At 44.1% G+C, this 72,089-nt stretch overlaps 1 protein-coding gene across 3 annotated transcripts; it reads left to right on the top strand.

Moving 5' to 3' along the window:
- The first annotated feature begins 24,726 nt into the window (after positions 1 to 24,726).
- ptpdc1a (protein tyrosine phosphatase domain containing 1a) lies at positions 24,727 to 67,406 on the top strand. Of its 3 annotated transcripts, XM_034083721.2 has the most exons (10): positions 24,727 to 24,908; positions 32,933 to 33,028; positions 37,037 to 37,208; positions 55,817 to 55,897; positions 56,090 to 56,208; positions 60,025 to 60,162; positions 60,236 to 61,263; positions 62,599 to 62,784; positions 66,120 to 66,230; positions 66,312 to 67,406. In XM_034083721.2, the coding sequence occupies exons 2-10, from the start codon at positions 32,941 to 32,943 to the stop codon at positions 66,423 to 66,425; spliced, it is 2,037 nt and encodes a 678-aa protein (XP_033939612.1). In that variant the 5' UTR covers positions 24,727 to 24,908; positions 32,933 to 32,940; the 3' UTR covers positions 66,426 to 67,406. The 3 variants fall into 3 exon arrangements, with proteins under 3 accessions (XP_033939612.1, XP_033939613.1, XP_033939614.1); XM_034083722.2 differs by lacking the exon at positions 55,817 to 55,897; XM_034083723.2 differs by lacking the exons at positions 24,727 to 24,908; positions 32,933 to 33,028; positions 55,817 to 55,897; positions 56,090 to 56,208 and having other exon boundaries at positions 37,131 to 37,208.
- The last annotated feature ends 4,683 nt before the right edge of the window (positions 67,407 to 72,089 follow it).

Raw genomic sequence — 72,089 nt, 5'->3', positions numbered from 1 at the left:
TGCTATAGATTTCTACACATTTCTATAGATTTCTATAGATTTCTACAGATATGTCATGAGTCGGTTCTGTCCTATATAATTCTTTAGATTGTTATAGTTTTAATTATAGAAGTTTATAGAAAAGTACACATTTATAGTATTCTACAGAATGATCTAGAGATTTCTATAGAATTCTTTAGCATGGCTTACAAATACGACTATGTTCTATAACATGCTATAGATTTCTACAAGAGTCTATAGGATTCTATAGGATGTTATAGATTTTTTTGCTAAGGGCTTGCCAGCGATTCTCTCTCCAGTTTAGCATACTCAGCCCGACTCAGCCTGGTTGTTCCTGGCCCTAGAACGATTTAGTCGGACAAGAAAAAAGGTGAAAAAGTAGCCCCGGGCCAAAACTAGGCCAAGTGGAAACGCAACCAAAAACGGGCCCCGCACGGCTCGGCACGCTTAAAGCGAGCTACCCGCTGCAGTGGAAACGCGCCATTAGAGAGCTCTCTACTGAAAGACTGAGAGGCTCTGATAACCTCAGCTCAGTGAGGTCAAGGCACACCTTTATATGATCTTTATAAAAAAACAAGAGAATAGATTTTCATCTATTCTCTTATAGTATAAAATACTATATGTCAGTAAAAAAAAGTTGTTATTAAACAAGAATACAGTTTGAAAGGAGAGTGACTTGTAAAATATCCATAAAGAAAAAGAAAATCTGTTTACAGTTCTGTTTCATATGGATGTTGAGAGATGTATCCATAGATCTCTTCATGTTGCTCTCAAAGTGCACCAGATTGATGCTTTTAACAAGAGTAGGTTAGGTCCACCCCCCACTTAAATCATGTTCAAATGGATAGGATACTAAATGCATTTGCACACATCTTGTGTCCATATCGGTCTGTGTTGGTGGTCATGCCACAACCGTGCATGCATGTGCGAGTCATAGTCAGTGTCTGCATTAAAATCTTGCCTAGGGCAGCAAATTGGTCAGGGCCGGCCCTGACCAGCAACACTGGTTGAACCCCAAATCAGCAAACATTGAACAGTTTGTATGCATAACTGAAAAATGGATTAGAGGAGTGCACAAAGGCACAAAAGAGGACCATGAAGAGGAAGCCTGCTTGTCTGAAGTAGATGATATCAGGCCTGACAGCGCCTCCAGAGCCAGTCACCACACAGTGGCTTCTTCTACTGTTTCTTCTGCTCGCAGGAGGGCGGAAGCTGAAAAGGCAGCACTGCTAGCTCGAGCAGCATCTTTAAAGAAGAAGCAGGCTCTTGAGGTAGAAGAAGCCTCTCTAATAAAGTAGTAAGCGAAGCTCAAAGAGAACAATTACAGATGGATGCAGCTGTAGCTGAATGAGATGCAAAGTTAAAGGTGCTTGAAGGGTATGAAGTAGCCCAGGATGGTATGAACAGCTACCTCAATCGCAGCCAACGGCATGTCAAGTGAGAGACATCTGGCACCGGATCCAGAACTGCTTCAAAACCAGCTAAATATGGTGAGAAACTTGCCTCAGCACACCTGCTAAAAAGAACTGTCATGCCACGCCCAACAGAGTCAAGCATGTGGATGGACACGCAGGATGGAGCCCCTGATGCAGCACACGGACCGGGCCCCAGAGAAGGTCACCGTAGAGGAGAGGAGAGGGACAGCTATGATGTGATGCAGCGTCAAATCAGATTACAGAGATGCTGGTAAGGCCGCACAACCTGTCTTATCTTCCTAAAAGAGACTTGCCTGTGTTCAAGGGAGACCCGCTCACCTACAAGTCCTTTATAAGAGCCTTCAACCATGTCATCGACAGCAAGGCAGAGAGCAGCAGCGATACATTGTACTACTTGGAACAGTTCACCGGAGGGGAACCTCAAGAGCTCGTCCGCAGTTGTGAGCACATGGCATCACAGAGAGGCTACAAAGAAGCCAGGGCTCTACTCCAGAAACATTATGGTGATGAACTTAAGATTGCTACCGCCTATATGGATAAACCTCTAAAGTGGCCACAGATCCGATCTGAAGACGGCAAAGCTCTGAATGCCTATGCCCTTTTCCTGATTACGTGCCGTAATGCCATGGAGGACATAGAGTACATGGACGAAATTAACAATCCAACTAACATGAGTCGTCGCCTCAAAGCTCCCATACAAGGTGAAAGACAGATGGAGGAGTGCTGCTTTCGAGGTTCAAGAGAAAAAGGGACGAAGAGCAAGGTTTACAGACCTAGTGACATACAGTGTGTGTGTGTGTGTGTGTGTGTGTGTGTGTGTGTGTGTGTGTGTGTGTGTGTGTGTGTGTGTGTGTGTGTGTATATATATATATATATTAGGGCTGTCAGTCGATTAAAATAGTTAATCGCGATTAATCGCAAATTAATCGCACATTTTTTATCTGTTCTAAATGTACCTTAGAGGAATATTTTTAAGTTTTTAATACGCTTATCAACATATGAGTGGACAAATATGCTTTATGCTAATGTTTATTATCATTTGAACAATGACAAATATTCTCATGAATATTAAACACAACAAATATTCGCCTCAATTCAACCTGGAACCTCTCTCATACAATAATACAGTACAAATGAAGTGAGTGAGTGAGTGAGTGAGTGAGTGAGTGTGTGTGTGTGTGTGTGTGATGGATCGTTGGAGCTATGTGCAACTCAAGGCATATGCTCGAACCGGAGCTGCCTGGACGCTGCAATCATGTTGCACTATCCGTGCTGAGTGTGCTGACTTCTCCTACAATGTCCCGCTGTCTGCTTCCTGCATAACGTCAAGTGCTCGGCGCAGTTGTGGCGAAATGTCGCTCCTCTGTTTTCATTTAAACAGCTCCTTATATCCGTTAGCGCAGCTAGCTAGCACCAGATGCTAACAACAACAATGCACGTAAGGTCTCTCTCTCGCTCGCTCGGGCCACACATACACACACCCTCCCGGTCCTCCCGATGGCCAGTCGGTGCCTGCCGGTGAGCGTGGAAGTGTGGTCTGCCACAAGCGGGCAGCAGGAGCGGGGCTGTCAGCATCAGCTTGTAGATGGTATTTTAAACTCGATGCGCTCTAAAACTACGGGGCGGCCGAGGAAAAAAAACACACATGCGTTAATCGCGTTAAAATAATTACTGGCGTTAATTTTTTTATTAACGCGTTAACTTGACAGCCCTAATATATATATATATATATATACAGACAATCACAAATGGCTAACGACCCCCTTTTTGGAAGCATGCATGATACTAGGACAATTACGGAGAGAAAAGTCAAAGCTACGGCCACGGACTCTAAAGCTTGGAAGTCAAGCTGGCAAAGGGGAAGCAGTTTTGCCACAGCTGTCGCTCCAATGAGTGAAGAGAAAACACCGCCCTCAAACTTAAAGTACAGCTCCTCAGCCGCAAATCCTGTCAAAGCCTTTCAAAAACCCTGTTTGTTTTGCCATAGAGACCACACACTCGATTCCTGCAAAATCATCAAAGAGCAACAACCGAAAGACAGGATTGAGTTTCTGAAAGCTAAAGGCCTCTGTTTTGGATGTCTTACACAGGGACACCTTAGCAGAAACTGCAATAAAAGGATGACCTGTCAAGTCTGCTCCCTAAGATACCCAGGAATTCTGCATGTTGAGAAGGACAGTGCTACATTTAGAAAGCCAGATGAGAACATCTCAAATTGTCTCGTGTCACTGATGCAGGAAACATGTGGATACACTGGGGCCGGAGAATGTGTACTGGCTATAGTACCGGTAAAAGTCAAGTCCAATAAAAGTGAGAAGGTTGTGGAGACGTATGCCTTCATGGATCCAGGAAGTACGGCGACTTTCTGAACTGAATCACTGAAGACACAGCTGAACGTTCAAGGCAAGAAAACTACGATCCTACTCAGAACTATGGGTCAGGAGAAGCCAGCCCAAAGTTGTATCTTGTCGGACCTGGAAGTGTGTGGACTTGAAGAAAGGAAGTACATTGAACTCCCTAAGGTTTTTACATGTAAAGATGTACCGGTCAAGAAAGGAAACATCCCCCTGCAGGAAGACCTAAAGAAGTGGCCATATCTGAAGGAGGTGAAAATCCCAAAGATAAAAGGAGAAGTCACCATGCTTATAGGAACCAACACCCCTAAAGCTTTGGAGCCATGGCAGGTGATAAACAGCATCGGAGACGGGCCCTATGCAGTTAAGACTGCCCTTGGATGGGTAGTGAATGGGCCGAAGAAGACAGATGATGGCAGCAAGGCAGCGGATGGAGTTGTGAGCCACATTACAGCCAACCACATCTCCATAGCTAACATAGAGGAACTGTTGATCAAGCAATACAACACAGACTTCTCAGAACTCAGCTGTGAAGACAAAGAAGAGATGTCCCAGGAGGATCATCAGTTCATGCGGTCCGTGGTAACATCTGCAGAGTTAAAGGATGGGCACTACTGCATTGGCTTACCACTGCGAAACGAGAGAGCCAAAATGCCAAACAACCGCTGCATGGCAGAGCAACGTGCCGCAAGTCTCCAAAGAAAGCTCAACAAAAACCCGGACCTGTACAAAGATTACAAGGACTTCATGACGGGTATAATTGGGAAAAGGCTACGCTGTCAAAATCCCCATAGAACAGTTAAGCCGAGAAGATGGACGTGTGTGGTACATACAGTTGCAAGAAAAAGTATGTGAACCCTTTGGATTCTCCACACATAGCGTTGTGTGTTCCTTCCAAACAACTCAGCGTTGGTTTCATCTGTCCACAGAACATGTTGCCAGTAGTGCTGTGGAACATCCAGGTGCTCTTTTGCAAACTTCAAACGTGCAGCAATGTTTTTTCTGGACAGCAGTGGCTTCCTCCGTGGTGTCCTCCCATGAACTCCATTCTTGTTCAGTGTTTTACGTATCGTAGATTCGTCAACAGAGATGTTAGCATGTGCCAGAGATTTCTTTAAGTCTCTAGCTGACACTCTAGGACTCTTCTTCACCTCATGGAGCATTCTGCGCAGTGCTCTTGCAGTCATCTTTACAGGACGGCCACTCCTAGGGAGAGCAGCAACAGTGCTGAACTTTCTCCATGTATAGACAACTTGTCTTACCGTGGACTGATGAACATCAAGGCTTTCAGAGATACTTCTGGAACCCTGTCCAGCTTTATGCAAGACAGCAGTTCTTAATGGTAGGTCTTCTGAGAGCTCTTCTGAGCGAGGCATGGCTCACATCTGGCAATGCTTCTTAAGAATAGCACATTCAAAAGTAGTGTGTATTTTTTATAGGGCAGGGCAGCTTTAACCAACACCTCCAATCTCGTCTCATTGATTGGACTCCAGGTTGGCTGACTCCTGACTCCTGACTCCAAGTAGCTCTTGAAGAAGTCTTTAGCCTCGGGGTTCACATACTTGTTCCACCCTGCACTGTGAATGTTTACATGGTGTGTTCAATAACAACATATCATTGTTTGTGTGGTATTAGTTTAAGCAGACTGTGTTTGTCTATTGTTGTGACTTAGACGAAGATCAGAACACATTTTATGACCAACTTATGCAGAAATCCAGGTCATTCCAAAGGGTTCACATACTTTTGCTTGCAACTGTACCGCATCACGGTCTCTACCACCCAAAGAAAGACCAAGATGCTGATCTTCTGCGTTTCCTATGGTGGCAGGATGGTGACCTGAACAAACCGATGGAAGACTACCGAATGACTGTGCACCTGTTTGGCGCTATATCATCTCCCAGCTGTGCAACATATGCACTAGGAAGAACAGCACAGACTGGAGGAAGCAAAACACCCGAGGTGGTGGAAACGGTTCTCAGAAACTTTTATGTGGATGACTGTTTAAAGTCTGTGGATTCAGAAGACCATGCTGTTGCTTTGGCCAGGGACCTCAGACATCTGTGCGCCAGTGGAGGTTTCAGGCTTACAAAGCAGCAACAGTAGTGCCGTCTTGTCGTCCATCCCTAAAGAAGACAGAACAACGGAAGTCGCATCACTAAGCCACCAGGGTGGGAGGAGGGGGTCAGGAGGACGGGACTGAACTGACCGCCCAGGGGCACGGCAGAGGACCAGGAAGGGGTCTCGGGCGGACGGCCCGGGGGCAAGGCAGAGGACCAGGAAGGGGTCTCGGGCGGACGGCCCGGGGGTAAGGCAGAGTCCAAAAAGGGGGATTCGGGCGGACGGCCCGGGGGCAAGCCAGAGTCCAAGGTGGGGACCATGGAGGGGCGAAGGCAGCGGCAGGAAGAGTCAGGGGGCCGGGCCCGAGGGCGAGGACCGCTGCACTCAGGGGGCCGGGCTCGAGGGCGAAGACCAGACAGCTCCGCAGGCCGGGCAGGAAGGCGCTGACGGGACAGTGCCGGAGGCCGGGCAGGACCCGGTGTCGGAGCTGGTGGGACAGGCCTCGGCAGGATCCCCCATGGAAGAGGACCAGGACACGGGATTGGCAGGACCCCCGGCAGGAGAGCAGTCGGCGGGACCCCCAACGAGACAGGACAAGGAGCCGGCAGGACCCCCGGCAGGAGAGCAGATGGCGGGACCCCCAACGGGACAGGACAAAGGGCTGGCAGGACCCCCGGCAGGAGAGCAGTCGGCGGGGCCTCCAACGGCACAGGACAAAGGGTTGGCAGGACCCCCGGCAGGAGAGTAGTCGGCGGGGCCTCCAACGGCACAGGACATGGAGTTGGCAGGACCCCCGGCAGAAGAGCAGTCTGCGGGACCTCCAACGGCACAGGACATGGGGTTGGCAGGACCCCCGGCAGAAGGGTAGTCTGCGGGACCTCCAACGGCACTTCAGTAGGGACTTGAGATGGGACTAGAGAAGGGACTAGGAAAGTGACCTGAGGAGGGACTAGGGAAGGGACTACAGAGGGGACTAGAGGAGGGACCAGAGGAGAAACTAGAGAACGAAACTCGAGAGGAGACTCGAGAGGGGAACTAGAGAGGGGACTCGAGGAGGGACCTCAAGAGGGGACTAGAGGAGGGCCTAGAGGAGGGACTAGAAGAGGGAACTTGAGAGGGGACTCGAGGAGGGACTAAAGGAGGGACTAGAGGAGGGACCTCGAGAGGGAACTCGAGAGTGGACTCGAGGAGGGACTAGAGATGGGACTAGAGATGGGACTAGAGGCGGGACTAGAGATGGAACTTGAGAGGTGACTCGATAGGGGACTGGAGAGGGGACTCGAGAGGGAACTGGAGATGGGACTAGAGAAGGGACTTGGGAAGGGACTTGGGAAGGGACTAGAGGAGAGACTAGAGGAGGGGCTCGGGAAGGGACCAGAGGAGGGACTAGAGAGGTGACTAAAGGGGGGACTGGAGAAGGGACTAGGGAAGTGACTAGAGGAGGGACTTGAGAAAGGACTTGAGAAAGGAATTGAGTAGGGACTATGGCAGCTGGGACCAGGACTGGGGCCGGAACCATAGCTGCTGGGACCAGAACTGGGGCTGTAACCATGGTTGCTAAGGCCGGAACCAGGGCCGGAACCATGGCTGTAAAGTCCGGTTCCGGAGCAGGGACCATGGCTGCTGGGACCGGCACTGGAGCCGGAACCATGGCTGCTGGGTAGGGAACCGGAACACGGATCCATGGCTGTGTGGGGTGGTACTGGAGCACGGTACCATGGCTATGTGGGATGGTACTGGGGCACGGAACCATGGCTGCTGGGGGCTGAACTGGTTCTGGAACCCTGGCCCTTTGGGCTCGTGCTGCCAACCTGGCCTTGCGACCCCTTCCTTTAGGAGCCGTTTGGGGGCTCCGTGGACCTCCACAGGCCAGACGAGTACCAGCGAATGGCTCCTGGACAGTAGCAAACACTGGGTGAGAAGCAGGGGCTGACGTCAGACGGACCACACCGATGCGTGTGGTGTCAAAACAGGAGTTGGGAGACCTGGGTCTGTCAGGACTGGGAAAACAAATTGTGAGGTAATCCAAAAGCCTGGCAGGTAAGAATTTCACCAAACTTTGATTCCTCAGTGTAAGGTGGACTGCTTCTGCCAGAGCAGCATCTCGCTGCTGAACCCTGACCGCTCCTATCCATTGATTAGAGCAGGTAGCCAAAGAAAAAGTAAAATCCAATAATTCCTGCTCAAAAGGATCTGCTGGGCCCATATTTGAGGTCGGTTGTAATATTACGGTGTGTGAAGCAGGTAGGACCCAAATGCAGATTAACGTAAAAATAATTCCTTTATGTCAAGGCTATATATACACAGACAGCACACTCACCGAGGACAAGCCAAACCACAAGACAACCCGACAAAGAGAGACAGAAAACCCAGAACTTAAATACACCCAGGACTAATCACATAAACACGAGACAGGTGAGGAGGGAGGAGAAAACACATAGGTACCAGGTGAACACAATTGGGTAATCAGAGAGGGAAACCGACAGAAAGCAAACAGGCAGGAAACGGGGGTGAACACTTTACAAAATAAAACAGGAAACCCAAAGATAGAAAAGGACAAGAAAAATACCAACGCAGACAAATCCTAACAATTACATTACATTGCATTTAGCTGACGCTTTTATCCAAAGCGACAATAAGTACATTCGACCAGGAAGACACAACCTTGAAGAAAACAGAATCATATAAGTACATCAGGTTTCATAGAGCCAAGCATTTCAAGTGCTACTCAACTGGCTTTAGATAAGCCAGTCCTTTATTAGTATATAAGTGCTTTGTTAATAGTTCTATCGCTCGAAGTGGAGTCGAAAGAGATGAGCTTTCAGTCTGTGCCGGAAGGTGTGTAAGCTTTCTGCTGTCCTGATTTAAATGGGGAGCTCATTCCACCATGTTGGAGCCAGGATAGCAAACCCACGTGTTTTTTGCTGATGGGAACTTGGGTCCCCCTCGCAGCGAGGGTGCAGCGAGACGTTTGGCTGATGCAGAGCGTAGTGCAAGCGCTGGGGTGTACGGTTTATGTCCTGGATGTAGGAAGGGCCAGATCCATTCGTAGCATGGTACGCAAGTACCAGTGTCTTGAAGTGGATTCTCAGTGGTACTCAGTGGTGCACTGAATGGTGCACTGAATCAGACACCTTCAGGTTCAAAGTGCAACCACAGGACAAACCAGCTACAAGACAAGGAATCCTGTCCATCGTTAGCTCCACCTACGACCCCCTCGGGTTCCTGGCCCCATTGGTACTGCCAGCGAAGCTCCTTCTGAGAGACCTTTGTAGGGAAAAGAGAGGCTGGGATGAGAAGATAGACAGTGGGCAGGCCCAGAAATGGATGAAATGGCTGGCCGACCTTGAGCAGCTGTCAAAGTTTATGTGCAGAGATGCGTCAAACCGGCAAGGTTTGAACCCTTGAAGATGGCACAGCTCCACCACTTGTCCGATGCCAGCATGGATGCATATGGAACGGCTACCTACATCTTGCAAACAACCCACCAAGGCAAAATAAAGGTTTCCTTGCCGATCGGAAAGTCCAGAGTCGCTCCACTGAAACACATCACCATCCCGAGAATGGAGTCGCTGTCAAGGTTGACAAGATGCTAAGAAGAGAGCTCCAGGTTCAGCTGGAGCAATCTATCTTCTGGACAGACGGTGCTACTGTTGAAAACAAAAACGGACTTCCAGTAAAAGAAGAATACGTTCTTAAAGTTGCTTATTATATTTAGATTATATGGTCTTTAAGTTTATTTTAGTAATTGGTATGCTCCCCGCCTAGCTAATTAGGGGCCGGAAATGTAGGAGCCATATGTTAAAATGTATAGTTTGATATATTTGAATATTATAATCCTTTGTTGTTAGTGCTATCATATCATTTATTTGAACCAGCCGTGTGAAATTGACGGCATAGACGACCGCAGCTGTTTGTGATTACGAGACGTTATAGCCGACGGCAGCTGCTGGTGATTGTGTGTGAGAGAAGGAGAAAGAAGCACAGAGCAATAGTTTTTGACCTGAGACAATATATGTTTGTATTTGATACCTTTTTGTTTAAGTAAAGAGTCAAACAAACTATCCTGAGATAGACGTAAGCTTATTTGCTACCTGTGAATTGAATGTTGGGTTACTGGAACTACAGTGATAAAGAATGCATCTAATGTTCTGCTCTTCATTATAAAACAGTGCATTGAACAAACCATCATGCTCTTACTTTGAAACCATGCGGAAATGTCGTCATCAGCAGGCCATCACGTGGTTTCCGAAAATAACTGAGTGACACGAGTAGATTTTAGTCGAGACCGCCGGAAACTTTGTCTCGAAACTTTTTGTGTAAAAAGACAATCCACAACCAGCGATTTGAGATCCAAAAATACAAAATTGATTCACAAATGCCTGATCAAAAGTTGTCAATGTTAAAGAGATATCCACAGATCTTTTTTTTATTTGTGAAAATATTTAGTGTATTTGCAGATCCGTTTTACATTTGCAAATGTATTTGTGAGTTTGCAAATATTTTAAATGCATGTGTGAATGGTGTTTTACATTTACAAATCACATATTTTCACACATTATTTTTATGTTCAGACAAATATTTACAAGACAAATCTAAGCCCATACCCAAGCACCATCAGGGCCAAAAGTTTGAAAGCGGAAAAAAAAGATCTGAAAGTGAAAAACGATCTGAAGGCGAAAACAAATGTGAAACCTGAAAAAACAAGATTTGAAACTGAAACATTTATTGTTTTGAATCTGAAAACATAAAATCTGCAACTGAAAAAAAATAACGATTCAAAATATGTATAAAAGTAAGATATGAAAATAAATATTTTATTCCAAAAAATTGCTGAACTGAATCAAAATAATATTCAACCTGAAAAATGATTTCAAATACTTATTTTTTGTTTGAATACATCATTGTATTTTTCAAAGTTCAGGATAAAAACTTGAACTTTCAAATAAATTGTATTTTTTTTGAATGATCAAAACTTATGACCCTGATATAGCTCCATAGCCTTTCCAGGGGACGTTCAACAACACTTCTCTATATTCATATTTGTGCACACCGTAGTATGCACAAATGTACCGTGGCCCATTTTAAGGGCTTTGTTTTTTTCTACTTTCTTTAAATGTTGTCCATTGTGTAATGTCATTTATATATTTGTTTTTGTAGTCATACTTTGTAATTAATTTACATGTGTTAGAGGTTCGTTTGAGCTTCACCGGGCAGACTTATGTTTATGCAGAATATGTGAAATAGGGCAACCATGACTCAGAAAGTAAATGGGTGTTTACCAATCAGGGTAAATGGTTTGATTTCCAGCCCCTGCAGTCAACATGTCGAAGTCTCCTCAGGCAAGATGCTGAACCCCAAATTGTTCCTGTATGTAAGTCACTTTGGATTACAGCATCAGCTGAATTGCATCCGAGTGTAGTGTGATTTACAGAATTACATGCTGCCAGATGTACCAGCAGATACTGAGGACAGGGGCGCCGTAAGGGGGTGAAAAGTTAAGACGATTCTAAGGGCCCGTGACTGACAGGGGCCCCAACTATTTTAGAACATTAAGAAAAAAATGTTTAAGTAACCAATGTGATATCTTTTCATGGGGCCCAAAATCCCTGGTGGCGCCCCTGACTGAGGATGGACTCTGTTATAGATTATTAATTGCTTAATTAAGGAGGTGGAGTATCTTTTATTCTAACACTTCTTATGACTGACTAACTCTCCCCCTTTTCCTGTCTCTTCTCAGGGTCCAGTCTACGCGTCTGGTCAGACGGCACACCGGGGGCTCCTCAGACGCCAGGGCACGATTGCTGGCAGTGCGGGCAGCCCGGCCGCTTCCGCCGTGAGTCCCCGCTCATGGAGGTCGGACAGCTGGTTCGGGTTGCGGGACCGCCGGTGTCCTGCCCCGGTCCAGAGGGGAAGTACCGTATATCTGTATGTATACAGGGGGGTACACACCAGGCTCTGATGGACACGGGCTGTTATCAGACAATGATCCATCAGCGCTTGGTTCGGCCGGGGGCATTGGTAGAAGCAGGGCCGGTTCTGACCAATTTTCTGCCCTAGGCGAGATTTTAGCTGGCGCCCCCCAGAGAAGATTTTTTTAACATTTTAAAGTAAAATGCCTCAATCTGGTGCACTTTGAGCAGAATTACTAGAGACCTAATCTAGGAGGTACAACTTTAAACACCCATATGAAAAAGATCGGTTTACATTTTAATAATCAAATAAGTATGTGAACATAACCAATAACATACCATAGCCAATAACAAATAAATGTGACGTATTTTATTTTTGTTGTTCATTTATATCTTATTTGACCTAGTTAACATCTATTAGGGCCTGAGCACGAAGTGTGCGAAGACCTATTGTTATCCATAGAATTATTATTCTCCCGATTCTTGTTCTGGGGACTAAACCTGTTTTTGAGGGCTTTACGACACCATTCATGTAGCGATATTTGGCAAAGTTGGCAGAACGGGTGAAACATTTTAGATTCTGGAGTCGATGGGTTCAAAATTTCAAACATGCTCGCTAGCGCCACCTGTGAAAATTCAGTTTTCGAAACATTTACATAGTCGCAGCGTAAGTCTGATGGACCTGACATTTTGCACACTTATCCGGGTGGAGCTGCTCTACATATTATCCTCTGGGATCCCTAAGCTCCGCCTACTTTGATTTTTTTTTTTTAAATGAGTATAATGTTAAAAACAGTGAAATATTAACTTACATTTCAATGTCTTGTTTTTCAACACCAAACTTATCGTACAGCATCAGTGGAGTGTCAAATATATTACCGTAGGAAATGAGCACGATGTGTGGAAAAATGTGGCCGACATCAATCACAACGTATTAGCAAAAAGGTGTGGCTTACACATAAATGCTCATAATTCATCCACAATTTATCCAAATATCACAGATTTCGGTGGATAGGTTCAGTCTGTCTTGGAGAATAGGCACAACAAAGCATGTTCATTTTGAACAATAGGGGGCACCAAAAACACAACAAATGTATACCTCAAGAACGGATGGACTAAATATATATATTTTGTAATAGATATACTGGCATGATGAGTATAAACTGAGATTTAAAGTGTCGCAACCAATGATGAATGTGGGAGTGTCCTATTCAGTTTTTTCCAAGCGGCAAACTCTGGGCCACTTCCTGGATGCGAATCAGGAAGTGCCTCAAACTGCAGTTCATCTAGTGGCCAGTAGGAGCAGTTTGCAGAAGGGAGCAATTTCCAACTTTACAGCAGAAATAAACATGTTTACATCGTGGTTTCAAAACATTTTATTCTCAGTATAGTTAGATTCCCCCTTCCTGTCTATGGATCCTGGAGTGAATTTCTTCTCAACTCATCTGTTTAATTAATATTCCGTCTTAAAGTTATGCATAAATTAGGGCGTGGTCACTTTGAGTGACAGGTACGAGCCTCACTGTCGGCTAACAGCAATTTGTCAGCTCTGTAGGCTCATAGGCCAGGCTTTGCTAGTTGTTTTTACCGAACTTGACCCAACGGACGTGTCTGTGGATTTCGTGTCTTTTGTTAAGTATAAGACAAATAAAATGTCTTGTTGTGCGGTTGATTGTACTAACCGACATTCCAAGAAGTCTCTTTTGCACTTTTTTCGGTGAGTATAATTGTAATATTGTATATATATATATATATATATATAAATATGTCCAACCCGTTAGCATTGATTAGCAGGTGTATTTGTCTAGCTTAGCTCGTTAAACAGCGAATTAGCCGCGGTTGGTAGAGCTATGGCTCCGGCCGTCGGTAGAGCTATGGCTCCGGCGGCCGTTATAGCTTCGGTCGGTAGGTCTACCGACTGCCGGAGCCATAGCTCTACCAACCGCGGCTAATTCGCTGTTTAACGAGCTAAGCTAAAACATACACCTGCTAATCATGCTAACGGGTTGGACAGAGCTCCGGCCGGGAGAGCTATAGGTCTTCGGAGCTATAACTGCGGTGGGCTGTTCGCAGGGAGGTAACGTGGTAGTGGCAGCCAAAGGAATTATGTACGCCACAATTGTTCTTATATGTGTGTGTACTAATTAGATATTATTTACGGGTGCAAACCATAGACTGTATAACCTGTTAATATGTTAAGTAGGGGATAGTGTGCAGCAAGTCAATATTGTAGAAAGCCCGACGCTAGCTTCTCGTAGCTTCGGCTTTTTCCTTCATTAATGACCGCCTTGCTGTACATTATCCCTTATTTATTGTATTTGCTCCTTTTGTCTGCACGGACTCTCTTCTGTGACAACGTTACATTTCCCGAGGTGGGAGGAATTAAGGATTTACAATTATGAACCGCTCCAGACACGCATTAATATGAACTAAATAAGCGAATTCTCTCGCTGATTGTCTCGTTCACTTATGAAGGTATGTTAATTTAGTGACATTTATATTACATACACTGTAATACTATTCAATAACCACAAATAACATGTATCCATTTTAGAATTTTGCAATTTAGATAACATTTACCAACATAGACTTTTTGAAAACATTTGTATATATTGTTAATGGATTTTTAAATAAATTAATATAGAGTTAAAACAGCATTTTAACTCTATATTAATAAATTCCATTATTACATTCCAGCATTACATCACCAATTTAAGTTGTATTGTTTGCATGAAATAATATGAACTAAACATATTACTTTTCATATATCTTTGTGTAAAGGTTTCCTTTAGGTGATCCAGAAAGGTTGGACCAGTGGGTATTAAACATCGGAAGACTGTGAAACCCCTACGGTTTCTTCTTGCCTCTGCAATGATCACTTTGGGTGTCATCACTACAGCACTGACTCATGGGTAGACCATTCTTTTTATATCGACGAAAGGCCAAATGAAGATTTTGTCAGTATAGCAACATGAACATCTTTTTTTTAAAGCAACCCATCACATTTGTCTGCAATTAATCCATAAACTCTTTATCATAGATGGAACATTTCCCCACATACATGTTAAAATAGTAAGCTTCAATAAGCTTATTTTACTTTGTATTATTATATTAATTGCAACAATAATTGTTTTATGAATTATCTGCATATTTAACCAACCCGGTATCACGGCAAGATGTGAACATGTGACGGTTTACCATGCTGGGAGACGTGAAGATGTCACGATTTCGTCCCTTCAAACGTGAAAGTTACACGGTATTGTTAACTTGGTGTTTATGCGATAAGAAATCCAAAAATATTTAAAAAAAAAAGAAAATAATACTTCCGAGTGTGCTTGCCTTTCTCTTTGAAAGTCATCACATAACGGCATTGTAATACACGGTTCGGCTGCATTAAATATTACACATCTGCCCTAGTTCTCTCCCTCATTATAAGACTTCTGGACCAACTGAAGAACTGCCACAGAAACTGAATATGTGATGTGGATCATAAATATATCAACAATTAAACAACATCTTCAATTCATTTTCACACAATACGTCTCCTTGCAGTATCAATACTAATTCAGCTAAGTTTTATATTTGATCCAATTGGTAGATAGGTTATATTTATATTTACACCATAACGGTGCACTGATAGACAGGGACTTGTAATTTTTAAAGATATTACTGATTATCTAAAAATTTGATAGAGGAAGAGCAGCCATGTTAACAGTGTTATGGCTACAGATGTAATATCTAACTCAACATTAGCCATGACAGTCTGGGCTTAGCAAGGGCCTTAGAATACATACTCTAAAGGCCAAATCCAAAGACAGTGATACTGACATTTTAGCAGTTCACAGTCTTTGGAGATGGTCTTTCAGGCATTTGAAATTAACTCTATCTTGCAAAAACAGCCCAGGACTGTCATGTCTAATGTTGGAGTGGTCAACAATGACACCATTTAGGCTATGAACAAAAGTAGCCATAACACTGTTAACAAACTTCCGGGCCGTGTCAATTTTGACAGGATTTGCACCAGCCCTCCACCGGCACCTCTGGTTGATCTGGGAGAGCATGATCTTCATGCCAGGGTGCCGATGGTGAAGCTGGTGCAGGTCCTCCTTCATGTGGAGAAGAATGCCATCTTTTTTTCTTAATGCTGAAAGAAATAAAACAATTTTAATCAATATAAAAGCGCCTTTATTTTTCTACCGTAATATTTCACTTATACTCTCAAAGCGCTGTTGAAACAGAAACGTTGGATTAAATGTATGTACAATTGATGGTCAAAAAGTTGTATAAATATGCACATTTTGCATTTGTTAGCCCATGCATATTACACTGTTTATATTTGAATCATGGAGAAGCGTTTTTAAACTTGTATAGTGTAATATCAAGAACAGTTCAATCATAGGGGAAAGCTTTGTTTAATTCACAATACGCTAATTCCTTATACTGTATAGGCCACAGTTTATGGCTAATTCCATTGGCTAATTCACGCAACACTGGCCATATATCTGCTAGTTTACAAAGTTTAGTTACAAATGACATTTATATTTGAAAAACGGTGAAGCACTTAAAAAACAATTGTATAGTGTAGGTTCAAGAACATTTCAATCAAAAGGACACGTTTTGTAAAGTTACAGGGTATTTTACCTTCAGAATATGCCGGGAACGAGGAGCAGTGACCGCAAGCTGGGTTGTTAGCTTAATACTGGGAGCATATTAGCTTAGCTTCTTAGCCTGAGCTAGGTCTGGAATGTCACGTCCGTTGTCAGCAGGTCCCGCCCTGTCCCGCCTCGGCTTCGCCTCTTTGCCCTTATAGAGAGGCGAAGTCCCTCCCTTTCCGGGAGCCTCCATGGGACCCCGGAAGCGTAACATTATACATTGAAGTCAATGGAGAGAGAAAGGTTATCTTTTGATCCCGTTTGAATTGTGCCACGAATGACACATATGATGTTTGTCAATTTAAAAGAATATTTTGCAAGTCAAAAAAATAAAAATGTGTCGTAAAACTGTGAAGTTACACATTTTTTTGTGTGAAACCGCTGAGTGAACTACAGGTCTCTGGTCTCGCACAATACGCGTCACCATCACAAAGACGGCCGTCAGGTTATCAAATTTCACCTGTTTCTTTCAGAATGAGAATAAAAGTATAAAACGAGGTGAACATCACTACAAGTCTGGACACGTTGAGAGCTGTACATACACGAAAGGGGAGTTAGTCGGTTCTGTAAGAGCAGCGGGACCGGCTTTACTAGGTTTCGGTGAGTAATATGAGTGCAATGTGTAACGTTAATGTCAGCTAGCTAACATTAGCTAACAAGGTACACTAACGTGTTTTGTTTCAGTAACTAGTTTTCTCCTTAAGAACTTCGTGGTCTCTGTGTATGCTGTGGATAACATTAGTGTTCTGTTCACAAGAACAAGGTACACTCCCGTGTTTTGTTTTAGTTGCTCTTTAGATTGAAGCGGCCAGTTTTATATCGACTATACTGTATGTGTGATCTCCTTTTACATCTCGTTGTGTCATTTGAGTTTATTTGCTGTGTGTGACTCCCTCTGGTACACTGGTATGTGTTTTCCTAATGTAGAGAGCATTGATTAATTAATAAACTACACACTACATTAATAAACTACACACACAAATACAATGTACAATCACAACCAGCACAACACAAATTACAAAAAATACAGAAAAAACAAACAATAACAACAATCAGACAAGAGGACAAAACTATGGAAAAATAACCCCTCCCACCCCCAGATCCGGACCATCCTTGTATTATTGCTCATTCAATCTATTATAGCATGCTAACAACATGGTACTTACTTTATTTGTACAGATCTGCATGGGAGACGATGGCGCGATGCAGAGCGCTGTCTGTGATTGTGCACGGGGGATGTACAAATGCAGCCACGCTGCAGCATTGGCAATATGTGCCATGTGGCAGATCAGCTCCACAGATGTTGAGTGCCAGTGGAGGAAGCCTGGCACTTCCAAAGTAGTCCAGCCGGTGTCTCAACTTTACCAACAGTGAGAGGAGACATACAACCCACTGGCCAGAGACATCGCCACTCAGGATGTAGACTGGTTCAGGTCTGCACTGAGGGGCGCACAGTGTGGCATGGCATGGCTTTTGTCACCTGAGCCAGAGCCGCGGCCTCAACATCAGGCCATTGTCACCGTGCCGGAGCTGGTGAAGGGGCATGGGGGTCGGGGGCTTGAGGCAATGCTTGCCTCAATGCAACTGAGCAGAGACCAGCAAGCTGCCATCCAGACAGCCACCGGAGGACAGCGGAAAAATCCTCAGTGGCAGTTACACAGACAGGGCAGGTTGACAGCCAGCAAGTTTGGTGCTGTGCTGCGGTCGGGACTTTCATCCACTCCATGCGCGTCCCTCATGAAGAGGGTGCTCGGGGGGTACAACTTGGACGGAGTCATGGCTGTCAACTGGGGGGTTGTAAACGAGGCCGAAGGGGTGAAGGCTTTTGTGCAGGCCTATCAGGTGACAGTGTTCGAGTCTGGTCTCTTTGTGAGTGAGTCAGTGTTTTGGGAGCATCCCCCGATGGACTTGTGCAGCCATCTGCCCTGCTGGAGGTGAAGTGTCCACCATCATTATACATGATGGTGTATATAGGATATATATATATATATTTGTATACATATCTGTAAATTGTATAATTTTATTTGATTTAAAAGTCTTTTTGATCTCTCTGTCTATAAACACAAACTGAGTAAGATTGACAATAAAGTTGACTTTGAAAAATATATATATTCTTTATGAAAATAGTTGACTGTTGGAGAAATGAATCCAAATGAAACGTTGGACTGAACTACAACTACGCCTTTAAATCTCTACGGACTGTTTTTCAGTGGGATGGCAAGTTCCTATCTTTAAACATGTATTAGTTTTTTCTCAGAACAGATTTGATTTTCTGAAGTTAATTTAACTTTGGTGACCATGTAAGGTCATTATTAAAAAGGTACAATCAATTTGTTTAGGGTTGACTAAAATAATGATAAACATTTCATTTGGATAATTTACTGACAGAATAAGAAACTCAATGATGCTCTACTCACCTGTTCCCTTTTTATAAAGTGAAACAGTTGAAACGATAGATTTTAGTAAACTTAAAAACAACCTTCTCCAAAAGCTATCAAGGAATATACCGAATACTTATTTTAGAACTTTATTACATATTATTTGTATATAGTTTGAATGATCCATAATTGACAGAAGCTTGTGTTTACACTGATCTGTCACTCATATATTAATGTCTTTGTAACTTCTTTAAACCACTACCTCACTAATTTCTTTCATTCATCACGGTTCAGTAAACTAAGTGATACATGAACCAGTTTAATCATTATAATAACGTAGGATTGCAACTCTTTGAAACTGTAGGTCGCTCTTAAAAGGGCCGTTGTGTTTGGGTGTGCTGGTCTCAGGTCAGTCTAAGCCCTCTCTCCGCGGATGCGGCGGGCCAGCTGGATGTCCTTGGGCATGATGGTGACCCTCTTTGCTTGGTTCATCTTACTGGGGGGCAGCTCCATGGATGTCGGTGCAGTCCACAGTCATTGTGCAGTTGAAGGCAGAATGAATTTATTATTGACTCAGAATGAAGCACAACTTCATGTCATACAATACATTGACTTTATTTGTAATTGTGTAAAAACATATGAGCATTGATTAGCAAGCAGGACCCTCAGGAACAGAGCACGGTGATGGATGGAGCTGGGAAGAGAGAAGAATAAAGAAAACAGATCAACTTTATTATCGGATATTACAAATTCAATTTCAAAACAAGTTGCCGCTCCTACAGTTTTCTAGTGTGTAAAGATGATTTCACTTGACCTATGCAAAATATCACACTCAATACATGTGTGTCTCTGGGGGGTGCATTGTGAAAGGAAATAAAAGAGAAAAAGGTCAGTAACAACACTTTAAAGTAACAACACTTTGAATAATTATCTCTTCTAATAATTTTCTCTCAGTAATCACTCCACTACTGTCTTTCCAACAAACAGATTGACTCACCCTCACTGTCATCACAATGAAACACGTCCAGAAGAATGTCATGCAAAGCTCTGCCTTCGACTCCCTGACTGCTTCCTTAGCACCCGGTGGATGGCGCAGTAGGCTACTCTTCAAATGTTTCACGAAATACTTACCATCATGACTACTCTTACTGTTTAAAATGTTGGTTTTGTAGGAGCAGACACAGTAGTGGTGGCTTAAAGCCCAGCTCTGCTCTGCGCCGTCCGTTAGATGAGCCTGGTCAGATTAATAAGAGAAGGAGTTCAAAACACAGGCATAAAAGTTATAACAATAATCTGATTTTAATGGTAAAAAGACACAATACGAAAATACAGAGTGCCCTGTAACAGAGCACTCCGGGCTCCCCGCTTCACTGCCGTGCGATACAGGTATCGGGACCAGCCGGTCAGCAACAGGGGGCCCCGTGCATGAATAAACAACAGTATATATGGACATTTTTGGGGCGGAGAGTCACTGCTTATCTTCCACTGGATTCTACTCCCTTAATTTCCCAGGGAAGGTTTCACACAAACTATTCTTTCTCAAACAATCAAACATTGTACACAGATATATTAGTATCAAACATTGTACACAGATATATCAGTACTTGAGATTATATTGGCCCCCAAAAGAACCTTGAAAAGGACATGTGTGTGTGTTTGGTAAGATGAAGTGTATGTGTGTGTGTGTGAGTGTTGATATCTTGGTCAGGGAGTGTATTGTGTGTGTCAGGGTGTCTGGGAAAGTGTATGTGTGTGTGTGTTGATATCTTGGTCAGGGAGTGTATTGTGTGTGTGTGTCAGGGTGTCTGGGAAAGTGTATGTAAGAAGGTTTATATATATAGGATTACTTTAAAACAGTCCCAAATAATACATGTTCACTTCAATACAGTTCAAGATAATACCTGTTTACTTTAATACAGTTTAGAACAATATCTGTTTGCTTTAGTTTACTTCATGTAATAAAATAATAACTTCATGGTAAGGCTACTAAAAGTGACAAGGCTAAGTAATGTAATGCTAACTAACGTGCTCGCTACTCGTCGCTACTAGCTAGGTAGCTAACTTGACTGTGTTCCATGCACAACATGTGCATTACCTGATATGTCTGATCCGGCGACTCCTGGTCCTTTCATCAGACGGGAAGCGATAGAACGAGCAAGTGGTATGATCACTTATGTGATTACAACCTGGTACAAAGCACACAGGCATCTTGTAAAAGTGAATTTATTTTTAGCAATCTCTTATTTATTGGAGGGAATAAATCAGTTATGAGATCTTCTTCTTCTTCTTCGCTTTAATTACGAGTCGCAACCACTTGGAGCATTATCGCCTGTGACATCACTTACGCGAGCCAGAATGGGATTTGGGATTTGTAGTCTTTGTTGTCGCGTATTTTTCATAGTCTTATATTTCAACAGTTTTACGACAAAATGTGACTTTTTTGACATGGAACTTATTGTTTAAGATTGACAAACATCATATGTGTAGTTCGTGGCACAATTCAAACGGGATCAAAAGATACGTTTTCTCTCTCCATTGAATTCAATGTACATTTTTCGCTTCCGGGGTCCCATGGACCGGAAGTAGATGGGCGTGACTTCGCCTCTCTATTTGGAGCAGGCTGGAGCAGGTGGGAGTTAAAATCGACGTCACTGTTAGTGGCAGACTCCGCCTACTTTAGGCTTCTCGGCAACTCTGCAGAATCCTTTGAAGTAAGCATTTCAGTCAAGGGGCATCATATGACCAATATAGACAGAAGAGCAACAGTTATTTGAACATTTAAGTCAATGATACCATTCCTAGGTGAACTTAACATATGTATGGAGTCAGATCAGTCTCAATATTAATAAATGCTCACAGAAGGATTCACAAATGTATTTTGTGATTTACAGTGGGGCAAAAAAGTATTTAGTCAGCCACCAATTGTGCAAGTTCTCCCACTTCAAATATGAGAGACAGAATGGGGGGAAAGAATCCAGGAAATCACATTGTAGGATTTTTAATGAATTAATTGGTAAATTCCTCGGAAAAATAAGTATTTGGTCACCTACAAACAAACAAGATGTCTGGCTCTCACAGACCTGTAACTTCTTCTTTAAGAGCCTCCTCTGTCCTCCACTCGTTAACTGTATTAATGGCACCTGTTTGAACTCGTTATCAGTATAAAACACACCTGTCCACAACCTCAAACAGTCACACTCCAAACTCCACTATGGCCAAGACCAAAGAGCTGTCAAAGGAACAGTGCAACTCCTTCCTCTCGTTTTTCCAAACCAAAATCAGCAACATTTACAGCAATATGATACCCTCATCAGCACCCCCCACCTCCCCTCCTGGCTCCCCCCCTTCACCTCACAGCCTCTGTCCCACTTCTCCTCTGTCACCCCCATGCAACTGTCCCACTTCATGACTGGAATTAACTCCACCTGCACACTTGACCCAATGCCCTCCAAATGTGTTAAAGAGAGCCTCCCTGCCATCTCCCAACTCATCGCCACCATCATTAACTCCTCCCTCAGATCTGGATCAGTTCCCCCCTCTCTCAAACTGGCTGCTGTCACACCCATTCTCAAAAGACCTGGACTCACACCTGACATCATGTCCAACTTCCGGCCCATCTCAAATCTCCCCTTTCGGTCATAAAGACTTGAACGTGTCGTTGCCTCACAACTTAAAGCCCACCTCAGCTCCAATGACCTCTTTGAGCCATTTCAATCCGGTTTCCGATCAAAACACAGCACCGAAACAGCTCTTCTGAAAATCACAAACGACCTCCTCCTCTCCTCTGACTCCGGCAACCTGAACATCCTCATCCTCCTCGACCTCACCGCAGCACTCAACACCATCAACCACGCCATCCTGCTGTCCCTCCTCCAATCATCACTCATCATCACCGACACTGCACTCTCCTGCTGAAATCCTACCTCACCGACAGACATCAGTTTATCAACATCAACAACTGCACCTCCTCCACTGCTCCTCTGTCCCAAGGCGTCCCCCAGGGTTCGGTGCTTGGCCCCCTCCTCTTCATCCTCTACATGCTCCCCCTTGGCAAAATAATTCGTCGCCACAACCTTCAATTTCACTGCTACGCCGATGACATCCAACTTTATATCTCAACAAAAACCATAACCCCCACAACACACTCCACTCTCACCAACTGTCTCTCAGAGATAAAAGCATGGATACAAACAAACTATCTCCAACTGAACAGAACACATCAGACATCATCATCATCGGCCCCCCATCCCGTATCAAAGACATCCAGAAGTTCAACTCCACCATTGACAGCCACACTCTATCCCCCCCCTCACATCCGCAACCTCGGAGTCATCTTCGACAGTCAGCTCAAATTCAACCACCAAATCAATCACATCACCAGGATGCCTTTTTCCACCTCAAAAACATTGCCCGTCTCCGCCCATCACTCTCCTCCTCTGCTGCTGAAACCCTGATTCATGCATTCATCACTTCACGACTCGACTACTGCAATAGCATCCTCTACGGCATACCATCCAACCTCCTCAATAAACTCCAACATATCCAGAGCTCTGCTGCCCGCCTCCTCACCCACACCCGCTCCCGAGACCACATCACTCCCGTCCTCCAGAACCTCCACTGGCTCCCGTCCATCAAATAATCGACTTCAAAGTCCTCCTGATTACTCACAAAGCCCTCAACAATCAGGCCCCCCCCTACCTCACAGACCTGCTGCACCACCACACCCCTTCCCCCTACCTCACAGACCTGCTGCACCACCACACCCCTTCCCCCTACCTCACAGACCTGCTGCACCACCACACCCCTTCCCTCTACCTCACAGACCTGCTGCACCACCACACCCCTTCCCCCTACCTCACAGACCTGCTGCACCACCACACCCCTTCCCGCTGCCTCACAGACCTGCTGCACCACCACACCCCTTCCCTCTACCTCACAGACCTGCTGCACCACCACACCCCTTCCCCCTACCTCACCGACCTGCTGCACCACCACACCCCTTCCCCCTACCTCACAGACCTGCTGCACCACCACACCCCTTCCCCCTACCTCACAGACCTGCTGCACCACCACACCCCTTCCCGCTGCCTCACAGACCTGCTGCACCACCACACCCCTTCCCTCTACCTCACAGACCTGCTGCACCACCACACCCCTTCCCCCTACCTCACCGACCTGCTGCACCACCACACCCCTTCCCCCTACCTCACAGACCTGCTGCACCACCACACCCCTTCCCGCTGCCTCCGCTCATCAGAAGCCAACCTCCTACCCATCCCCACCCGCACCAATCACCGGACCTGGGGGGACAGAGCCTTCTCCGTCGCTGCCCCCTCCCTCTGAAACTCACTCCCCGAACCCATCAGACTGCACTGACCTCACCACCTTCAAAAAACTCACCTCTTCAATCTGGCTTTTAATGTGTGATTGTTTTTGTATTATTTAACTTTAAATATATATGTATTTGTTGTTCTTTTCTTTTCACTATATCTGTAAAGCGTCTTTGATCACCTGTAAAAGCGCTAACAACATAAATCTATTATTATTATTATTATACATATAAGTTATGTAATAAACAATTTCATTTTGAAAACATTTGCCACACGAGTCAGTTGAAAATAGTCAATTATAACGCTGCTTGTAAAGATAACATTGGGTAGCATAGCACTGATGTGCAAAAGCAACAATCTAATCACACTAAGTAGGCTACAGTGAGTCAGTAATGAAGAGAGGATAGTCAAGTTAACTAAGTCAATATCCTATAAAATTACAAGTTGGACATCTGTAAAACAGCCTGTCTGAAAAAAAGGCCAAACATAGCTTTTGTAAACTGTGAGCTATAATGAGTTTATACTGTGACGAGAAACCCTAACCCTATTTTCCATTCATCAACATCTCGATTCTTCACTACTACTGCTTCTGTGCAGTCACGTGACGCCACTGGACCGTGGCAACATGTCAGGTTGCTAAGTGAGGTTGTAAGCTAGCTGCACTTAGCGGACCCAACGATGTGGCTAGAGGTAAAACCCCGCTTTGATTGGTGCCAGCGATCGAACAAGCATGGACTCAGAGGGATGAATCGACGTTGTCCGATATTGTGAATAAAGACCCGGACTCGGTAAGTTCGCCCTTCATTAGCCACTACGTTAGCCCAGTGAAGACAGTCCAGTAAGCTAACTAGCTAGCGTTAGCGTTAAGTGTTCGGCTGGCAGCATCAGCACCACAACGTTTACGAGCACTTACGTTACGCAACGTTCAACGGTTCAACTTAAACGTTATTTTTCTAGGGCAGGATACGCGTTCACACTAACTGTACGATAACGCTGAGCTGTGCTGCCAGGCTAATGGACACATGAGCTGCGGTGAGAGCAGGACATGATGCTGCTCTCTGTCACTGAGTGAACACATACACTCCAACACCTGCAGGCACATATGGTCTTTTACCAAACAAGGACATTTGTGCTTTTAAATAGCTTCAATATTATTGTTAAAAATACATATTGATTGTGCTGTTATTCACTATCATCTTACTTCAACCGATACAGTCCAGGTTCTGTAAATATCCCCTCTTTCTGTTTTCAAAGACATGTAATGTGTAATTGGAAAAGCACTAATGATGGCTTTCCTCCATCTGAGCATCAGAGTAATGAGCTGCCCCGGCCTGTTCACCATTCATCGTAATACATCCAGACAGAGAGTATATATTGGATTATTTTTCAACTATGACACATCGATAAAGTGGTGACAATGTCTTGAGTTACAACATTTATTTTTAAGAAGTCCTTAATCAAGCCTGCTAAGTGATTATTATTTTAGTTTACACATTTAAGGGTTTATTGCCAGCCTTCTTCCTTGCATTTGGAAGTTTAAAGAGTGTTTCCTTGCCTGGTGTTCAACATGAGTTACCATGGAGATCTTGCCCAGTAAGAAGTGGTCCTGCAGGACTGAGAAAACAGAGTTAACCCTGAAGATACCTGGCTAACCCCAAATCCTGCTTCGAGTACAGGCTACTGGTAGGGGAACATAGGGGATTAACATTGCATATGTTTGGAATTGAGACAGTTCAGAGGGGACAGCAGGGTTTTCTTGGGGGGACCGTAGATCACTGCAGTAACCACCTATGTAGGAATAACATAATACAGAGAATGAGATAAAACCTTAACGTTAGGCTACTAAAAAGCATCTTTGTCATGGGGAAAAGGAAATCAACAGGGAGCTAAAATGAATCCTTGTCATGACCTATGTTTGTGCTAGCTAATTATATAGGCTAAATGACTAGTAACATTTTAAATCATTGAGGCAAACTGCATGGCATTGTACACAGTTACAGTCAAGTCACAAGTTACAAGTTACAAGTTACAGTCAAGTCCGAAAGGATAGCCTACTTACTGTGTCTCTGACAGGACTTAACATTGTGTCCAGTAAGTTCTTATCACATTGATCTGGGTATAATTCAGTCTGGTCATTGATAATACTTAAGTCATGTATGATTACATCTACAGAGCCATGATCTGTTTGGCCTATGCCAGGGAAAACAAATGTGCACATTTAGGTTAAAAAAATGCAGTTAACATCACTTTATGTGGTTTATTATGAAGTTATTGAGGTATTTTAGTCAAAGGTGAAACAAAACAGACATGATGGGTTACAGAGGGTCTTCTCATGCCCACACCTTTACCTTTTATGCCTCCTAGGACTTAGGACATAATTCACCATTGTCTGTGGTTAACACTAACAATCAACTTATGTGCCCTGTAGGGGATGGTAAAACATCAACTTCACACTAACACATTAACAGGTTGATTTTTTTTAAAGATACAGGCCCTTTAATAATAGGAACCAATGTCCTTTTCCTATTCGGGCTTGCTCTATTATTAAATATCAAAAATAATATGGTCAAAAGCTGGACACACTAAAGACCTAACACAGGTGTTTTCACGTGGGTGACACTATAGTGCAGGGGTATTCAACTAAAATTCAACGAGGTCCAGTTAGAGAAAATCTCCCCATGCAAAGGTCCGGAGGTTCAAAATGTCTAACTTGCTTTATGAATTAGTGTGATATATATTGAAGTATCCTGGAGTGGAGTACACCAGCTGGGCGTAAGCTGGGCGTAACTCTACGTCCGACGTAGAACCGAAGGTTAAGACCGAAATAAAGTTATGACTGGTGCACCACTTAGACTTAAGCCCATGCGTTGCGCCCGGGTGTAACTTTTACGCCTAGTATGGAGCAGGCGTAAATCGGAAAGAGAGACTAGTATCCATAGTAACGTAAAATAGGCAAGAAGGAAAATAACTATGGCAGTGCGTCTTGTTTACATGTTGTAACAACGAAAGGGCATTAAGAAGAGAAAGAGTCGTCCGTGATGGAACAAACCCACTGGACATCTATTCAGTGAGCTGATAGAGAGGTTTCGTTTCAGCAGACAAGCCCTTTTTGATTGAATCGAGGAGATCTCCCCTCAACAACAGAACGGATCAGACAGAAACGCTGCGCTCTCCCCAACCTTGCAGGTGCTGATTGCGCTCAGATTTTACTTTAATACTATGTGAGACATGATTAATGTTCATCGCACAACTGCATGTCGGGCTATTAGACACGTTTCCTTGGCTCTCCAGCGCCGCCTTAGGAATTATATTCACTTACCAACACAAGAAGAAGCAGCAAAATCCTCCTGGCATCCGTGACGAATTAACCGCAATCACATAATAATCAACATAGCCCTGTATATTTGTAATATGAACGCTGCTCCCATTGTGACCACATATTTTCATTAGGCCGTTTTATAGCCTATTTTATTCAAAAAACACACACAAGAACATTAGATAACAACATTTGGAGAACTATTAACATGAAATTGAGATACAACAAATATGATTAGAGAATGGTGAATGACAAATTGTCTTCTTCAGTGATTCTTTGCTGATTCTTAAGAATTATAATTTGGAGTCTTAATTTCTCCTTCTCCAGCTCAATGTTGTCATGTTCCGCTCTCAGTTGTGCGGTCTCCACCTCCACACGAACGATCTCTTTCTCCACCAGTTCACGCTGTAGCTCTGTAAAATCCCTCTTTCTTTTTCGGGGTGTGGGCGTCATTTTTCTCTTCTTTTGTTTTCCGTTATCCATGACTTCGTTATCCAAGTCTTAGTTTGCTCTGAATGGAGGAGTTCGAGTGTTAAATTATGTAGACGTGTGTTGCTTGGCAACAATTACTGTTTTGCGTGTATTCACGTGGACGCGCATCTTAAGACCAGGCGCAGCTACGCCCGAGACTAGTCAGGCTTGGTGCACTCGGTGTAAATTCGAATCACTAAGTCAGACGTAGCTAAGCCCGACGTTAGAGTTAAGACCTACCTTTTTACGCCCAGCTGGTGCACTCCACTCCTGTAGCTTTATCAACGTCTGCATGTAATCAACAACTGACTGCCAAATAAAGAAAGTACAATTCATAAAGAACAATATTTATATATATTTTGTCAATTAACATTGAACTACACAGATATACTGTGGATATGTGTAATGTTCCTCTCGGACTGCTTTTAAAAATGAAATAGAGAAAATAAATAAAATAGCTTTTGAAAATGTGTGCATCTTAAAAGTGCTTAATTTTAGATAAATAAAATAAGCTGCAGCAGCAGCAGCTTGAGTTTCCCTTTTTCTTTGTTAACCGTTTCACATCATGACTTAACAGTTTCAGATGATTATAGAACAATATCAGTCTTTACACATCATAACAATTGAACAGTTTTAAAGTGTCTCTTTCTTTCCCTCTTATATTGCAGTCCCTCGCTCACTTTTTGTATTCAGTGCGAGAATTGAGCTGGAGCTTGTCCTGCCAGGAGTTTAAATCTGGGCTGAAATGGTGTCAGGGCCATTCTCATACACATGCAGGTGCTCATTGGTTAGCCGCGGTTAGCCTGCGCTGGAACCATATTTAGTTTAATTTTGATCCTGGTGGAATGATCATATTGGGCTCTGAGACTGCTTATTTTCTGTGACCTCAGTTCTGACTTGAGAGGGAATGTTGTGTGTTGTCTCATAGTGGTGTTTTGTCACTTTGAATGAGCGCCACGGTCTCTGAACAAATGAGACACACTGGTTCTGTGCTCCCAGTGGGCAGGATGAACATGAACGAGTCCACTCAGGGTTCAAAGCTCTGTTCTCACCGTCCACTTTCCTCTTCTTGGAGAGCGCCATGTGTCATTATGTGTCTCTCCCTGTCTGCCGCTAACTCGCCTGTTCACTCTCCTCTCCGCTTCTCTCCCTGTATCGCTAATTATTCTCTTCACTCACTTTCCTCTCTCCGCTTCTCTCTGCCGCTCACTCATCTCTTCTTCTGTGTTTCTCTCCCTGTATCTCTATCTCGTCTCTTCTTCTGTGTTTCTCTCCCTGTATCTCTCACTCGTCTCTTCTTCTGTGTTTCTCTCCCTGTATCTCTCTCGTCTCTTCTTCTGTGTTTCTCTCCCTGTATCTCTCTCTCGTCTCTTCTTCTGTGTTTCTCTCCCTGTATCTCTATCTCGTCTCTTCTTCTGTGTTTCTCTCCCTGTATCTCTCTCTCGTCTCTTCTTCTGTGTTTCTCTCCCTGTATCTCTCTCTCGTCTCTTCTTCTGTGTTTCTCTCCCTGTATCTCTCACTCGTCTCTTCTTCTGTGTTTCTCTCCCTGTATCTCTCACTCATCTCTTCTTCTGTGTTTCTCTCCCTGTATCTCTCACTCGTCTCTTCTTCTGTGTTTCTCTCCCTGTATCTCTCACTCATCTCTTCTGTGTTTCTCTCCCTGTATCTCTCACTCATCTCTTCTTCTGTGTTTCTCTCCCTGTATCGCACTCTCGTCTCTTCTTCTGTGTTTCTCTCCCTGTATCTCTCTCTCGTCTCTTCTTCTGTGTTTCTCTCCCTGTATCACTCACTCATCTCTTCTTCTGTGTTTCTCTCCCTGTATCTCTCGTCTCTTCTTCTGTGTTTCTCTCCCTGTATCACTCACTCATCTCTTCTTCTGTGTTTCTCTCCCTGTATCTCTCTCTCGTCTCTTCTTCTCTGTTTCTCTCCCTGTATCTCACTCTCGTCTCTTCTTCTGTGTTTCTCTCCCTGTATCTCTCTTGTCTCTTCTTCTGTGTTTCTCTCCCTGTATCTCTCTCTCGTCTCTTCTTCTCTGTTTCTCTCCCTGTATCTCACTCTCGTCTCTTCTTCTGTGTTTCTCTCCCTGTATCTCTCTCGTCTCTTCTTCTGTGTTTCTCTCCCTGTATCTCTATCTCGTCTCTTCTTCTGTGTTTCTCTCCCTGTATCGCTCACTCGTCTCTTCTTCTGTGTTTCTCTCCCTGTATCGCTCACTCGTCTCTTTCGCCCCCTGTCGGCAGCGGTTAAAATAGAATCGCCCCGTCAACATTGAAATCCCCTATTAATGTATTGATTATAGGTCCGGGTCCGTATAGGTCGGTCTCTGGGTCCGGATCCGGACCGCGGTCCGCCTGTTGCTGACCCCTGGACTGATGTGTCTTCTAAAAACTGGCAGTAGGTTTGGGAGTTGATTTTGAGTCCATCTTCAACCCAAAAAGGTCCAACTAGCTCATCTTTAATAATAACGGCCCATACCAGAACCCCACCTCCACCTTTTTGGTGTCTGAGTTGAAGTGGAGCTCTGTGCCCGTTACTGATCCAGCCACGGGCCCATCCATCTGGTTCGTCAAGAGTCACCCTCATCGCTGGAGGATAATGGCTTCCTGGTGGCTTCATGTTTGATTCTTCTCAGATCTTTGGCAGTTAATTTGCGTCTTTTTTTCTCATCACGTTTCTTGCCACCCTGTTGACTATATGCAACAAAACGTTTGATGGTTCTGTGATCACGCCCCAATATCTTAGCAATTTCAAGAGAATGCATCCCTCTGAAAGAAATGTTACAATGTTTGACTTTACAGAGTCAGTTAAATCTCTTTATTGGCCCATTTTGCCTGATATAATAATTCTGCACACCTTGATATAGGGTGTTGATCTCCATAGGCCACACCCTAGTGTTGTCACGATACCAACATTTTGGTTTTGATACCGATACCAAGTCAAGAATTGCGATTCCGTTTCTTTTTCGATACTTTTCTTTTATTATTTTCATGATCAATACAATTGTAGTTTATCTGTTAAGTGTTTTCTTACAACATGGTCTCTTCTTTATACTTGAGTTTGTGATTTCTTTGATAGTTACATTTATATTTTATTAACATGTAATAGTACAGTAATATAAATAATTATTGACAAAATGTACATTGCAGATGTTAGCCACATTGGTAAGTTAGCTAAAAAGATAGCCATATTAGACAGTTATCATTGCCATTAATTGCCTCGTCAAACTACGAAAACGTTCGTTTGTCACAAAATAAATTACACTTGTTTGACTTAGATTTGAGGGCATGGCTTGAGCATGATGTAACTATGTTATCTATCACATTCGCTAACCTGTCTGTCTTTAAGTTCTTTAAACAGCTCTGGATGCCGGTCGGCGAGGTGCTTAGCCAAGTCTGATGTGTTGGCTCCCTTGGTTTGCAGGGATCTAAAACATTTCTCACAGACAGGCCTCGTGGTGTCCGTAGGCTTGCCCTCACTGTCAGAGGTATAGCTCAAATACTTCCAAATGTAGCTTCTAGCGTCTTTTTTGTCAACAAGCCGAGGCGCAGCGGCAGTTGCCCTCCCTCATTACACTAATACACATCAGCTGATATGCTTAAATCCAATATGCATTCAAGTTCATACAGCTTGGAGTTGGAAAATATACACAACAATTATGATATGGTCAAAATACTGACTTGCCTATTAATTGTGCACACAGTTTAATGTAAACAAATAAAACGGAGGATGTGTGCAAGTCACTAAGTAGAACTTTATTTCTTCTGCCATCACCATTTGACTTCATATTCTGCTTAGATCTCAGGTGTGTCTGCCTCTCAGTCCCCAAAAGCTGGTTACAGATCTTTAATGAATCAGGATACAATGTGACGTGTTGGATGAAAGCATGGTATTGAACATGGTTTCAAGGTGCATATGAACTATCATGACATTTTTAGATTTGAAATGTGAAATTTGACAAAACGTTGTCAAAATATGTATCAGTGCAACATTTCAAAATGAAGCAACGTGTTTAGTTTACTTACTATAGTTTTTAATGTATTCTAGAATGTATTGCAGTAAGACTTTCTGGACGATTGTATACTGTATTTTTACAGGGTTACAGTTTTCCTTGATTCTTGTTTTAAGTCCAGGTGAAACTAGTTTGTCGTGTGAAAGTGCACAGTGGCCTGTGGTTCCAAAAACAGGTGCTGGGTCCCCTGATATTTTTTTTGGGGGGGGGGGGAACGACATGACAAAGTCTAAGAACCTTGGCTCTAGACAACACAAAGAGGTGTAGTTGAAAGTGAAACAATGTCAAATTCCATTCAGTTGTTTGTATGCTATTCCCTTTATAGTAAACTCACTGTAAACAATCCTTACTCTTAAATCAAGCCAACTTTATTGACTTTATCTAAAAGGAAGGAAAAAGCAGTGGTCATGGAATCATTTGCCCATCAAAAAGTAAGCCATTGAACTCCAGCGACCCTGCTTAATTGTTAATGGAGCACAGTGAGGAGCTGTAAAGGTGCAGAGTTTCACTTCTGCATCACCGTTGATGAGGCCCATTAGAGCTGTGTGTAATGTGAGAGAAAGTAGGTCCCTGTAGTTCAATGACTCTCTGAGAAACAACTCTAACCAGGCTACCTAAATCAGATGCAAGTCAGCAAGCTGCACCCTAGCTGATGGACGTTTTCATTTGCTTATCGATGCGTGTGGCCCATTGAAACGGGAGTATTTGACCTAACAGTGTGAGTGTGATGATGCTCATGTTGTGTCTGGCTGCTGCTGGAGACAGTGTGGTGGTTCTGTGGCCCCCAGGCCCGGCCCACCTGCTCCCAGAGGTGTAACGGTCACACTGACACATGAGCTGCTGACACGGTGACTCGTTTTCCTCTCCCCGTGGGTTATCTTGCCAGGCAACGCTGCTCAGGCTCCTCAGATCTCATGTGTGTGCACCTTGTTACCTAAGCTTCCGAGTGTTGAGCTGTTTATCTTTCCTATTTTTGTTTCACCGTCCTTTGACACTCAATGTTTATTCACATATTTCAGCCTCTGCCATGGCAGCTGGTGTCAGCATTCTGAGTGACCTGCCTTACTCCACGAGAGGAGCCTGCGGCGAAGAGATCAGCACAGAGATGGAGACGGGTAGGAAAGCTCTACACAAAAACAACACGACTAGCTGCTTGATCTTTTACCTTCAAACAATGGCACAGGACTGTACACTTGGTATGGTGAACCGTTGAACAATACATGAACAAGAGTTAAGACAAGAGGCAGTGTGACAGCGTAGCCATTTGCAGTTCAAGACAAATCTTTCAGGTGAAACAACAAGAGTTCTTCAGGGTCTTTGTAGCAGGACATTTGGTGTAAGGTGGATTTAGGAGTACTCCAGACTTGATTTAGGAAACATCAAATGTAATATCTGAAAGGTTTGTTGCTACATGATGTAATGCTTACTTTACAGGTTAAGAAACATCTATCCACCTTATTTATACAATTACATTAAGCAAGCAGCACCTCCTTCCTATCGATGCTAGTTATACAGTGTTTGGTGAATTAGACATCTGTGATCATGCGTTTTGACAAAGCTTGCCCTAAAAGGTATTTTTCTTTTTAATAATTCCATTCTTTATGATGCAGTCACAGCTGTAGATGATTTTATAAATAATTATCATATGTCCTGTCTCTCTCCTATGTCTCCTATCCCTGCCATCAGAAAAAGGTTAAAGTAGACAATGTGTCTCCTTTGCAGTTTCCTAGAGCAGGGGTTTTCAAAGTGTGGGAAGGTGAGCCTCCCCTCAGAGAACATAAGAATAGCCGCGCCCCCCCTCCCAATTATTATTGCTATTATTTTTATTAGTATTATTATTGTTATTGTTGTTGTTGCTATAATGCAGGGGTATTCAATTGCATTTCAAAGAGGTCCGGTAAGAGAACATGTCATTAAAGGCTCTGTTTTCGCCGTCTACCTTCCGCCACTTGAAATGACCGACTGTTTCTCTCCTCTCGTCTCTGTGTTTGAATCTCTCGTGCTGACTCACTGACTGCACCAACTCCTTAAAACATTAAACAATAACTTTTTAAAACCTTTTTATCTTTATGTTTTAAACATATTGTGTACAACTCCCCCATTACATTATTACATTGCATTTAGCTGACGCTTTTATCCAAAGCGACTTACAATAAGTGCATTCGACCAGGAAGACACAACCTTGAAGAAAACAGAATCATAAAGTACATCAGGTTTCATAGAGCCAAGTATTTCAAGTGCTACTCAACTGGCTTTAGATAAGCCAGTCCTTTATTAGTATATAAGTGCTTTGTTAGCAGTCCACTACTTGGACTATTCCTTGCACCCCTCTAGAATAAGGCCGAATGGTCTCAACCACATCGCATCACTAACGTGCACTTGTTGCTATAACAAGATCGCAAGGACACTGGTAGCGATCGGACAATTGAGTGTTGTTCAGTTTGTGTGTTGTGGAACATGCGTGTGCGTGCATGAAAATATATCACACACCCAATTACAATTGCATGTTCAATTCACTGCCCTGGAAGTTAATAAAGTGGTTAATGTTGGAACAGCCTGTGGACAGCCGTTCTTCCTTGCATGTCAGTCGCCGACACCTTCTTACAGAGGACAGGCAAATCTAGCTGCAGCACGACCCGTATATTTTCGCACACCGTGTTCTCAACACATTTTCTTAATATTTTTAACATTTTCAACATCGTGGATAAATCCTTATATGCTCCCGGCAACACACTGAACGAAACTTTGCCTCCTTATTACACTCACCCCTACTTTAGTGGGAACAATGAGTCTGCGTCTTTGATGCACACAGGAATACACGCAGACCATCCTCTGGCTGCAGCCTTGACCGGAACTTGCTTTTGATCAAAGTCAATGTGTAAAACCCGCACTCACACAGGGAGGTGGAGGTGAAGGGAATGAGCACTTTTACAGCCTTTTTGGCGAGGTGGGGGAACTCGTTCTCCACAGACATCTTTTTCTTGTTCTTTTTTTTCTCACGCTGCGCCTCCCCTGAAGCTCTCTGGCGCCCCCCAGGGGAGGCGCGCCTCACACTTTGAAAACTGCTGTCCTAGACCATCTTAAAAAATATGCATAATGGATACAAATAACCTTATAAAACTGTGGACAACTGTTCTAATCTTAGTTATTTGACTGAATAAGAATAAAGGGAAAAGTTACTTTTATAATTGATGTATATAACCTGAAATTAATTAATAGATGTTTCGCACTTTATTACATTTCTGTTATATTTCATACATTATTGTTATATTCAGTACATTTCTGTTTTGCCGACTGTAAATTAGGGTTACCTTAACACACTCTAGCACTCAAAGCACAGTGAACAATAATTGCTATTGGGTTTTGCATTTCAGGGAGGGCCCCATACTGTAACCAACATTAAAAGGGTCTTTTCCTCTTTCATTCCCAAGCTGCTTTCCTCAGATCTGTGTTGTGTATCTGTGTGTGTGTGTGCAACATTCGTATCGAGTTTCATTTGCCTCTCTTTGATCAATCTGAGCCTAGAACGCCACTCCTTTGGTGGTTACGGCCCCTACACACGCGGCGTGCGTTGTCGCTTGCCGGCGGGGGGGGCTGAAACTCGACCAAGAACCAATCACATGAATCTCCCGCCCCTGACACACAAGCACGCGGTTTGATTGGCTAGAACTTGTACTGGCATATAATTCGATTGGCTGACGCCTCCGTCGAAGCGTCAAAAGTAGAACATTGCTCTACTTTTGAAGAGAGCACCGCGAGAAAAGCTACGCTTTGCTCCCACAATGCAGTTCGGCGAGGCATGACGTCACCCCATTCAAAGTGAATGGGCAGAAGCGTTGAAGTGGCAACGCACGCCGCCATGTGTAGGGGCCGTTAGGGTAAGAGATGGCAGGCAGCGTGAGGAGGCACAACCAGAGGCACTTAGCCTCACCCCGGGATTCTACCGGGTCCGTATGCGCCGCGTTACGGCTGCGCCGCGGCGTTCACAGCGATCGCGGCCACTCTAGTCAATGGGTGTTATTCCACCAGACGTGGCGCCGCATTACGGTTCAGAAGCGTCCCAGAAGCGTCTCGGTGCTGGGCTCCGCTAAAAATACGCGGCTGGTCTATTTTCGACGCGCGGGGCGTTGCATAGCGCCGGGCTGGAAGTGGACCGGTCAGAGCATCCAGTCAATCCCCAAAATAAAATTATTTTGCAGACCCTATCCCTCCGTAGTCTTTCAAGTAGGAGATGCTAGCGTTCTCCTCCGGTTTACAGGCACTGTATACATTAGCCTATAAATATATATATATATATATATATATATATATATATATACTGTATAATAGAATAATTCTGATGATGAATGCATTTTTTTACCACTAAAATACAGCAACACATCTTTGATTTATGTCGTTTATAACTGGACTATTACAATTATTATTAATTTTGTCTGTATAAAGTAGCCTGTCCAGGAAATATTCCCAAATCAACAAAAACTGCGAGCCGGCATGCAAGACGCTCTGCTTCTGAAACGCGTCCGGTGGGGTTTGACACTGTAGGAGGAACAAAACCGCGGCGCAGCCATAACGCTGCGCAGACGGACCCGGTGGAATCCCGGGGTCAGGCATCTTACTGGATGTCCTGAAGCGCTAGCAGAGCTCAGCCCTGGAGATCACCTCCTCCTGCTACAGAGGAACGGTGGCTGTCGGTGTCAACTCAGCCTCAGCTAGCTAGAATTGTTCTCGTTTAGAAACAAGACCATTACAGACTGTTCAATTGACCCAGTAAAGCTCACAGTAGCTTATTTTTGACACCAGCATAGAGGTACATGTATTCAATAGTGAAAAGATTACAAATGTATAACTTTGATTTATAGCGCCGTGTTAACCAGAGCCAACGTGGCTGGTTGCCAGGATGGCGATCATTATCGGGAATCATTTCCAGCTTTACACACTGAACTTTTTGATTGCCATCCTTGCAACATCCCAGGACTCATAGTAACACGGTATCAAAATGGCAAGAAAGAAGTACGCGAATAGATACACAGACTGAAAACAAATGAAAGTGTTTAGCATTCAGGGCTTGAGTGTTATTTAAATGTTATGATGTTTTTATTTTTTTCTGTTTGATTTTCTGAAAGCCAATGCTAGGATCCCGACAGCAAAGTACACCAAGATGGGGGAAACCCTGAGGCATGTCATCCCTGGTCACATGCAGTGTTCCATGGCCTGTGGAGGAAAAGCCTGTAAATATGAGAACCCCTCTCGCTGGAGTGATGAGGAGCAAGCCATCAAGGGACTCTACTCGTCCTGGTACGTTGGGCCATCTTTTTTTCTTTTTTCTTTATTGTTTTTTTGCATATAGACAATACATAAGACCGTACACAAACATCCTCAAGACATAACAAAATTAAGTAAAAAAAGTCACATAAATATGATAAATCAATTAAATGACCTACACAAACATGTGGGCAGGCTATGTAAGGAAATATACAAACATGTAGGCAGATATGAAAGGCTTCCATCCTTCCTCCAGCAGAGGGACATCAATCATCTCCAGTTTGCTGACCCAGAATACTCTCTAGATTATTACATTACATTGCATTGCATTTAGCTGACGCTTTTATCCAAAGCGACTTACAATAAGTACATTCGACCAGGAAGACACAACCTTGAAGAAAACAGAATCATAAAGTACATCAGGTTTCATAGAGCCAAACATTTCAAGTGCTACTCAACTGGCTTTAGATAAGCCAGTCCTTTATTAGTATAAGTGCTCTGTTAGCAGTTCTTTGTTAGTCATTCTATCGCTCGAAGTGGAGTCGAAAGAGATGAGTTTTCAGTCTGCGCCGGAAGGTGTGTAAGCTTTCTGCCGTCCTGATTTCAATGGGAGCTCATTCCACCATTTTGGAGCCGGATAGCAAACCCACGTGGATCAGCATGTTCCAGATAGTTAAGGAAAGGGCCCCATACTTTTTTTTTAATAGTTCTTGTTTTCCTTTAATTGAATTGGTTATTTTCTCTAATGAGACGCATGCAGACAGTTCTTTTAGCCATTTTCCAATACTTGGACATTTTTCCATGAAAGTGCTATCATGCGTTTTGCCTGTAGCAGACATATTTAAAAAGATTTGTTCCTTCTTCCTTATTTTGTGTTCTTTTGGGTAACACCCTAACAAAAAAAACTTGGGCTCCATGGTTAACTGCATCGATAAAATATCTTCTATCATACATTTTACCTCTTCCCAAAACGTTTTTTATCTTGGTACACTCCCAAACACAATGAAAACCTTTTCCCTTAGATTTTCCTAAAACCTACATTTAAAAACGTTTTAAATGTGTTTGGGATAATTGGTTTGCTCCAATATAGCTTCTAATTTGTAAACATTTGCAAAAATGCTTCGGTGAAATGTTGTGCTTGATTGCAAGCTCCTCAAAGACATCAGTTTCTCATCATCGAGCCTATATAGATCCTGAATTCTCTGGACCCCCTGATCTGACCAAATCTTAAACCCACTATCCGCTCTGCCTGGAGTAATGTCATCATTTCCCTAAATTGGACTCAAACGTGAGAGAGAAAGGTTCGCCCAAGTACTTCCTCGCTTCATGCCAGACTCTAATCATGTTCCTAGTAATAGGGTTAGTTTATAAAAAAAAGTGTCTTAATTAATAATAATTCCTTATATTTATTATAGCGCTTTTCCAGATGCTCAAAGCGCTTTACATATACACATTACACATATTTTGTATACATGCAATGGTCACTGTGGACAATACCCACAGGAGCAAGTTCAGGTGAAGTGTCTCGCCCAAGGACACACCGGCTTTACAGACGCAGCAGCGGCGGGTTTCACCCCTTGATCTGATGATCATTGCACAGCGCACTGCGCCACACCGTCCATCTTCACGCCTCGAGGTCATCGAGGCGCTTTTACAAGTACACATTAGTATTATACATGTACTGTGGACAATACCCACAGGAGCAACTCCGGGTGAAGTGTCTTGCCCAAGGACACAACGGCCTGACGCAGTGGCGGCGGGAGCGGGTTTCGAACTGAAGTTCCCCAGCACCCCCCTTGATCTGATGATCGGATGCACAGACCACTGCGCCACCCGTCCCGTCTTCACACTAGTTGAGTACAAATACATGGGAAGAGTAACTCTAAACATTGGGACTCCATCCCTCTCCAGGCAGGGGGGTTGTGGTTTGTAAAATAAAACATACTAGTCCTAAAGTGAGTTGCCCAGTAGCACCAGAGAGGGCTAGGACAGGCTATCATAGGGCATATACAGGAGGGCCAAGCCCAGGCGGGCTCGTTTGTCGTTCCACAGAACATTCTAAAATAATTTCCTTAACTTTGAAAATAGGTTTGGAGGAGGAGGCAGGGGGATGTTTTGGAATAGATATAGCAACTTGGGAGTATGTTTACTTTTTATATATTAATTCTCCCAATTAAAAAGATCGGCATTTGCTTCCATCTATCTATTGTGCTTGTAATTGATTCCATCATAGGATCGTAAATAGAATTCACCTGGCTTATTGGTCTTATATGTTTGCATCGATTGCAGGGTTTCCCTGGTTTTTCCTGTTAAGCCCTGAGCCTGTTTTTCAGGTTTCAGGCTCGAAAATGACATGCCCAGAACAAATGACTATATCTTCATTTCTAAAAGGGGTAAATTAATAATCTTTTTTCTCAAAGCAGTGATAAACCTGTGAGTTGGATGTAGAAAAACATCTGAATCAATATAGATGTTTTTATTTTAAGTAAATTCAGATTGAACATAGTAAATAAAATGTAAATTATAGTTTCCGTCCAAAAGAAACCCTTTACTTATAGTGAAAACCACCCTTGAATGATGGGATAGTAGAGAAAAAGCTTTAGGAATCCAGACTATAACATATAATAAATACCCTGTATCAAGATTGATGGAAAACAAGTGAAATTTGACCTTTTTAGAAAAAAAAACATTTGGGTGTATTTGCCATATCTCTGGAACCCATTGGTTGATTTTGGTGATTGACACCACTTTTGAACCGTTAGAGCCAATATAATCGAGGGGAAGTTCCTAAATCCACCTACACGTTACCATTGAGGAGTGAGAGTGATGCGCATGCAGTTTTCCCAAACCGAAAGCTATGTTACGCTCTGAAAACTAAAAACGATAGTTATGGCTGTAACTACGGTTCTATGAGTCCCGGATGACCACCAGAGGCGGTGCTTTAGCACTGGATATGTCCATCGCACGCATGCGCAGTTCGAGTACCTAATAACAACAAAGTCACCTGTGACCCACGTGACGACAGCTACATAGGCCGGCGTCATTAGCGGATCGGCTCCCAGAATCTTCTCACGAGCACACAAGAATTCTGAGTGACAGGAAACTCTGGCGGTCAGTAGGGACTCATAGAACCATAGTTACAGCCCTACTGACCGTCAGAGGCGGTGCTTTAGCACTGGATGACTATACCAACCATGTCATGAAGAATCCAAGCCCTTGCTCACCACTGGAAGCAGCGGAGCTCGGCCAAAGGACCACGCACCAAAGAATGGGGAGTGGCGACATTAACCTGATAACAACTGGAGAATGTGCCAGCAGACGCCCACGACGCCGCAGCGCAGATGGTCTCCAGGGGCAGCACTCTCAGGGCAGCCCAAGATATTGAGATGCTCCATGTAGAGTGGCATCTCAGCCCTGATGGCAGGGGGCGGCCACTGGCCCCGTAAGCCTGTGAGATGGTATCGACAACCCAGTGGGGCAGCCACTGGTTAGAGGGCCTAACCTCCTTTAGTGCCGCCATGGCAAAATCAAGAGTTGCTCCGACTGCGGTATACAGGCAGTAGCCTCGATATACGCCCTTTGGGCACCCACAGGGTATAGCAACTTCGACGTGCCGTTCACCTGAATGTCAAAGCGTGCCGGCTGGGCAGGCTGATTGAAGTGGGTTTATGGAAGCACCCTGGGCAGGAATGCCACATTCACCCAAAGGGCAACACCTGAGAGCATGTATTGTTTATGGAGAGGACATGCAACTCCCCAACTCGCTTCCCTGAGGCTATGTCAAGCAAAAATGCTGCCTTCGTGGGCAGCCACCTAAGCCCCACCTTGGCTAGGGGCTCGAAGGGAGGAGATGATAGGGCATCCGGCAGCAGGGGCAGGTCCCAAGCCGGAGCCCTCTGGGTGCTATGGAGACGCTGCCGTAAAGCCCAGGACACCAACCTGTGGCACCCCGCCGTGGCGCCGTCGACCCAAACATGTCAGGCACAAATAGCAGCCACATAAACTCTGAGTGGAGTGAGAACGTCCACTATCTAGAAGGGACTGCTGTCTGGCAACAGCGTACATGCTGTCCCAAGGAACAAGCACATGCTTGCCCCCCAGTTAGGGTAGCAAGTGCGTGAGTGCAACAGCCCAAAGCTCTAGCACGTTGACATGGCGTGCACCGTCCTGGGCAGACCACAAACCCTGAACAGTCCTGCCCTGCCCTGCCGCACTGCACCCCACCCTGATAGACATGCACCTATGGTGACGGTCTCCTGGCGGGATGGGATGGCGCCCATGGGTACGCCCATCAGGAGATAGGCCCTGCCCCTCCAGCGTGACAGAGAGTGGAGGCAACGCTGCAACACCCTGACTTTCCTGAGCCACTTGGCGTCCAAGTGAAGGCTGTTCAGCCACATCTGCATGGGGCGCCACGACAGCGGGCCTAATAGCCCAATTTGGGTTATTAAACCTGTGTGCAGCCAAACGGGTTAATATAATATTTGGAGGATGAAATCCTCTTTAATGGCCACACATATAGAGCCCACAGCACACACAGTGTAGATTGTTCTCCGCATCTACCCATCCTAGTGCTAGGAGTCTAGTACTAGGAGCAGTAAATACAACAATATAGCGCTACTGCAATCAAAACCATACGTTACCGGGAGCACTGCCCTCACCGGCTGAGTTAAATAATGATGCTTAACAGTACATGCAAGGTGTTAGCCGTTAAGCGGCTGCTGCTAATAATCAAGCGATACCAAGTCAAAACACAAATGTTAAGACCAGATAATTCGTTTCTAAGGAATAGAACAGCCCGCATAGAACAGTGCTTATATGGCCTAGGACCATAGTTACAGTAGTAACTATGGCCAGTACTTACCTTACTCTCTGCACCTAAACAAAAAATGGGCTTTCCATACTAAATTGAACGAGAGACGCAGCTAAAGCTGGAAACTCAAATGCTAATGATAGCTTGGCACAACGCCACGGTCAGCAGAAGTACAACATAGCACAGCAAGGGCAACTCTTGGGAGAGGGAGCAGAAATGCTGCCTTCAACAAGAAAAAAGTTTAAGCAAAATAGCAAACAAGATAGCACGGGTAATCCCGGTTTATTCCGGCGTCAGCGAAGTGGCTGCGTGCCAGGACACGGTTAGGCTGAGCGACGCTACTGCTAACTAATTAACAAGGAAACACAGCTGAAGCTGGAAACTCTAATGCTAATGATAACTTGGCACAGCAGAAGTACAAAATAGCACAGCAAGGGCAACTCCTGGGAGAGGGAGCGGAAACACTGCCATCACCGACCAAGCCGACACCAACCTGTCCGTCGAAGTTTTCCGCGTAGCCGGCCACAGCTCCTGGGGGACAGGTAGCCCGTAGCCCCGCCTGGAATAGTCGCAAAACTGCACTCAGCCGGCTGTAAGCGGGGAAATCCTTAGATCTAACGTTCCAACGAACGCTTGTAGGTTACAAAAATGCAACCACGGTACTCTCACGAAGCGAGAAGATGAAAAGGAGCCGATCCGCTAATGACGCCGGCCTATGTAGCCATCGTCACGTGGGTCACATGTGACTTTGTTGTACTCGAACTGCGAATGCGTGCGATGGACATATCCAGTGCTAAAGCACCGCCTCTGGCAGTCAGTAGGGACGAAATAGAACTAGGCTTATTGCCATAAATATGATGATGGATTATCAGTAATCATTTCAAAGGGACACAGAGACATTGGATTAACCTTCAGCAGCGTTTATCTGCGTTTTAATGCCCTTGAACATAACTTTTGATCAGAAAACAGCAACGGTAAGACGTATTTGCCGTTTTGGCTACGTAAAGTGAAGTTGTGTGTTGTCTTTGCTTGCCTTCGCTGCCCTGAGTTTTGGTCGCACAGTGATGATACTTATACCATTGGAATCAGTGGAATCAGCTTTCAGATGATATCTTGTTTGTGCAGATCCGATGAAGTATAACATATTTCTACCGTGAGTTATGTGCTAAGTGCGTTAGCACTCTTTCGCTTAGTGCTAATTCAGAGGCTCGGCGTTAGACTTGTGTTTTGTTTCAGTAAAAATGGTTCATATCGTCAGGTAGCTGAGTTTCTTCCCGTTAAGTGGGCATGACACATTCATAGTTTTTTAAATGTTAAGAAGCCCTCAAACGCTGTTTCTTGCAAGATGTTGCCCAGGGCTCCGGGCTTAACAGGTTAAGAGGGGAGTTTGTATTTTATATTTAAACTTTTTGTAGATATCTATAGGTAGGCCACCTGGCCCTACAGCTTTCCCAGATTTCATGTAATCAATTGCATTAGAGATCTCTTCTAATGATAATTCACCTTCCAGACTAGGTCTGAGTTCTGCTGGGATACTAGGTACAGTGGGGCAAAAAAGTATTTAGTCAGCCACCAATTGTGCAAGTTCTCCCACTTAAAAAGATGAGAGAGGCCTGCAATTTTCATCCTAGGTACACTTCAACTATGAGACAAACTGAGAAAAAAAAATCCAGAAAATCACATTGTCTGATTTTTAAAGAATTTATTTGCAAATGATGGTGGAAAATAAGTATTTGGTCAATAACAAAAGTTCATCTCAATACTTTGTTATATACCCTTTGTTGGCAATGACAGAGGTCAAACGTCTTCTGTAAGTCTTCACAAGGTTTTCACACACTGTTGCTGGTATTTTGGCCCATTCCTCCATGCAGATCTCCTCTAGAGCAGTGATGTTTTGGGGCTGTCGCTTGGCAACACAGACTTTCAACTCCCTCCAAAGATTTTCTATGGGGTTGAGATCTGGAGACTGGCTAGGCCACTCCAGGACCTTGAAATGCTTCTTACGAAGCCACTCCTTCGTTGCCCGGGATCATTGTCATGCTGAAAGACCCAGCCACGTTTTGTCTTCAATCCCCTTGCTGATGGAAAGAGGTTGTCACTCAACATCTCACGATACATGGCCCCATTCATTCTTTCCCATTCGTCCTGGTCCCTTTGCAGAAAAACAGCCCAAAAGAATGATGTTTCCACCCCCATGTTTCACAGTAGGTATGGTGTTCTTTGGATGCAACTCAGCATTCTTTCTCCTCCAAACACGTCTATTTTGGTATCATCTGACCATATAACATTCTCCCAATCCTCTTCTGGATCATCTAAATGCTCTCTAGCAAACTTCAGACGGGCCTGGACATGTACTGGCTTAAGCAGGGGACACGTGTGGCACTGCAGGATTTGAGTCCCTGGCGGCATAGTGTGTTACTGATGGTAGCCTTTGTTACTTTGGTCCCAGGTCTCTGCAGGTCATTGACTAGGTCCCCCCGTGTGGTTCTGGGATTTTTGCTCACCGTTCATCATCATCATTTTGACCCCACGGGGTGAGATCTTGCGTGGAGCCCCAGATCGAGGGAGATTATCAGTGGTCTTGTATGTCTTCCATTTTCTAATAATTGCTCCCACAGTTGATTTCTTCACACTAAGCTGCTACCTATGCAGATTCAGTCTTCCCAACCTGGTGCAGGTCTACAATTTTGTTTCTGGTGTCCTTTGACAGCTCTTTGGTCTTGGCCATAGTGGAGTTTGGAGTGTGACTGTTTGAGGTTGTGGACAGGTGTCTTTTATACTGATAACGAGTTCAAACAGGTTCCATTAATACAGTTAACGAGTGGAGGACAGAGGAGGCTCTTAAAGAAGAAGTTACAGGTCTGTGAGAGCCAGAAATCTTGTTTGTTTGTAGGTGACCAAATACTTATTTTACCGAGGAATTTACCAATTAATTCATTAAAAATCCTACAATGTGATTTCCTGGATTCTTTCCCCCATTCTGTCTCTCATAGTTGAAGTGTACCTAGGATGAAAATTACAGGCCTCTCATCTTTTTAAGTGGGAGAACTTGGTGGCTGACTAAATACTTTTTTGCCCCACTGTATTTACTTGAATAGACCTGAGCTTCTATAAGCTGTGTTGAATACACACATCCCGCCCACCTCCTTAGGAGTAAAAATGTAGAAACTGCCCTCCTTGCTGTCACTGAGGAACTGCACACTGCTAAAGCAGCCTCCCTCTCCTCTGTCATCATCCTGTTGGACCTGTCTGCTGCATTCGACACGGTGAACCATCAGATCCTCCTTCGCACTCTCCAAGAACTTGGAGTTTCAGGCTCTGCACTTTCCCTCCTCACCTCATACCTCAAAGACCGCACCTACAGGGTAACTTGGAGAGGGTCCGAGTCCGACCCTTGTCAATTAACTACAGGGGTCCCTCAGGGCTCTGTTCTTGGTCCCCTCCTCTTCTCCCTGTACACAAACTCGCTCGGATCTGTCATTAGCCCGCATGGTTTTTCATACCACTGCTACGCTGACGACACCCAACTAATTCTGTCCTTTCCCCGCTCAGAGACCCAGGTCGTCGCACGCATCTCTGCTTGTTTAGCTGACATCTCTCAGTGGATGTCCGCTCATCATCTCAAGTTCAACCTTGACAAAACTGAAGTGCTTTTCCTTCCGGGAAAAGATTGTCCCACTCTTGACCTGACCATCAACATCAGCACCTCTGTTGTCTCCCTGACTGCAAGGAATCTGGGTGTGATCCTGGATAACAACCTGTCCTTCACTGCAAATATCGCTGCTACTACCCGCTGCTGCAGATACACGCTTTTCAACATTAGGAAGATACGTCCCCAGCTGACCCAGAAAGCGACGCAGGTTCTGGTCCAGGCTCTCGTCATCTCACGCCTAGACTACTGCAACTCCCTCCTGGCTGGTCTACCTGCATGTGCCATCCGACCTCTGCAGCTCATCCAGAATGCAGCGGCTCGTCTGGTCTTCAACCTTCCTAAATTTTCCCACACCACTCCGCTCCTCCGCTCCCTCCACTGGCTTCCGGTAACTGCTAGAATTCACTTCAAGACACTGGTACTTGCGTACCATGCTGCGAATGGATCTGGCCCTTCCTACATCCAGGACATGGTTAAACCGTACACCCCAGCGCGTGCCCTTCGCTCTGCATCAGCCAAACGACTCGCTGCACCCTCGCTGCGAGGGGGACCCAAGTTCCCATCAGCAAAAACACGTGGATTTGCTATCCTGGCTCCAAAATGGTGGAATGAGCTCCCCATTGACATCAGGACGGCAGAAAGCTTACACACCTTCCGGCGCAGACTGAAAACTCATCTCTTTCGACTCCACTTCGAGCGATAGAATGACTAACAAAGAACTGCTAACAGAGCACTTATATACTAATAAAGGACTGGCTTATCTAAAGCCAGTTGAGTAGCACTTGAATGATTGGCTCTATGAAACCTGATGTACTTATATGATTCTGTTTTCCTCAAGGTTGTGTCTTCCTGGTCGAATGTACTTATTGTAAGTCGCTTTGGATAAAAGCGTCAGCGAAATGCAATGTAATGTAATGTAATGTGTCTTTTGCAAAAAAAACATTTTATATTTCAGACTTTTTACTCGTTTCATAACCGGTTTGATTTTTTAAAGTCTTTGCAAGCCTCTGAATTTCCAGGAAGTAAATGTAACCTCCACACCCTGCGACATGATCTTTGACACAGATTAGGTTACCCCACATGTATAAAAATCCACATGAACGTGCGAGCGATGCGTGCGAGAGTCTCTTTAATAAAAAATGTCAACTCAAGCCTCAAATTCGCATGACGCGTTCTCGTGGTAGCCAATCAGCAGTGAGGATCTCAGCCACTGACGTTGAATCAGAAAACGAAAACAGCAGCCGTTAGCACACAGAGCTCACAGCTCCTCATATCTGTTCAGAAACTAGTCAAAAGTTCAACATGAACAAACCACAGACTGTCTGTGTCATGGTGAATACAGTCGCTGTTGTGTCTGTGTCTGTATCATGTTATTGTGAGTGTGGGCGGAGCATATACAGGTTAATTTAGCCTGATCGATCTGATCTCCATTCAGAAAACACGCATTTTAAAAGGTTTTTCGCCTGCCGTCTTGTCTGCACACTTGTCAAAGCATTAATTCATGGTTTTTACTAACCATTGTCAGTATTTTGTTTATTTGGCATCATTTTGAAACGTGTTTTACAATTAAATCACGGTAAAATATGTTAATTTTGTTGTAGTTGAGTCTACCACAGTATTTACATGGAGATAAGCCCTGCCCCCTCTCCAGCGCGTCCCGTTTCAATGACATGAGTAAACACAGCTGACACCTGCAGTGAAACTCCAGCGATTAGAGCAATGCGAATATTCGCATCGCGTCCGTTGTGAACGCAGCATAATGCAGTTCAGAGACCAGACCACTGCTCTGACGCTTTTAAAGCAACTTCGAGATTTTAACAGTGTGAGGGGCACAAAGGCCATGGTGGCCGTAGGACGTACAATTATTTGTGGGGCCTTACGGCCAGACCGTCCACCATACCTATCTAATGGGCAGTGAGCTCAGGAGGAGCCAACAAATGTTATACCTATTCATGTATAAAAGACGTACAAAAGTGCATTTTTCATGATAGGTCCCCTTTAACTTAAATCACCAATCCCCATAAGAGCTGTTCTCTATAGCAGTGGTTCCCAAACGGTGTGCCGCGGCACACTGGTGTGCCGTGAGGCAAGTCCGGGTGTGCCGTGGGATTTTGTGACAACCATACGTTATTATTGCAATATACAACTACACAAAAATAATTATTTTTTAATTTACTATATCAGTACTTTGTAGGTTTATATGTACGTAATCTGCGCGACTTGCGCGTCCACATCTCCGCGTGCAGTGCTGCATAAACATGGCTGAGTCAGCGATAACTTTCGAGGGGTGGAGGTATGCCCATTATTTTGAGTTCGTCCGAAGAATAGACAGGAATGTGACGGTGAGGTGCAAACTGTGTCCAGGCCAGAAGCTGTTATCCACTGCTGTAAACACCACGTCAAACCTCAACAAGCACCTGCAAAGAACACATGCTAAGGTGGAGCTACCGCACACGCTATTTGTTGTTTGTTTTTTCACAGTCTGTTCTTCTTCTCCGTCTTCCGGTTGTTGCCTGTTTTGAATGACGAATACACACTCCCGCCGCCTGCTGGTAAGGAGAGTTATTGTACGTGCTCGGCTGAAGTCTTTGCGGTGTCTGGTTCCAGTGCAACACATGGCCAACACGCAGGAGAACACGCCGACGCAACAGCATGAGCAGAGATAGATAGACTGCGCAAAATATACAGATAGTAGGAGACAGAGAACAGCCATGGTCAGATTCATTCAGGATCTGGATCAGTCTTATGACAATGGAAACTGAACTAAAGAGAACATTTGAAACTTTAGCAGTCTGCGTGATCTGCCTGCAGGGAGGGGCGGGCCGGCCCTGCGAGTAAAGTAACGAGTAAAGTAACGAGTTACTTTATGTAGAGAGTAACGAAGTAGTGTAATATATTACTTTTTTTAAAAGTAATATGTAATATATTACTTTTTTTTTAGTAACGACCCCATCTCTGCTGAAATGTTATATTTATAATTTGTAGTTCAGGACCATGGACAATGCAGCTTCCTTGCATTGACAGTTCTCTGTGCTGAATTTCCTTTGTCTCATGTTTAATGTTGTGACCTGTCTGGTTTAAATGAGTGTGTTGCTGCTTTGATGAAGCCTAATTTGATAACGTTTCAAATTAATTTCTGAAATATTTCGTTAATAAATATTTCATGAGTAATATAGTTGTCTTTGTCACATTTTATTTGGCATTAGTAAATAATTATGCACATTTACAGATATTTTACATGATATGAGTGATAACACGTGTTATAAGGGCTATTTTGCACAATAGGTGTGCCTTGAGATTTTTACTTGTCCTTTGGTGTGCCTTGGGCACAAAAAGTTTGGGAACCACTGCTCTATAGTACTTATTAACTCAACCTCATTTAAAGCTATTGCTTTCAACCTTGTAACTTAAATACGCCATGCAACGTTGGCGAGATACTGAGAAGTATGGTGTAAACATAACAAATTAAATAAAAATAACCCAGAAATAAAAGCTAGGTCAGGGCTAACGTAATTAGCGACTCATGTGTGGTATCAGACCCCAATGTTATATATTGTTAGAAACACTAGAACATGTAATAATAACTGCAAAATGCATTTCCTGCTGAAAATGCGTGCGAATGCTGTAAGCTGCGTACATTTGTTGCTGAATTTAGCTGAAAATGCAGAAATCTGAATATTTTAATAGTTGAATGGTGTCTGTAGCTGATGTAAGATACAGAAACCAAGTTAGTGTGTTGCTGAACTTAGTGGACAAATGCAGAAAAGTGACATGATTTGAAGCAAAATTGTTACAGCTCAAATGCATTGCAATCAGGCCCGTATCCAGGATTTCGTAAATACAGAGGTCCAAAACATGCCAGGGGGCTCGGGGGCAGCCCCCCCGATTTTAGATTTTCATGATTTAGAGATCTGTTTTTAAGTCCTGTTTTTAAGTCCTGTGGGAACCCTGTTAATTATTTGCAGTTATTTCACGAGTTTGCAGTTATTTCAGAGTGGGGGACCCCCCCCACTCTGCACACTGATGCATGTCTCATTTGTAACATTTTACAAATGAGACATGCATCAGTGTGTTTTAAAATATTTTCCCAGCTGAGCAGGTTATGTTTGTCCAGGATTTTGCAATGGTGGTATAGCTTAGGTTTTCTCTCCAACACTTTGAGAGCTTGTTTGTGAAGTGACAGGATAGGCCTTAATGTGGTGCTATTCGCCTGGGTCCAGCTGGTCATACAGTATGTTAGGTGGGGAAGGATCATGGCAGTCATGTAGAGTTTTGCTACAGGTGTTGTCAAGCAGTTCCTTATATATCTAAAGTTTGCTAAATTGTATTTAGTTATTTGCATTACCTTTCTCACTTGTTTTTTGAAGGATAGAGTAGTGTCAAGGATAATGCCTAGATATTTAAAATGTGTGTGTCCCTGTCTGTCTGTGTGAACATATGTAGTATAGACATCCAGTGTTTGTGTGTGCGTGTACCAGTGTGGGCGTATCTGCTCTGATTAGGCCTCGGCCCAACGAGGACGCTTACGGTAAAACGTATACGCCATCGCAAAACAGTCTTCCGTTCACACGCATTCGATTCATTAACGTGTCCGTTCACACTAGACCGCTGGAAATGCTGGAAACGCTGTAGTACATATGCCAGGCCTGTAAGTGGCGCTGCTGCCGCCAAATACACCAAAAGCAGCGATTGCATGGTTGCCATGGTTGCCCTTCTGTTTATTCTCCGCGGTGGACGGCGTGTTCTCCTGCTGTGATTCTCTCCGGTAGTCCACCAGCAGATGAAAAAAACCCACCTCTCCGCCTCTTCCAAGGGACGAGGGAACCATGCGGCAGAGTTTCCGTTAAAACAATTATCCGCCGGTCAACATGTCCGTTAAAGTTTAAATCTTCCGTACAAAATTAGAAAAGTGCTGGTCAGAGGTCTTCTTTGTTATTTATTGAGCTTTAAAACAAATTGATAACGACTCTGTTCTCTGTATAATAATATAAGAATAATAAACGGTGCCTCTCTTTTCCTCCCCCTCTCCTGACAGCCCAGCAGCAGCAGGAGACGTGGGGAGATGGAGAGGTGGGGAGAGGGAGGCGGGGAGAGGGAGGCGGGGCTATTTCATCGTTATCAGAAAATGATCGTATAGAGGCGATTACACGGAGCCGTTTGACCCCCCAGAGCACTCCGTTTGCAGATCTATCCACCTTGGGACCCGTTATCGTTTGCGGGGTCCATTTCTATCGTTTTGTTACGGCCTCGTGTAAACGGAAGGGCTATACGCAAGATAAACTATGTGGATACAACCGTATCGTCCTCGTGGGGCCGGGGCCTTAGATGATGTCACTCAGGTGTGTCTGCCCCAATTCGCCCAGCAACACCACGGTAACCAACTGCAACACTGAGTCCCATTAAGAATGCATTGAGGATTATATCTTTAGTTTGTCTAAAGTTGACTTCTTTCTGGTCTGAAGAAAGATCCGGACACATTTAACATGGGAGTCTATTGGCAGCTACAGTAGGTGGACCTGTTGTCACTCAGATCACTATTGGGCCCGAATGGTAGATCAGTTCGATATCATGAAGGCAATTGAGCAGGCCAGACTAATTATGCTCCTGAAATCTTTTGAAATGATTTTGGGATTGAGAGCAGTTTTAAAATATTTTTCAGAAGATTTTAAAGACCCTCTACACACAGTCAGGGGTCTCCAACACGTAGATCGGGCAGCTTTTCAGTAGCTCGCCACTCGCGGTTCACAGACTGTGTAGAAAAAATCCGACAACAATAAATGCACCTGAATCAGTCCGTGTCGCTGCGGCTCAGACACGCGTGTGTACAGTTTGTGAAGGCAGGAGGAAAGCTTCCGCCATTGTTGTGTTCAAAATTCCAGGAAAGACAGACAACTTCTAAGTTTAACTATTTATTATAAGAGAGCAAAAGATATATATTCACTTGGCCAAGGACTCATAGAAATCACAGGCAGCAAAGCTGTAATCTGTAACCACTATTCCCGGAAAGAGCCCCGACCCTCGTGCCACAATGCATTTGTATTACACAGGGCGTTCCCGTACATTTATGATTGGTTGAGACTAAATGGAGAGTAACCTTGGTTTAGACTTTGGCTCTCTCTCGTTGGTGCGCAGACTCAGATAGAGTCTCTTAGCAACACGACCTTCCAATCAGCATTCGGCCGGCCCGTGGAAGTCCCTCCCTACTCTGGCACCATCATACGGCATTTGTTTTCGCTAACGTTTCTACAAATACAGTGGAAAAGCTTCATAGTGCTGCTTGCTAGCTCTACGTGGGAGCTGCCATACAACTCAAGGCCGGGGCGATGGCCTGGTTATGAATAACTCTTTGTATTCTTCCAGGGTCTGTTATTGCAGGCTAAAACTCTCTTATGTGACTTTTCCCTTCGTTTCCTATCCAATCCATCAAACCTTGGGATTGGTGATTTTGTCTATTTATTCCAAAGTCACATAAAATGAGCTCAATAAGCTTATACTGTAATAATAAGGATCAGTCTTTCTAATGTTATATACAAATAGACTCCACACGATCACCATCTCCTCTGTGTCCCCAAACCCCGCCCCCCCCTGAACATAATGAGTGACGGCTGATAGGAACCTGATAGAGACTTTATTATTCACTTAATCACTGATTGAGATGATGAAGCTAACTTAATCTCATACATTCATGGGATTTATGTAACAGTAAGACAGAGAATGTAAGTGTGCACCCACATGCACTATTTTAGCTTTTATATGCTGTTGTAAATACTCCTGTTGTCTGCTGTGTTCAGACTCAAGTCCTGTGTGTGATGCCTCATTCAGGACATTCAGTGTCCTTTCTTAACAGAAGGCCGTGGCTAGAAGCTGCAGCTAGACTGCAGAAGCATTCGTTGTTGTGTTTTAGGACGGAACAACTTCACACACGGATATATGGAGGCTAGACCTATACAGTTGATGTATTATGGTTTATAATTTAATGTCAAGACGAAGAAAAAGATGGCTGATCCTGTCAATCCTGTGGAGATGGAGGTTATACATCTCCAAAATCATGTTCAGCTGAAGTCTCAGCAAAACTCACAACATTTCTGGAGCCTAGACCCAGAAAGCTATAAGAACATCACCAAGCAGCACTGAACATGTCTGCTTTATGTGGCTCTACAGACCTTTGTGAAGCAGCTTTTTCTGGCATGAATGAAATCTAAATACAGAACTAGACCGACTGATGGACATTAGGGCTGTGCATCTTCACTGGTCTCACGATTCGATTCGATTATCCTGTCAACGATTCGATTCGGTTCGATATCACGGTGCATCACGATTCATACCAATGCGTTGCATCCTCAATTTTCTATATTACTGCACATGGCTTATTTTTCATCAATGCATACATGCAGTAAATACATATGAACTCTCTTTTTATTATTTAGAAAGTGCTTCAGAAATCAATAACATAAATGTCTTGACATTAATTTATAAACCAAAATAAATGAATTGTATAGGTCTAGCCTCCGTGTGTGAAGTTGTTCCATCCTCAAAAACAGAAAAAATAATGCTTCTGCAGTCTAGCTGCAGCTTCTAGCCACGTCCTTCTGTTAAAAAAGGACACTGAATGTCCTGAATGAGGCATCACACACAGGACTTGAGTCTGAACACAGCAGACAACAGGAGTATTTACAACAGCATAAACAAACTAAAATAGTGCATGTGGGTACACACTCACATTCTCTGTCTTACTGTTGCATACATCCCATGAATGTATGAGACTAAGTTAGCTTCATTATATCTCAGTGATTAAGTGAATAATAAAGTTTCTATCGGGTCACTATCAGCCTGTCACTCATTATTTTCAGGGAGGGGGCGTGGCTTGGAGGAACGGAGGAGACGGTGATCGCGGAAGCTTTTTTCCTCCTGCCTTCACAAACACGTATTTATCGTCTGAAAATTGCTAGAGGACATTCATACTTTGCAATCCAAGACTTAATTAAATCCACCAAAAACCTGACATGATTGTAACGCGATTATTTTTGAAAAACATAAATCCCTGTCTGTGTCTCTGAGCCGCAGCAACACGGAGTGATTCAGAGCGGGTCTTTCTGCTGTGGGTTCTGGACTGGTGTTCTTGTGTTGGTGGATAAAGCAGACTGCTCGGTGTTCGCTGTTGCTGTGCCGCTGTCACGTATGTTCCCTGATCGCTGCGTCACCGACCGATTTGATATTAAAGTGACGTCATAGTAAAGCCGCGGCCGGAAAATCAGGAAGCAACGTTACTACTCTATAACCGATTATCTTCCGTCACTGCATCGAGACCGAATCGTCCACGTCCGCATCGCAATGCATCGTAGAAACGATTATTTTCAACACCCCTAATGGACATGGAAATGACTCTATTAGAGTGAACCTGAGTGGGTCCAGCAGAAACCTCTATGGTGACTCCATGCAGCGCCAGTCATCTCACTCACTGTAAAAAAGAGTGAATGCACTTATTTTACACACGTGCCATAAGATGCTTGCAAGGTGGTGATTAAGGCGATGTATTTACTATGTGGGCCATAATAAGAAGTGAGGAATTGTCGTTTTCTTGGACCTTGATGTGAAGTTAAGATTTTTGATAAGCTTTAGGTATGTACAAAATCAAAATAGCTTAATTCAACTGATGAGTGCTATGTGAATAAATGTAAGCGATGTGATGGAAGTAGCTCTTGGCCACTTTCATTGTTTCAAAGTCGCTCTCAGATGAGGACAGGTTGGAGACCCCTGCTCTAAGTGATGATGTCACGCACTCTATCCCATAGACAACCATTATCAAATCTAAAACAGCCTGAACATTTACCAAAACTTAAACGGTGATAAGTCAAAAACCGTAAAAGATATCAAAAAGCTGAATACAATTTTAATAGCTGAATGTCCTGTGACCATTTTAAAGTTGGAATGAAGTCTCTAGCGGAGAGTATGTGGAAGGAGTAGCATGTTGTACATGGTGTAGGTAAACAAGGATTTGAAGGTTCCTCCCATTGAGTTACATGTTTGAAAAAAAGAGTTTCAAAAGCTGAATATTTCAAGAAGTATATACAGTTTTTAAATAATTTAAAGTTTCCCATCATGTGCTGAACAGGATGAATACTTTTGATATTTGTATGGTTGTGGTAGCTGAAAGTATGCTGAAGTTATTGAGAGCCAAACGTTTTGTTGAAATAATAATAATAAGAAGAAGAAGATTAAAGAAACAGCGGTTGCACAGCATTCGCACTAATGTTATTTACATGTTATTTATATGTCGCTTTTCCTGGTGCACAAAGCGCTTTACAAGCAAGTAAAGAAGAAAAATAAGAACAAAAGTAAAAAGCGCTTAGCTAGGTGGAATAGGGGCAAGGGGTTATTGGATTAGGAGTTGAAGGCAAGAGTGAAAAGGTGAGTTTTGAGGGACTGTTTTGAATAACGTGAGAGTGTTGGCAGATCGAACGTGGCTGGGGAGGGAGTTCCAGAGGGACGGGAGGCTGCTGCGAAGGCCCTGTCACCCCAGGTCCGGAGCTCTGTCCTGATGGGCTGCAGTAGGTCGGCTTCAGCTGACCTGAGGGTGGGGGTGTGTCGTTGGATGAGGTCAGAGAGGTAGGGGGGTGGCAAGGTTGTGGAGGGCTTTGTAAGTGAAAAGTAAGATGTTAAAGTCAATGCAGTGTTTGATGGGGAGGTGGTGGAGGATAGGGTCGGTGTGGTCGGAGCGCCTGGTGGAGGATAGGGGTCGGTGTGGTCGGAGCGCCTGGTGGAGGATAGGGGTCGGTGTGGTCGGAGCGCCTGGTGGAGGATAGGGGTCGGTGTGGTCGGAGCGCCTGGTGGAGGATAGGGGTCGGTGTGGTCGGAGCGCCTGGTGGAGGATAGGGTCGGTGTGGTCGGAGCGCCTGGTGGAGGATAGGGTCGGTGTGGTCGGAGCGCCTGGTGGAGGCGAGCATACGGGCAGCTGAGGTTTGGACATAGTGTCGTTTATTGAGGATGTAAGCAGGTGACCCATAGAGGATGCTGTTGCAGTAATCCAGTGTGGATGTAATCAAGGCATGGATCCGAGTGTCTGCATGAGAGGGATGGTCTGTTTATCTTTATAAACAGTCCTAATTCAAAATTGTTTCTATGATTGTACCGTGTATAACAATATGTCCCCTAATATGTCATATTCTCCACTTACAGGATTACTGACAACTTGCTAGCTATGGCAAGGCCTTCCACAGAAATCATAGAGAAATATAATATAATTGAACAGTTTCAAAGGTACAGTAGTCACTTTTTTGACACCTCAATTAAATCTAAAGATGTGTGTTTGGTGTACATCATTCCTTGTTAACATGTGTACGTGAAATGAAGGTTGAATGTTGTCTAAGTACTTGTGTTGTGCGTTTTGTAGTGAACTTTTGTGTCGGTAACTCTTTCACTGACACACACATGGCACGTCTTTGTGCTCAGGTGTGGATTGAAGACGGTCATCAACCTGCAGCGGCCCGGAGAACATGCCAGCTGTGGAAACCCACTTGAGCAGGAGAGTGCTTTTACTTATAGACCGGACACCTTCATGAAGGCAGGCAGTGAGTCTCCTCTTTCTAAAGGTTTTGGGCAAGAGTAGTCTTTATTTGAGAGTGACAGTGTTGAAAGGAGGGGACAGAGGGGATGACAAGCATGCAGGCCGCATTCGAACCTGGGTCCCAATACATGCCAGCTCCACCAGGTGAGCTATATAGCGGCTTGGCAGCCAGTCTCATCCTCCTCTCTAGTACATGCTCACTCACGAAACACAGGGCACAAACAGATAAACATACCATTGTTGTCTGACCTAAATAACAGGTAGGTGAAACATCAATCCTGGAGGTAATAAAAAGGTAAACGTGAATGATTGGATATCATAACAGGGCCATGCTCACATTACTTCCCTGTCACAAAAAGCCCATTTGTTTCTTTAATTTTAGGAATGTTGTTTTACTTCTGAGAAGGATGGAGTAATTGTCATCAGCTCACATTTATTTTGTAAGTATATAAGTCAAGGGGCTGCACCGCACTTGTCATTTTTCTGGTGCAATGGTGTTCTCTACTTTCCAGGGAGGGTGCTCTGGAATTCAGGTTTTCACATGTATGTGCTGGTCATCACAGTTCAGTGTACTGCCACACCCCTCAAACACTCAGCCGTTTTACTTGGCTCTGTGAGGACCAGGTGGTTCCATCCACCTTCCATTGACTCAAGCAGACACTTTTAAAACACTGTTCAGGAGTTATAATAATAATTGAAGAAAGTGGCATATATTACATGGAAAATGCTCTGTGAACCCCTTCACGTTTGTAAAATGCTATTTACCAGGCTGATCTCAAGTCCCTGTTGTGTACAAGTCAAAGCGGCACACGTCAGATTAACCAACACACTCTCACTCCCTAAGCGTCCAATAGCGACGTTTGGTCAGTGTCCGTGGTGTCCAGTTGTGACGCTCCTAGGCTCCTTCAGCGTCATAAAGGGACGCAAATAGCTTTCAACTGATTGCAATGTATTCCCATCTGCGTCGGGATGTGACGCTCATGGAAGCACGGCATTCGTTTATGTCGGCTGCCCTTAAAGGCAATGTGAGCATCCATTCCCATTGGATAACGGAGAATTGTACACCCGGAAGTAAGTATTCCCCTTACTGTTGATTGATTTTACAGTGATATCTGCACTACTCATCGACTAAAAAACACCAGATTATCCTTGTTAATTACACAACATTGATTGGTTTAAATTGTGTGCAATGCTTTTGTATTTTTCCCCTTCGATTCGGAGAAACAAATATTTTTTCTGAGTAAAGGATTGCAGAAGACTACCCAGAATCCCCAGCTATCGTTTGGACTACACCATGTGCTCTGTTTGACAAACCCCGTTTTTTTCACCATTCATTCATTCATTCCGATGGCTGGCGTCTATGTCACATGATCTTCAAATTTCTCCCTGCAGAAAAAGAAAACATGGCCGAACTTCGTTTTATTCTAGGTGGAAAATGCCTATTTTAAGGTTAGTTTGGCCATTAAAATGCGTTTTGATGTCATTTGATGCGAGAAATATGAGTTGTTATTTCAGATTATGTGTGCAGTGGATGTACATGATCTTTAGTTTGCTAGTTATTACGAAGATTACTTCAGGAAATCGCGACGTTTTCATTGTTACCAAGGTGGTTGCTAGGGACGCTGCTATCGATATTATTTCTGTTATGTTGTGTAACTGTTTAATGGTGTTATATTTATTGCTACCCCCTTCCCCGTCAATGTATAGTGTTGGTCCACAGCGCAAACATATTAGTTTAACAAAATCCGCATCTAAAGATACGTTATTTTCCCCTGTGCAATTCCAGTCTCACATCTCACAGCACATCATCATTAACAAATACCAGAAACAGACCGAAAACATTTTTAAAAAAAAATAATAATACTTTATTCCGAGTGTACTTGCTTTTCTCTTTGAAAGTCATCACATAACGGCATTGTAAAACACGGTTCGGCTGCATTAAATATTACATATCTGCCGTAGTTCTGTATTTATAGAGCCCTGATGAGAAGACTTCTAGACAAACATGAGGAACTGAAAACGTGACGTGGATCATAAATATATCAGCCATTAAACAACATCTTACATTTCTTTTCACACAATACGTCTCCTTGCAGTATCAACACTAATTCGGCTCACTTTTATATTTGATCCAATTGGTAGATAGGCTGTATTTACACCATAACGGTGCATAGCTGATAGAAAGGGACACCTAGTGGTTAAAGCATGTTATTGAATTTAATTATTTTTATTATTAGATATTAATACGATCCCTATAAAGTATATTCATTACTCGTTATTCTCTACTAATAGTTAATTAAAGACTGTATATAATGACTATTTTGCACATCCCTTTCAAGATTTCAAGATGTTCTAAGGTTTATTGACATATCATATAGGCCTACACAACTGTGGTGTAGTTCTGCACTGAATGAAAAACTTGGGTCGCAGGTTCCTCAATAGTGCATTACAAGACATCTATCAATATTTGTGCATACCTCCAGCAATGTTAACTATGTTGAAGCACTTATTTTAACTGATATTATACATATGTATTATACTCTTATAAGATGTATGTAGATATTTCATCTCCGGCCTTGTCAGGTATTGAACAATCAATAAATAAAGAACACAGAATTGTTGAATATAAAACACAGAATTTGTGTGATTATACTAAATGATTTTCAAATAAACACAACTGCATATTTAACTGTTACACATGCTGATGTAACGCAAATGTTCCAACTTGGGATCAATAAAGTATATCTTATCTTAAGCTGATCGATGGCTACTGCCATATTTGCAAAATGTGCCTCTGAACCTTGACAAGTGCATGTTTCAGGCTTATCAATTAATGTAATGTAATGTTATCACAGGGGTCACACACATAAGACCAGCTGTTAAATAAAGCTCTTCTGACCTTAGCTGGCATGTGGGTATATATATTAATGCTGCCCATAATGGGCACAAGCAATTTTCACCCATTTATTAATTATATGTTTTAAATGTGAGTGTTTCCTGTCCCCTAAACCTCCAGGGATGTACACAGTTTAATACTGGCAACTTCTTATTATTGGAAATACGAAAACGTCTTTTAAAACTACAACTCCCAGTAGAGACGTGCCATAGAGAACATGTTGCAAAACAGAATAGCCAGCATGTGTAGTTCTGGGGACGGGGTGGGGGAGGGGGGACGCGGTGGACCCGTTCAAATCCAGTTTTGGACAGTCTGCCGTGGTTCCATCCCATTTCAAGTGCTGTTCGAGAATCGGCTTAACCCTCGGAGCACACTCTCCAATCACAGAGCTTGAGGACTATCATGGGGTTTGTCAAACAGAGCACATGGCGTAGTCCAAACGATAGCTGGGGATTCTGGGTAGTGTAGTGTCTTCTGCCATCCTTTACTCCTGGGAATGGACGCTCACATTACCTTTAAGGGCAGCCGACACAAACGAATGCCGTGCTTCCTTTCTGTTCATCAGTAACCTTTTCTGGATAAGAACAATACATATAAGCTTGAAGTGGAAATCGCTTTGGATAAAAGTGTCAGTTAAATATGTAACATGAAATTCTGGTGTACAAAACGATCAAAAGCGACTGACTCATTATATAACACAGCAGGAAACAATGCAACATAGACCCTTTTAATTAGTTGAAGACATTCTTCTCAGATTAGTCAATTAAAAACGATACTTCGCCTGGTGGTGACCAGGGGAAGTGCTTTAAACTCAATAATAATCTCAGATACCTATGTGTGAGTATAATGAAGCCTGTTGCCATGTCTGTAAGGGCTCAGGGACACTTTGATCAGCTTTGGATTATTCGATTTGATGTGTTTCAGTTTATTACTACAACTTTGGCTGGAAGGATTATGGTGTGGCCTCTCTGACTACAATCCTGGACATGGTAAAAGTAATGTCCTTTGCAGTCCAAGAGGGGAGAATGGCTGTCCACTGCCATGCAGGTCTTGGAAGAACAGGTTTGTAGCACTTAATCTGCTTTTATGCATGTGAAGTACAAGTTTTTTATGTCTTAATTTTGTTGTCATGTAGGTGTGCTGTTAGCTTGTTACTTGGTGTTTACATCCCGGATGAGTGCTGACCAGGCCATACTGTTTGTGCGAGCCAAGAGACCCAACTCCATTCAGACAAGAGGCCAGTTGTTGTGCGTCAGGGAGTTTGCCCAGTTCCTTGTTCCTCTCCGAAGCATCTTCTCCTGCGCAGAACCCAAAGCCAGCGCTGTCACCTTGTCCCAGTACCTTACACGGCAGCGTCACCTGCTGCACGGCTACGAGGCTCGACAGATGAAGAATGTGCCAAAGATCCTCCAGCTGGTGTGTAGGCTCCTTGTTGACATTGCCGCCAACAGACAGGTGGTGATGGAGGCGCAGATCCCTGACCTAACAGCTGAGGTGGAAAAGACCGTGTCCCAGCAGGCCCTGCAGCAGCTCGGCAAGGAGATGAGAGGGAAAGGGATTACTGTTCAACCTTGTTCCTCCCTTCCTCTCAGCCCCCCTGCTCTGCATTCCAGACCTCCACCTGATGAACCTCTGCCCGGGGACAACGAGCTGCTCCCCCTGCAGGCATCCCTGTCCAACTACAGGAGCCTCAGTTACAGCGACTCGGTGCTTGACAAACGTGTACAACAGCAACAGCACTTAGGACCTCTAAAGAGCAACACACCAATCAACTGCCGGATCAAGCATTCCTTGTCTCACAGCAGCCTTACAGTCGGTGTGCCTCCAAGATGTGATGACTTTTCTCCTCAGGACATTATCAGCAGCATTCAGGGCTTCAATATGGAAGCAAAGCAAGACAACGGGTCCTCTGTGTTCAAGAAGCAACTGCATGAGGGGCACCAGGGTTTGTCTCTAGATCTGTCCAAGCAGGGGAGAACATGTCAGTGTGCTGCCACACTGCCGGCATTGTCAACCCGCAGTGAGGTGGATGTGTCCGCGGGTGGAGCAGACATCAGTGTCCAGTCTGATCTCTCTCCAGAGGGAAGGTGCCTGCTGGTGGCCCAAGCTCTGGCCATGGACCAGGCAGACAAGGATTTCACCTCCAAGGTCTCAATATGGCAGGTAGTGAACCCCACATGTACAATACATCACTAGTGAGACCAGTCTGGACAAGCCTCATTGTCAACTATACAAGCCATCATAACAACCACATAATGATAAACAAAACCACAGTGTTCAGCTTTAAAAGCTTCACAAGCTATTCCAAATGAAAGCTGATTTCAAATGTAAAAGACACCAGGACAGCGTGTCCTATAGTATATGAGTCCACTGTACTACAGTATAGTGCTATAGTGTCGGTAACAATGCACTACCCACATGCAAGGCATCCAGAACAAACAAGTTCCCGGAATCCAGTTCTGTGTAATAAAATGGAATGACACAGGGAAAAAGTATTGAACACGCTTACTAAAATGTATGTACTGTTCCTCCCAAAATGGTTTCGGTTTCAAAGCCTGAGCGTTATTATAACAGCATGGTACGTTGTGCTTCACATCAAATATAAAATAAAACTGTAAAACAGTTAAATAATTTAAAGTTTCCCATCATGTGCTGAGCAGGCTGAATATTTAGATATTTGAATGGTTTCTGTAGCTGAAAGTATGCTGACGTTAAACAGCTTTATTTTCTTTCTCTGAAACCAATTGAGTGTCCTTGGCTTTGTGTTTGAGATCATTGTCTTGCTGAAATGTCCACCCTCGTTTCATCTTCATCGTCCTGGTAGATGGCAGCAGATTTTTAACAAGAATGTCTCTGTACATTTTTTCATTCATCCGTCCTTCAATGATAAGAAGTTGCCAGTGCCGGATGCTGAAAACAGCCCGCACCACCATGTTCCCGCCTCCAAACGTCACCGTTGGTAAGGTGTTTGTTGGTGATGTGCAGTGGCCTCCCAACATGGTGTGTTTCATGGCATCCAAAGAATTCAGACTCATCTGACCAGACTATATTCTCCCAGGATTTCACAGGCTTTTCTTAATGTTGTGCATCAAACTTTAGACGAGCTTCAACATTATTTCTCTTCATCAATGGAGTCTTGCGTGGTGAGCATGCACACAGGCAGCAGAAGCTTCACCCCCGGCCACGGCAGAGAGTCTCTGCCGTGGCACAGGCCAAGTACACATTCTTTGAAAGATCTGCTGATAATGATTGTGGTGGTTAAAATATACTTTAAATATGATTTTGCTAAAAACAAATACTGACTAGAAAAATGTGTTTAGCATTTGTAATCCAGCCTAATCTTAAGAGTTGCAAGGGGGCTGGGGGAATCTCAAATGTGCTGAATGTATATATACATTCAGCACATTTGAGTCCATTGTCTTCCCGGATGTAAAGCTGCACTGTTCGCCTATTGTTCTCTCCGCTGAGTGCTGCTCTGTGTGGTGTGGTGTTGTGCAGACAGAACTGAACTCAAGAGAGGGATCGTGGGAGAGGCTGTGTATGGAGAGAGATCCTTGGGTCCTCTCCGCTCTCATGTGGTCGTGGCTGGAGCAGCTCAAGGATCCAGTCATCAGCCGGGAGGATGTGAAAGCCCTGAGGAAGAACCATAAGAACCCACAGAACTCCCTGGACTCACTGGAAAAGGTACCCTACTCTGGCTTCTTCCACAGCATCACGCAGCTGTCTAACACTGTACTTCTTTCTTTCCCTTTACTTTATTATTGCTTTATAGGGTGTTCCACTGTGACGGATGAGTGGGACCTTTAAGAGCGTCGTTAATATCCGCTTTGGAGAGCCAGCCTTGGCCTGCACGCTAATTATTTGATTGCATTATCATCCGTGCGTAGAAAGGGGGAACATTGTACCGTTGTCATGTCGGCTCCCAGACCGTAGTCGAGGAAACGGGGAGTTACTCTCTGCAGACCTCCCGGGCCCGAGCAAAACATATTTGGTTCATACACAATGAATAAGGCAGGCAGGTAAGATCTAAAGATATACTGCAGGACAATGAACTAAATGTTGATTTACCAGCTTTATATTTTCCTCAGTGATACAGTACTTATGCGCAAGTGGTTGATATAGTGCCTTAGAATTGAATTTTTTTTTTTTAATGCATATGATTGTAATTTGATATGACAGCAATACTTACGTTTCAAAAAAAGGGGGATGTAACATCTTGGTGTGAATAGAAGATCTTTGACACGCTGAATGACAGTAGTCCGCTTCACCTGTTGCTGTAGACAGTTAACTGTCCATGGAGCAGAATATTAGGGACCGATGAAGTGGCCTTGATTTACGTCTTCTCTAGAAGCTGGAAAACGATGCTGCCTCTTTGATAGCATTGATAGCATGATAGCATTATATACAGTAACCAGTGAGGACCTGTCTTTACCTTACCTAGAACTTGCCTTTACCCTGAACCTTGGAACTAAAGATAGCAAGGGCTGTGATGGTTGAAGCCAGAGATGGGGTGAAGCTTCGCATGCGATGATGTAAGGGCCCGTTCAGCGTGAAGGCCGGAAGCGCTGGCTTTTTGAGCGGCCCTGATGCCGGTGATGTCCTCACCGTATGGTGAGCGTTGGAGCGAGCCGAGGAGGTTTTCCATTAAGCCAGAGGAGCTTCCGTGGGGCCTGACTTCCTTTTCCTTTTTCCTCCCGCGTCCGGGTTTGCGGGTTAGCCGGCTGGAGCCGCTGACTCAAGCTGGGGAACGCCGCCTGTAGCTTTATCCGCAAGCCTGCAGAGCTGGTGAAGAGAGAGGCCTGGAGCTGGAGTAACGCCCTGCTGCTGCAGGTCAGCTGCTGCGGGATACCGAGCGGCAGCTTGAGGAAGTCGATGCGATCTCAGGCAGCGTGTCGGGCCCGGATCAAGATCCTGCTGGAAGTTGGTCGTGGTCTGAGTACTCTGAATCGCACGTCTTGAGAATCATAATACCATGAAGTACGAGGTTAGCGTTGCGTTGAGTCACCTGAAATGACAGCTGTCAGAGGAGGAAGAAGGTTTAGCGGAGCGCTATGATAGGCTTGTGGGAATAGAGCGAAGTGATTGGTTAAGCTCGGGAGTGACGCCCCCGATCACTTACTGAGAGGAGAGAGAGTATAACACAGACATAGTAAATGAATGTGAAAAGAAGGTCTTCCTGTCTGAGCTTCATCTGTAGTTCCTCAGATCAGTCGTTTAGCATCTCGTTAGCCTTCTCACCGCTCCTGAACGTCCCTCCTTTTGCAACCAGAGCTGTCTCAGCTTGGCTGTGAACCATGGCTTGTTGCATCTCACCCTGGTGCGTGTTGGAATACAGCTGTCCTCACAAAAACAGATGTATGATGTCACAGCCTCTGTGTACTCATCCACACTGTTGGTAGCAGCACTGAACCATCCCAGTCAGTCCAGTCCAAGTGCGCCCGAAGTTCCTCCATAGCTCCACTGCCTGAATGTCCTCACTACAGGTTTACAGAGCTTGAGTTTCTACCTGTATGCAGGACTCGGGTGGACCATGGTGTGGTCAGAGTGGCCCAGTGCAGCGCGGGGGCGGCGTGATAGGCCCCTGTGATGTTGGTGTAACAGGGATCCAAAATATTCCCCTCTCTGGTGGGGCATTTAATAAACTGTTTGTATTTAGGGAGTTCATGGCTGAGGTTACCTTTGTTAAAATCACCAAGAACAATAACTAGGAAGTCTGGATAAGTCCTCTCCACACACAGTATCTGGTCGGTGAGTCTGCGCTGCGCCTCGTGCGCGTTCGCATGCGGTGGGATGTAAACACCATCCAGAATGAATGAAGAAAAGTCAACAACAACCAATTTGTTATTAAGGCCATTTTAAATCTCCATCCCCAGTTTAATTTGTGAGTACTTTGCAAAGTGATCAGACGCATCAGACACGCCAATGAGGATGCAGCTGAGTAATAGCAAAAGTATTTTTGTGGAGAATAAAGGGGCGACCCATACATTAAATAATCCTATCTCTTCTCAAGTATTTTCCACCGGCTTTGTAATAGGTATCTTACTTGTCTTACAGCTAATTGTATCCAGCTGGTGGGCCATTATTATACACTTATTAAGGTGTTTTTGAATCCAGATCTTTTCAGTTTTTTCCATGTTGCATTTGGGAAAGATGGTTTTCTCGAAGGAAGGTAATCCGTGTCGTTTCTTTTTTGATGTTGGTAATAAGTATTGCTCTTTTGCCTGGGGTTTCTCAAACCATTAACACTAATTAAACTTTGATTCCTTCTTGTTTGGTAATCGTAGGCTGTTTTTGGCCCAGTCGTGTCTCCCAGGCTAACAGTGAAATATCCTTAGGCACTTAACAACCTTAAACAACAAAAAACATCAACATTCTGTGTACAGTGATGTTGACTCCTTTTTTCTTTAAGGGGGATCACCTTCCGTTTGGACAATGGCCCCCTAGTGAAAGGATGAACCCTTTATGGGCTAAACTGCTTATTCTAGGTCTATAATATAAGAAGCTGTGTTTCAGTCCCCTTTAAACCAACATGCTAGATACCAGTATCTCTCAAGTTCACATCGATTTTTAAAACGTACATTTTATTATTTGACTTGAATTATATTACACGCATATGTTCTTCTGTTCTTTACTTATGTGTCAGGCTGAAGCAGGCGTTGTTGTCCTCATGTTGAATTCTCGCAGCAGTTATTTTGCCCGGTCACGTGTCTGCGAGGTTCTGTTGCTCCGTGTCCAAGTCGTCCACTTCATAACCTCTTCTCCTCCTATGGCAAGCTGCCTCCTCGACACGCTGCTATCTGCTCCATTAGCCCAGTGGAGGGGGGTCTAAAAGCAGATGCCTTCCCCCTTCAAGATCTTCTTAACACCTGTGTGCACGTTGCGTCGTTGCTCCACCCTCAGGCAGTCGTCGTGGTCAAAATGAATCCTGCTGTCTCCGAGTTTGATTGTTTTCTTGTCCCACGCCTTTTTGAAAACCATGTCGTCTGCTAGAATCCTACATGTCTGTGTTCCCTCTGCAGGGCCCCTGCCTCACCCTGCTGTGTGTCCTGCACTGTGCTGCTCATCTCCTTCCTCTGCCTGAACTAACAGAGAGCCGTCTTCTCAGCCAAACCATTAAAGTGTTTACTCAGGTGAGGATTTCCAGAGTTCCTTCATTGAATCCATGAAGTTGTGTTTGGGATGCAGGAAATGTCTTTTTCTTTTCTCCCCAGATTGACCCTGCCTCAGAGAAGGACACGTCTTTATACTCAACACTTAAGGGAATCCTGACTCCCATTCTCCACGAGCTGTGTGACAAAGCTGCAGAGGAGAGTGAGCACTCTTGATCCAGCCTCAACCACCATCACTATTGTATTTAAGCACAGCGCTGCCAAATGTTAGTCTCTCAAGGTGTTTGAAGACAATGTCATTTATAGGGTTAGCATTTCATGTGCACTGCCATTGTCTATGTTAATGTGCCACTGTGCTTGGTTTTAAAGTGTTTGTTTGATATGTACTTCAATATCTGAAAGGCACGAGGTGTTGCTTTCATTGTGCAACTGTGAGTTTGTGAGTGAAACACGTTCTTATGGTGTTGGTGTAATGTTATTTATGTCTAACTCAGCTGTCTTATTTCACATTTAAACCAAAATATGTTTTGTGCAGATGCTACAATATGTTACACATTATTTATTATATATTATTATATGATTATCTTATTTGAAATGTAAGTTTAACAAATATAACCTGATGTTCATGTAGAATGTAAACTGTGTGTGCTGCATTTGCATTTCAATTCAAAGATATGTCCGAACTGTGTGCACCCAGAACCTGTCACTGTGCTGTTGCTGTGCTGTTGCTATGCTGTCGCTGTACTGTTGCTGTGCTGTTGCTGTGCACATGCATCGTCAAACATCAATCTGCCTCCACTGTTGCATTGAGCAAAATGTTCTCTGCTTCAGCTCTCTGCTTCTGCTTCTGCTTCAGTTTCTGCTTCTGCTTCAGCTTCTGCTTCAGCTCTCTGCTTCTGCTTCAGTTTCTGCTTCAGCTTCTGCTTCAGCTTTCTGCTTCAGCTTCTGCTTCAGCTCTCTGCTTCTGCTTCAGCTCTCTGCTTCTGCTTCAGCTTCTGCTTCAGCTTCAGCTCTCTGCTTCAGCTCTCTGGCTTATGCTGCTGTAAGGTGCTTCCATTGCCAGTCACCTTGAATGGCAACGGAATAATAATAAGAGTTGTAATAATAATATAGGACATGAGACGTTGTACTGTGTGGAATTTTCGACTGACAATATGTTTTTATAGTTCCAACTTGTTTGAATTAAACAGAACTTACTGCAAGCAGATGTGGTGTGTGTTTGCATTAGAATCCCCCCACCCCGTTCATACTCTGCTTGACCTCAACATCATCCTCTTCCTCTGTTTTACATTTGGATGTGTTTACATGTTTCACACTCTCTTATCGAATCCAGTGAACTGTCTATGCATTGGAGGAGAAATAAGTAGGGATGCAAACGTGTCACCTTTCGGCAAAGTCGCCGTTTTTAATCCAAAATAGGTAGTTTGTGTGATTCCAACACACTCTCACTCCCTAAGCGTCCAGGAGCGACGCTTGGTCAGTGTTGTAAGGTCATATTTATATTGCATGTTAGTTCACCAGTCCACTAGGTGGCACTGCGACAGTGAAGTTGTTGCAGTTCAATAAGCATAGAAGAATAACTGTGGGCTATGTTGCTATGCTAAGTATGTGGGGAACCTGAGTCGCAGTTCGGATCTACCAGAAAACAATAAACTCCTCTATGCTCACAAGAAGCCTCCCGTGGCGTGCAGTTGGGACGCACCGAGGCTCCTTCAGCTTCATAAACGGACGCAAAGAGCTTTCAACTGATAGCAATGTATTCCCATCGGCTGCGGTTTTTGACGCTCATGGAAGCACCGCATCCATTTATGTCGGCTGCTCTTAAAGGCAATGTGAGCGTCCATTCCCATTGGATAACAGAGAATTGTATACCCGGAAGTAAGTATTCTCCTTACTGTCGATTGATTTGACAGTGATATCTCCACTACACATCAACTCAAAAACACCAGATTACCTTTGTTAATTATACGACATGGACAGGTTTAAATTGTGTACAATGTTTTTGTGTTTTTCAATTCTGAGAAACAACTTGTTTTCTCTGAAATGAGGAGCGCCAAAGAGACTACACTACCTACAATCCCCAGCTGAAACGGTCAATGAACTACATCTCTAGTCTTGCACAACAATACACGTCACCAAGATGGCAGTCAGTCTTGCTAAACAAGTGATTGACCACCCTCACTATCAACGAAATGAAATTAAACACGTCCAGAAGAATGTCATGCAAAGCTGCCTGCCTGCCTGCCTTTGATTCTCTATGAACTGCCTGATCTTTTTAATGTTTAATGTCAACCATTTGTGCAGATAGCATGAAGTACAAAAGATCGCCGATGCTAATGTAGCGTTAGCATTTCTCCCCCGGGCTTAAATGGTGTATTATCGAATGATCACACCGGTGTTACAGTACTCTTCAAAGGGTTCACGAAATATGACTACTACTCTTACTGTTTAACATTTTGGGTTACTTAATGTTACTTCATGTTAAGGCTAATACAAATGACAAGGCTGTAATGCTAACTAACGTGCTTGCTACTAGCTAGGTAACTAACTTGATCCAGCCACTCCTGGTCCTTTCATCAGACGGGAAGCGAAAGAACGAGCAAGACCCATTGCTGGTATGATAACAACCTGGTACTAAGCACACAGGCATCTTGTTAAAGTTATCTTATCTTAGCTATCTCTTATATTTAGCGGAGGAAAACAATTGTGACATCAGTTATGACATCACTTACGCGACTCTGATATTTGTAGTCTTTCTTGTTGCGTATTTTTCATAGTCTTATATTTCAACAGTTTTACGACAAACTGTGACTTTTTTGACATGGAAATTATTTTTGTAAGATTGGCAAACATCATATGTGTAATTCGTGGCACAATTCTAATGGGATCGAAAGATAAGTTTTCTCTCTCCATTGACTTCAATACATTATTTTTCCGAAATAAGGTCCCATGGACTGGAAGTAGATGGGCGTGACTTCGCCACTCTATAATAGATGAGAGTAAAATCTGTCACTTTACAGCTCCGCTCACTTTTGGGGAAACCAACGCTGTCATTTGAACGGCGATCAAGCCTGAAGCCACAGAGCTCTTCTTTGAATGTCCTTCCTTCTTAGAGGAAGTACAGAAACACGTAACTCTGGATTTGTTTTAAGGTTTGAGGTGCAATAAACGACACAGCAGCTTTTTGGCATGTTAAAACTAATATTTTCTGCCTAGCTCATGAGAGTAACAGCTGGCGAAATGACAGCCTCGCCTACTGATTTTAATTTAACCATATATCGAGCCCGATTCTCGATTTCAAATGTGTGCTCTAAAATTATATTTATAAATGACTATTATCATTATTATAAGCAAGACAATAAATGGCAAAGATATGTAGAAAATAAACGTATTTGAGATACGTTCATAACAAACGTAACGTGGGAGTAAATACGTTTCTAGCTAAACATAATTGAGAATGCAGTTTAGTTCTGTGGGAACGTAATTTTTAGGAGACAGGGTTGGATTTTTTTGTATCAATTGTATGTTTCATCCAATCACAGAGCTTGTTCACTTATCACGAGGTTTGTCGCAAAGCGGACAGGCGTCGTCACAACAATAGCTGGGGATTATGGGTAGTGTAGTCTCTTTTGCGCTCCACATTTCAGAGAAAACAAGTTGTTTCTCAGAATTGAAGGGGAAAAACACAAAAGCGTTGTACACAATCAATTTAAACGTGTCAATGTCGTTTAATTAACAAAGGTAATCTGGTGTTCTTGAGTTGATGAGTAGTGGAGATATCACTGTCAAAGCAATCGACAGTAAGGAGAATACTTACTTCCGGGTGTACAATTATCCGTTATCCAATGGGAATGGACGCTCACATAGCCTTTAACAGCCGCCGACATAAACGGGTGCGGTGCTTCCATGAGCGTCAAATACCGCCGCCGATGGGAATACATTGCTATCAGTTGAAAGCTCTTCGCGTCCGTTTATGAAGCTGAAGGAGCCTCGGCGCGTCCCAACTGCACGCCACGGGACCCTGACCAAGCGTCGCTCCTGGACGTTTAGGGAGTGAGAGTGTGTTGGTGATTCGTGTAGATCTGCAATAAAAATACTGTTGGGATATGGGGGGGGGGGGGGGGTGTGGGATCCGAAGTAATCTGTGGCCGCGAGCTGTTATGTGCCATCATGACGCGCATAGTGTTATGTTTTAATATATTAGAATGAAGCGCGAGCTGTGTGCTCGAGTCTTCCTGCCTGTCGGCTGAACTCTCCTGCTCCGCGATGAGGGTCTAACTTCAGCAGCTACATTACATACGGGTGCGTTCGTTAACAGTTACTGTGCGGAGTCACTATGGCACAGACTTGACCGCTGGTAAACAGCTGTTATAACGGTTCAGGTGTTCAGAGCAGAGCGGCAGAGCGTGTTGTGAACTGAAAAGTTTTTCAGTCGCAATATTGTTTAAGGAATCGCTGAGCTAGCTAACTAGCATACATTGTCACTATCTGCTAACGTTAGCTTTAGCCTTCGTTTTCTAATAGTTTTTTCATAGGCTATAAACAGAGATGGTATAAGTATAGATATTGTACTAGAGTAGAAGTACTCAGATATTGTACTTGAGTAAAAGTAGAAGTACACAGATCTTGTACTTAATGAAAAGTAGAAGTACACAGATCTGGTACTTGAGTTAAAGTAGCAGTACCAGAGTGTAGGAATACTCTGTTACAGTAACAGCCCTGCAATCAAAATGTTACTCAAGTAAAACTACAGCTAGTTTGAATAATAATAATAATTAAGACTGCGGTCGCACTTGTGCGCGCAGTGATGAGCGGGCCCTCGCGTCCGTGCGCCTGTCGGGGAGGGCAGCCGGTCGTCCCGGCATCAAGCAGACGCGTGCGAGTCCTGGGAAATTAGCCGTTTCTCATTTCTATAATTTTCGCATTCCAGACTCCCTGGTTCTCCGGCAGCGACCCGGAAACGAATATCGGCGCGCCATCTGGAAGGAAAACAAATTTCTCTAAAGGGTCGTCGAGGATCGATTATCGAGGAGTCTCTCTGGAGGAGCTATAACCGAGGGTCCACTGATGCAGAGGAGAGAGGAGTCTCTCTGGAGGAGCTATAACCGAGGGTACACTGAAGTATTCTCCGGAGACGATTTCAGCCGACAGTGATGTTTAAAAGAGGTGTGATGCATGGCTGGACTTATGTCAACGAAGCACAGCTCTGCAAACTGTTTGTAAGTAGGTGTGTGTGTGGAGTGTATGAGTGTCTGTTGTAATTTAATTTGCCACCAGCAGAGGTGGTGTGTGGGTTAGGGGTAACCCTGACCCTAAACCCTAACCCAGGGATACGAATTGCAGTTCCGACTCCGGCCCCTAGCCTTCGGCCGGGTCAAGATGACAGTTGTCAGCGACCCGGCGAAGGCCTTAGCTCTAGCCCAAGAGCTGTCCGTCCTCTTGGCCAAGGGCGCAATCAAGCCAGTAGACCCCCAGCTTCAGTCTGGGTAATTCTAGTCGGCGTACTTTCTGGTGAGCAAGAAAGTCGGCGGATTTCATTTAGTACTGGACCTCAGAAGAATCAACAGATTCCTGAAGGTGCTGCCCTTCCACATGCTGACCACAGCAGACACCCTCCGTGTTGTCACACAGGGGGAGTGGTTCACAACCGTGGACTTGAGGGACGCCTACTTCCACGTGCCAATAGCGTCCCACCACCGGAAGTTCCTGAGGTTTTCCTTTCAGGACCAGCATTATCAGTTCCGGTTACTTCCCTTCGGTCTCTCCCTCTCTCCAAGGGTGTTTACCAGGGTCGTGGCGGCAGCTCTCACACCACTGCAGGCACAGGGCATGAAGATCCTGCCGTACCTAGATGACTGGCTGGTTTGTGCGCCGTCCCGG

Source organism: Pseudochaenichthys georgianus, chromosome 5 (genome assembly GCF_902827115.2).
Source record: "Pseudochaenichthys georgianus chromosome 5, fPseGeo1.2, whole genome shotgun sequence".
In the NCBI taxonomy this organism is placed as follows: Eukaryota; Metazoa; Chordata; class Actinopteri; order Perciformes; family Channichthyidae; genus Pseudochaenichthys; species Pseudochaenichthys georgianus.
This window is presented reverse-complemented; position numbering and strand designations above follow the sequence as displayed.

What these genes read in the sequence shown, in the direction of transcription:
- ptpdc1a (XM_034083721.2), top strand. Translation starts at nt 32,941, where the DNA reads ATGGCAGCTGGTGTCAGCATTCTGAGTGACCTGCCTTACTCCACGAGA. An exon ending in CACCTTCATGAAGGCAGGCA is followed by an intron (nt 56,209 to 60,024) that starts GTGAGTCTCCTC and finishes GATGTGTTTCAG; the next exon opens with TTTATTACTACAACTTTGGC. An exon ending in TGCAGGTCTTGGAAGAACAG is followed by an intron (nt 60,163 to 60,235) that starts GTTTGTAGCACT and finishes GTTGTCATGTAG; the next exon opens with GTGTGCTGTTAGCTTGTTAC.